Raw genomic sequence first — 66,726 nt, 5'->3', positions numbered from 1 at the left:
TTGAAATCACTTCTTTTAACGTAAATTCCTCATAAAAGGAAACTAGGTATTTTCTTCCTCTTTTATTGAGGTATAAATGACGTATCACATTACATTAGCTTCGGGTGCACAACATAAATGATTCGATACTTGTATACATCGTGAAATGATCAGAAACCAGGTATTATTCTAGATAGAGAAGCTCTTTTCTACTGCTTGCCACCAACCAAAGATCATCATTCAGCATAAAAATACTGTGAAAACAAAACAAGGATAATAAATCCTAGATCAGTGGTTCTGAATCGGAGGCAATTCTGCCTCCCAGGAGACAAGTGGCAATTGTCTGGAGAATATTTTGGTTGTCAGCAGGTGGGGAATACTGGCATCTCGCACGTGGATGTCAAGATGCTGCTACACCTCCTCCAATGCAGACAACAGACTTGTCCAGTCCAATATCAGCGGTGCTGTGGCTGAGAAACCCGGTCCTACCTAGATACGGCAGCTGCTGGAGAGTCTGCGTTTCTGACAAGCTCCCAGGGGATGCCCAATACTGCTGGGCCCACAGTTTGAGTGGCAAGGACAGGGGTACACTTTATATAGCACTTCTACATGCCAGGTACTACCCTAGACAATACATATAGCCCAAGAAAGGGCTCTCTATATATTCTCTTTCAATCATTCTCACTAAAATCCTTTGACATAGGTCCACTGTGATCCCTGTTTTCCTAATGAGGAAATTGAAGCATTGAGAGATTAACTTGGCCAAGATCCCACAGCTACTACAGGGTCGAGGTGGGATTCGACTCCAGGCCAGCTGATTCTCACCCTGTCAGACTCCCTCAAGGTACAGAAGTCTTGGTCCAAGGTCTGCATCTGCCCACTGGATCACTTCCTTATTAGACTTCACTCTTAGTCACTGCCCTTGGATGGGTTACAAAAATCACGTCACTGGGGGAGGACAAAGGCTGGACAGCCCTAATAAGACTCAGAGAACACTGCTGGCTCCAGAGTGTTCCCAAGGAACTTGTCCAAGATGTAACAAGATAGTACAGATTCTCAACACCTCTTCCTCCCCGTCCCGATTACAGAATCAGCACCTCCAAGGAGGGTGCCTAGAAATCTGCAACATTAGCCTTATGCCTATGAGAGCTGGGGGAAGGGTAGTCTGCCAGCACTTCCCGAGCCTTCTGATTAACAGTCCAGCTCCTAATGGTCCTAGAAGGTGGAGGAGGTAAATGCTGGGCTCACCTGCTCTCACAATCACATCAACATTACAACTAAACTACAGAACAACCATCACTGAGAATCGCCTAAAGTCTGGCTGAACAGAAGTCGTATAACTAAGGACATACAGAAGAAGCCACGTGGAGACTGGTAGGAGGGGCAGAGACACGGAACGAACTGGTCCCCATATATACAAGTGGCTGTTAAAAAAATCCGGGAGGTCTCAGCTGCAGAGGCCCCCTGAGAAGCGAGGGGTCCCAGCCCCACACCAGGCTCCCCAGCCCAGGTTCCAGTGCCAGGAAGAGAAGTCCTCATAACTTCTGGATGTGAAATCCAGTGGAGACTGTGGCTCAGTGAGATGAGGGCGGCTACACAGTCCAATGCTCCTCTTGGAGGGACCGTGCACGGACTTACTCGCTGACGGACTCACTCGCTCTGAGCTGCAGCGCTGGAGCTGCAGCTTGAAAGTCACCAGGGACACACAGGGAGGAACTGAGGTGTCTGGCTTCAGAGCGAGGGCTGGAGGTGCAGCTTTCTCCCAGACAGAAGTGCTGGCAGAGTCCATTATTGCTTTGTTGAACCCTCCCTCCTCCCAGCGTGCAGACGTTACGTGATCTCAATCAACCTGGTTAACACCATTCGCCCCGCTGTGGTGATTCCTTGAGACTCTGCCCCTCCCAATTTATGGACCCACCCAGCTGCTTCCAGTGGGTTTTCCACACAAACGGAAAACTCATACTGCGGAGCTTGGCTCATGCTGAGGACTTTCCTAAAATCTCTCAAAGGTTCACAAAACCGAAACAAGCAGCATCTGGCCTTGGCATGTCCTGTATCTCATACTAAGTAGCCCCAAGCCCAGTATAAGCAGCAACCGGCTTCCGTTCACACCTTAGCTTCTCCTAGGCACCTCCAAGCCCAGCAAAGGTGGAAGACATCTGCAAATCAATTTATGACTCATGCCAGGTGGGCCTGGGCAGGACACAGGCTGTGGCTGAACTTGGCTTACAGTGGGGCCCCTTCCAGGAGGCCCGGGGCTGGCACTGCACCAGAGCACCACCTAGTCACCTCCATAAATGACACACACAAAGGGCAGATGGGCAGGCACCAGAGCCCTGCTAAAGTGAATCCTGCTCTGTTTGTTTCTATGTATTAAGGAGGGCTGCCATGTTTCCCAGTGTTAGTAGAGTGGCCTGAGTAGAGTAAAGTCAGCCCTGCACAACAGCTTCTCCACGGTAGTCACAGCCAATTCTCACAACCAATCAACCTGAAGGTCAATCCCTCCCATTGATGTGTAAACAGCAACCAAAGCTCAACTATAGCAGGAGGGCACACACAATCCACACAAGGGACACACCTGCAGCACCTGGCTCAGGTGATCAGGGAGACCGTATCACTGACTCCCAGAGCACATCTACTACATAAGGCCACTCTACTAAGACCGGGAAACATAGCAGCCCTACTTAACACATAGAAACAAACACAGGGAGGCAGCCAAAATGGGGACACAAAGACACATGTCCCAAATGAGAGAACAGAACAAAGCTCCAGAAAAAGAACTAAACAAAACGGAGACAAGCAATCTACCAGATGGAGAGTTCAAAACACTGGTTATAAGGATGCTCAATGATCTCAGTCAGAATGTCAATGGAGAGATGGGAAACATACACATAGAGATAAAAGTCATAAAAAAGAACTAGTCAGAAATGAAGAATACAGTAACTAAAATAAAGAAAACATTAGAGAGTATCAACAGTAGATCAGATGAAGCAGAGGTTCGAATCAGAGATTTGGAAGATAAGGTAGCAGAAAATACCCAATCAGAATAGAAAAAAAAAAAGAATCCAAAAAAATGAAGACAGTTTAAGGGGCCTCTGGGACAACATCAAGCATACCAGCATTTGCATCATAGGGGTACCAAGAAGAAAAAAAGACAGAGCAAGGAATTGAAAATCTATTTGAAGAAATAATGATGGAAAATTTCCCTAACCCGGCAAAGGAAATAAATACTGTGTTTCCCCAAAAATAAGACCTAACCGGAAAATAAGCCCTAGCATTTTTCAGGATGACATCTCCTGAACATTAGCCCAAATGCGTCTTTTGGAGCAAAAATTAATATAAGACATGGTCTTACTTTCGGGGAAACACGGTATAGAAGCCCAGGAAGCGCAGAGTCCCAAACAAGATGAACACAAACAGGCCCACATCAAGACACATCATAATTAAAATGCCAAAAGTTAAAGACGAAGAATCTTAAAAGCAGCAAGAGAGTCAATTAGTTCCTATAAGGGAGCTCCTATAAGACTTGTCAGCGGATTTCGCAACAGAAACTTTACAGACCTGAGGGATTGGCAAGAAATACTCAAAGTGATAAAAAGCAAGGACCTACAACCAAGTTTGCTCTACCCAGCAAAGCTATCACTTAAAATTGAAAGAGAGATAGAGCTTCCCAGCCAAGAAAAAGCTAAAGGAGTCCATAACCAGCAAACTAGTATTCCAAAAAATGTTATAGGGGCTTCCTTAAGAAGAAAAAAGATCAAAAATCTGATAATAAAATGGCAATAATTAGATATCTATATCATCAATTACTTCAAATGTAAATGAATTAAATGCTCCAATCAAAAGACATAGGCTGGGGGCTGGCCCGGTGGCTCAGGCGGTTAGAGCTCCATGCTCCTAACTCCGAAGGCTGCAGGCTGCCGGTTCGATTCCCACATGGGCCAGTGGGCTCTCAACCACAAGGTTGCCAGTTCAACTCCTCGAGTCCCGCAAGGGATGGTGGGCTCCGCCCCCTGCAACTAAGATTGAACATGGCACCTTGAGCTGAGCTGCTGCTGAGCTCCCGGATGGCTCAGTTGGTTGGAGCGCATCCTCTCAACCATGAGGTTGCCGGTTCGACTCCCACAAGGGATGGTGGGCTGCACCTCCTGCAACTAGAAAAACGGCAACTGGACCTGGAGCTGAGCTGCACCCTCCACAACTAAGACTGAAAGGACAACAACTTGACTTGGAAAAAAAGTCCTGGAAGTACACACTGTTCCCCCATAAAGTCCTGTTCCCCTTCCCCAATAAAATCTTTAAAAAAAAAAAAAAAGACATAGGCTAAATGGATAAGAAAACAAAATCCTTACATAAGCTGCCTACAAGAGATTCACTTTAGCTCAAAAAACACACAGACTGAAAGGGATGGAAAAAGATATTTCATGAAGGGGAAAAAAAAGAAAGCTGGGGTAGCAATACTTATACCAGACAAAATAGACTTTAAAACAAAGGCTAGGGGTGGCCAGTTAGCTCAGTTGGTTAGAGCGAGGTGCTAATAACAGCAAGGTTGCAGGTTCAATCCCTGCATGGGCCACTGTGAGCTGTGCCCGTCTTAAAAGAAAAAAAAAAAAAAAAGGCTATAACTATGGAAAACAGTATAGAAGTTCCTCAAAATATTAAAAATAAAACTACCTTATGACCTATTAATAGCAATTCCGTTCCTGGGTATTTAGCCAAAGAAATCCAAAACACTAATTTGAAAAGATATATGTACCCCTATGTTTGCTGCAGTGTTATTGAACAATAGCCACCATACAGAAACAACCGAAATGTCCTTCAATAGACAACTGGATAAAGAAATTGTGGCACATACTCGCATATACAAGGAGTATTACTCTGCCATAAAAAAGAATGAAATCTTACCATTAGCAATAATATGGATGGACCTAGAAGATATTATGCTAAGTGAAATAAGTCAGACTGAGAAAGACAAATACTATATGATCTCACTTATGTGTAGAATCTAAAGAACAGAATAAACGAACAAACAAAACAGAAGTAGACTCATGGATAAAGAGAACAAACTGATAGCTGCTAGAAGGATGAAGGTTGGGGGATAGTAAGAAAGGTGAAGGGACTAGGAAGTATAAATTGGTAGTTACAAAATTGTCACGGGGATGTGAAATATAGTAAGAGAAATACAGTCGATAATATTGTAAAAACTATGTATAGTGTGAGACGGGTACTAGACTTATCGGGGGAATCACTTCATAAATTGTATATATTTCTAACCACTAGGCTATACCCCTGAAACTAACATAAAGTGATACTGAATGTCAACTATAATTAAATGCGCGACTACACGGTCACGGGATGTAAAGCACAGCATAGGGAACATAGTCAGCGCTATTGTAATAGCTGTGTACGGTGTCAGATGGGTAGTAGACTTGTTGGGGTGATCATTTTGTGAGGTACGTAAATGTCTAATCACGATATTGTTTTTGTACACCTGAACATGGGCCAGGGAGCTGTGTCCTACACAACTAGACTGAGAAACAACGGCTCGAACCGGCGGGTGGCGGGGGAGACGGAAAAAAGGGGGGAAAAATTGTGATGGTTGCCAGATTGAAGGGGGGTTGTGGGGATGGGTGAAAATGGGGACGGGATTAGGAAGTACAAATTGGTAGTTACAAGATAGTCACGGGGGTGTAAAGTAAAGCATAGGGAACATAGTCAATGATATGGTAAGAACGTAGGTAGGGTGTCAAATCGGTACTAGACTGATGCGGTAATCACTACGTAAGATATATACACGTCTAGTCACTATATTGTACCCCTGAAACTAATATAATATTGTATGTCAACTGTAATTGAAAAATTTTTTAAAAAGTCCCGCTCATTTCAGGACTGGAGCGCTTTTTTTGGCTGGGATGCAGGAGTCCGCATTCAGGCCCTTCCCAGAGCCTCAGGCAACCAAGAGCTACAGGGATGTAAACTCCCTCGGCCCAGCACCTCTCCGTTGCCCTCCCTTACCTTCCTCGGCCTCTAGGGCACAGAGTTTCAGGAGGGGCAGGTGATCCGGAATGAGGTGGAGGCTGCTTTTCACCTGCAAAGACAAAAGCGGGTCAGCCCACGTCCTCCCTCCCTGAAAGGTAAACCCGGATGGCCCTTCCCTCAGCCCTAGGCCTCCTCCAGCCCCCAAGTTCTCCCCAAGGATGTAGACCCCACAGCCTTCTCCCAGGACTCGGGAGCCCAACTCCATCAGGATCCAAAACCGAAGTGCCCTGCCTCTTACACCCCTTTACACCCCTTTTCCCTAAGACACTCTGAGGATCCAGGTTTAGTTCTCCTTTTTTTTTTTTTACTAGGTTTCCAACCAACCCGCTCTTAGAATCCTAGGGAATCCCAGCCCCGTAGCGTCCCCCAACCGCCTGGGGACCCCAGTCCTCTCTGAACTCCCATGAACCCCAGCCCCCAATATCCCAGCTTCCTGGATCCTTAGCAATGGGTCCCAACCTCAAAACCCAATATGACCCAAATCCCAGGCCCAGGGCCAGCGCCACTCTGAACTCTCAGGGATGCCCGCCCCATTGCCTCTCTATGCTCCCGACGGGAACCCCAAACTCCCAACACACTTCAAAGCCCCCCATCTTCCCAGTCTGCAGAAACCCCAGGAACCCGGCATCTCTCTGCCTCCAAGTCCCCGGTCCCCGCTACCGTTGAGTCACCCAAGGCCAAGCCCAGCACCCTACCCTCGGCACTCCCCACACCCAGGCTTTCCGCGCTAGCCCTCCCGGGAACCCGGCTACACCTTCCCGGAGTACACCGGAACCACAGGTGCCTCTCCCGGATCCAGCAGCAGCCGCCGTCGCCGCGGCCTGACCAGGATCGGAGGAGCTCCAGCCGGCCGTGCATCTTCCCCTTCGCTGTTACTGTCGCTGTCGTCCCGGGGCGCGGCCGGCACGGCGGGCTCCGGAAGCGGGACCTGCTCCGGGAGCCCGACCTCCACCGGGAGCGGGACGTCCACCGGGTCCGCAACGCCGAGCGCCGTTGGGACCTCCAAAATATCCTCATCACTCTCGCTGACCAAGTCCACAAGTACCGAATCCAGGGAGCGCCGAGCTGGAGACCGCTGGGCGCGAGAATGCCGGCCCCGGCCGCCTCGGCCCCCCCGAGCCCCTCGACCGACACCGCCGCCTCGGGCCCTCCGGCCCCGTTTCCTCACCGGCTCCTCCATGACACACATCCGGCGGCCAAAATCGCCCGCCCCTAGTCGACTCTCCCGGCCCCCTTCCGCGACTTCTGCCTTTCATTGGGTAAACTGCCTGCTAGTCAGCTTTTCTCCCCGCCCAGATGCCCTGGATCCGCCTTTCCACCTTTTCACTGGTCGTTTCACCCGCCCATCACATATCCACCACTGAAACCTAGGCGCCAAAGATTCCAATGAGCCTCCGCGCAATCAGCGTATGTTTTAATTCGGCCGGGCTCACCCATTGGCCTGGCTGCCTCTCTTCCAGCCCCGCCCATTTAAGAGTCCGTTTTCCTGGTTAGTGGAGGAGCGGAGCGTCCTGGGAATTGTAGTCCTCAGGCCCTCAGGGTGGAGGAAGGCGGGCTGGAGATTGCTTTTAGAAATCTCAGAATTGGGCCTCAGACATAATGGCTATCCCCATTATTTCCCTGTGGGGACAGAGCCCCAAAAAGCAGTTTCCAGGCTCTCGGCCTCACATAGAAAGGTGCTGGCTCAGGTAGTAAATGGCCATCGACTGTGATCAAATGGCCAGCAGCTGTGGCTAGTTGGCCGTCAGCTGTAACCAGTGAGCCATTAGCCATGAATATAACTGCCGTGGCTAGGCTAGTAGCAAAAAGAAAAAAAGGAGGAGCTAGCTAGAAGATGGTGGCTGAGCCTGCAAGCGGCGCAGTGAGGGTTGAGAATTGTGTTGCTCCTGGTTCCTGTGTCTCCAACCCAGCCGCCAGCGAGAATATAGTGAGTGGTCTGACTCCCCTACCTATGGCTCCGTGGGTGTTCCTTTTTGGCCTCACCATGTCTTGCGTTCTTATGTGGGGAGTGGGACCAGAGACCCTGCCGGGCGCCCCGCACGACATTCCCCCAACCGCGTTCTGGACGAATTCTACGCAATGCCAACCACTCTCGCACACGCCCCTCCTCACGTGCAGAATCCACACAGTACACACCCCGGACCAACACTTTTTAACACCATTCAACTCTCTGAACAGCATACAAAGCCTCTCTCTCACACCAGACGTCCCAACAGGCACATTTCACGCACAATGTCACCACAGCATACACCCACGCAACACCCTCCCACAACATACAACTGGAAGGGCAAACACAGATGAAAAATAAGAGGCTTATTTCTCCCCGTTGAAAATAAGGGACGTGACTTTCCCCCACTCTCTCCTTTCTTGCAGAATTTCTTTCTCGGTCCTTTTCAATTGTATGCAAATCTTTATAGTGGCTAAATAAGCCTCCTGCCAGTCTCATATCTCAGGAATTCCAGGACCGGAAGCCATCGTTCTGAAATGCAAACATCAAGGGACACAGCTCCTGGAGGAGAATAACTGCCTATCTTCGGAGAGGTCCTTCACGCAATACACAAAGTACCTCTCCACTGAGAAGTTTGTTTCTCCCCTAACCCGCCAGAAAGCCTGTAACTATTATAGAGTTAGGAGGAACTATGTGTGACTAAAGGTGTTTCCAAGTCCTCTTACTTGAGGCGTTGTCATTGTTTATCTTGAAAACAAGATGAGGGTTTTGAAACTCTATCTTCAAAACAGGACAATGGGTTGTACCTGCTTGGCTACGTCAAAGGGCGAGAGTTCTTTCCGCCTCTGCAATCTCTTAGCGGATTGCCTGGGATGTGCATCCATTCTGGTTATAAAGCTTATTTAATAAAAAAGAAAAAAATGTTAGGGGCCAGCCTGGTGGCTCAGGCGGTTGGAGCTCCATGCTCCTAACTCCGAAGGCTGCCGGTTCGATTCCCACATGGGCCAGTGGGCGCTCAACCACAAGGTTGCCGGTTCAACTCCCGCAAGGGATGGTGGGCTGTGCCCCCTGCAACTAGTAACGGCAACTGGACCTGGAGCTGAGCTGCGCCCTCCACAACTAAGATTGAAAGGACAACATATTGACTTGGAAAAAAGTCCTGGAAGTACACACTGTTCCCCCAATAAAGTCCTGTTCCCCTTCCCCAATAAAATCTTTAAAAAAAAAAGTGTTTTCTGTCTTTACTACCTCTGTGGGTTGGAAGAAAATTTTTTCTCATTATATTTCCCCAACACCCCCCAACATCTCACACCTCAGAAGCTACATACCCTCCACACACCTTAGTCACAACTCCTGCACAAGCACACACACAGCACACACACCCCTTCAACACACATCTCCCATATCACCTCCAACCGCATGACCTGACACCTCACACCATACGTCCCACACCACATTCACCAACACCCACACACATACATTCCATACCACCTGCCTCGCACACACAGAATGTTCACATAACTTGTACTTCACACATCCATCCATTTGGTATAGCGTATAGACTGCCACCCACATCCCATCCCATCCCCTTTCTCTGGCACACTGATATCTCTGACACATGTACCCGAACTCTGTCCTTCAGGTAGACTTGCCCAGGCCAAGAGTGAAGGCACACACACACACACACACACACACACACAGACCCGCAGAGGGTGGGGCTGTTTCCCAGGGAACAGAGGCTCTTAGGCTCTGGCAGAGGGAGCACTAAAGGCTGCCCACACACAGGAAACCTTCAGCCATTCTTGGTAGCCAGGCTAGATGCATAGAGACTGCACCAAAAGTCCTTGTCTTGAGCCCCACCTGGGAGGCCAGGGCAAACTAGGGAAGCAGGGCGTGTTCTGAGGGCCTGAAACACCCCCCAAGTCTCCTTCTTCCTACAGCGTAGTCAAGAGCTGTAAGTGGTCCGGCCCCTGTCAAAAGTCCAGCTCAGTGTGGGAAGTTGAGAAGCTCCACATGGTCTCAGTGTCCTCTGGCTCCTGGCACACAGTAGGTCCTTAATAAATGCCAAATAATAATGGGTAATCCTTGAGGGCTTACTAGGCCAACTGTCATGTGCTTTCTATCTCACTGAAGGCTCCCTATTTTACGGACCAGGAAACTACAGCACAGACAGCTTGAATCACTCAACTGGAATGGGGATTCAAACCTAGCTAATGTGATTCCAGAACGCTGGGCTGGGGTGGGCACACCTCTGTTCCTCAATTTCTCCCAAGACTTCCCGGGGTGGCAGGGCCCTCAGCAGTGTCTCCCTGCTCTGCACCCTGATGTCATGACTTTCTACACACCTTCATTCACTCCTTCTTCCCCACTCATTTTCTGAGCTCCTGATATTTGCATACCCTGGCTGGGTACCACGGGCACCGAGAAGACCCAGACATCGATTCACCCTCCAGAAGGAAGGATATTTTCACCAGGAGTCAAGCTCAAATGCATCAGGCACAGGCAGGAAACCTACACGAACGCAGCTGGATGCAAGGTAATAGGGGAGGGTGGGAATTATGGCAAAATGGAGAGCTTATTTTAGCTGCAGGGTAAGAATGCTAAGCTAGACCTGGGATTTTTATTGTTTTATTTTAGTTTTATTTTTGCCCTGGAGACTGTGTTCAAGGTGGAAGCCCAAGGAAATGCTGGCGATTACACCTAACTCCTTACGTTACACAAAACTCCTTCTTATACAACTACTGCTTTCTTTCTTTTAAAGATAGTCAAGCTCAAAAGCAAGACACAATCTTCCTGATGCTAAACATAACGAAGGAAATCAAAGCCACCACAGTGAGAGGGGGCCGATGCCGGCATCCCGAGGGCTGGAGTTTTAACACCCGTCTGGGGACAAAGGTCGAGGTGAAAGCCATGGGAACAGCAGAGAGCTGAACCTGAGTGCCCTGCACAAAGGTGGGAACTGAGAAAAGGCTGCCTCTTCTGGGCACAGATGACAGAGAAAAACATCCATCCATCCACAGACCCTGGGCTGCAGTACGGAAGCAAGCCACCCAACACGCAGTGGATGGAAAAAGCCACGGCAGGAAATCAGAATCCCAAGGACCACCAAAGGATGAACAAAGCATGAACTTGGAAACCTCGGGCGTAAAAACCTGCTCTAAGAAACTCATGAATAAAGTGGTCAGGAACCTGGGTAGCCTGTAAGACTCGGGCAGAAGCCAAAGCAAGCTGGCCCCAGGGGCTGGCAGTGGGGCCCAGGGGACGTCTTTGGACTCTTGCAGGCAGGAGAAACACAAAGAAATCAAAGAAACCTTCCATGGTGACATGCCATAGGGGAATTTGCTGCACTGTACAAATAGTAACCGCACTTTGCCTCTTCCCCAATGCTCTTTTGTAATTGGGGAAACTGAGGGTCACTGAGTTTTGAGTAGGTTGCCTGAGGTCAGTTAGCAATTGAAGTATTTAGTTTCTCTATGCGGCAGTCTTCTCAGCTATAAGACAGTAATTGCAGTGCAGTGTACCTTCCTCAGAGAGTTGTTGTACAGCTAAAATGAGATGTTACCTGTGAAGCACTTAGAACGCCTGGCACCTAATGGTGTTAACCCAGATAAAGTAAGCTCTCAAGTTTCAGAGATAAAGAAGCAATAGTCTCTAAAACAAAAACAGGACATTAGGAAGAAAGAACTGGTACAGTAAGAAAAGGAAGGCTAGAAATAAAAAGTAGATACTGACAAAGTCCTGTCAGTCTCGCAGAGGCACTGACACCTCTCAAACAGAAGACGGACTGGGTTTCAGATGCCAGCCCTGGGTTTCAGAAGAGCACTGAGCTGGGGAATCTGGGGACAGGGAAAGCAGGCAGAAGCCAGCAGGAATATCAGTGAGTGATTTCCTCTGTTGCCTGAGACAAGAATTTGGGCGTGGGGCAACTTGCTACATAACGTGTCAGGATTTTTAGTTCTGAAAGTCTTTGTGGTCATGGATTCTATCAGAAGTAGGCGTAGTACGTAGAAGCCAGATTTCTGGCTTCAGATCCAGCTCTGTGACGTGCTAGTTATGCGGCCTTAGATGTGTTCTGTGGCCTCTCTGCCACTTGGTCCCCTCTGCAGAATTGCATGTAGGACAGGAGTACGTCAAGATTGAGGACAGACTCTAGAAGTAGACCGCAAGAGTTCAAGTTTGGAGCCCCGCACTTACTATCTAGGCAAGCCCTGAGCGTGTTATTTAGCTTCTCTGACTCATCGCCTCATCTATGAAATAGGCATGTTTGTGAAGACAAAATGAGCTAAGATACAGAAGCACACATATACATAACATATACGAAAAATACATAAAGTGCTTTGATACAATCATGGCACATAAGTGCACGCTAACCTTGTGAGGTTATTTTAAAGATTAAATGAGTTGATGAATGTTAGAACATAGTAGGTGTTCAATAAATGTCAGTGATGACTGCCAATCCCTAGATTGCTTCCTCTGCCCTGGGCACCCAGTACACAACTGAACGAACAACGATTGAATAACTGGCTGGTGGGATTGGCAAGCAAGTGGGGCAGATGGGTGCAGGACAAGCCACAGGAGGGATGCAACTCTCCGTCCTCTACTGGAGTCCAGAGACAACGCGAGGTCACTTTCGTCCCTTTCCCTCCCACACAAGGGCACTCCATCACAGGATTGGAAGAGCTCATGGAGTTTATTTGGGCAGCACAAAGGGGACTGGAGTTTCACTTGTAGACACAAACACACACAGATACACACATTCCTGAGCAACGTGGCTCCAGACGTTGACAGTCTGCGTGGAGTCCCCAGATTTGAGTCAGGTGTGGCTCTCAGGAGCCTCAGGAGGCCGAGGCTACGTAAGAGAAGCTGTAATGGGGAGGGGTCTAGGAGCCCCCTCCCTGCCCACGAGGCCTTGGCTGTCCTTTCCCCTCTCCCTCCCTGAGCACCAGAATCCCACTTCCATGCCTGTTTCCCTCCCTCCTTCTCTGCCTTCCTCAGACGGCAGTTCCCAGCTCACCTAAACGGAATCACCGGGAGCTCCAGGTCCCCATATGGGCCCCTCCTCCCCATGCTGGTTCTGGCTCGTTGGGATTGTCCATATTCTCGTAAGAACCTGCATCTGGTTAGGACCAGGAAGGAGTGAAACGTACATACAGCTGGAAGTTGGCTGGGAGGGGTCAGCCTCAGACAACAGGGCACAGCCATAGATGTACCCACCTTCCTCATGACTGGGTCCAGGCTGGACACGCAGGGAGCGAAGCTGGGGGGCAGCATACAGGATCCCTCTCATATCCTCATAAGACTGGGACCCTGCGTGAGCAGGGGATGGAGAGTTGGAGGCCTGGGGCCCATGCTGGGGGCTTATGGAAGGGAAGTGCCACCTAAGATACGGAGGGAGTCTGAGGGGCCGGGGGAGGTGGAAAGCTTGACCCGTGTTGTACTAGGAAGGAGTGACGAGGGTCGGCCAGGGTTCGGGTCCTTGTTGATTGTAGGCTTGGTCAAGTATGGGTTCGATTATGCTCATGGTCAGAATAAGAGTCAAGAAGAGAATTGGAAGGAGTCAGAGTCATGAGGAGGCTGCAGAGAGAGCTGGGGTCAAAGCTGAGGTCTGCACTGAGGCTGGGGTGAAGTCCAGGCTGGAACTGGATTGGGATCAGAGCTGACGTTCACGGTTAGGGAGGGGGTGAACACGGGGGTCGGGATTAGGGTTGGGGTCGGTGTTGAGGTTAGAGGTCAGAGTCAAATCTAAAGGGTTTGGGTTTGGGGTCAGAGTCAAGTTCAAGTTTCTGCCTGGAGTTAGAGCTGAGGCCAGGTCGACCCAATCTGAACACGGTTGGCAGGTCCCAAGCATTTCTCACCAAGGGAGGTGGCCTCCCGGCTGGGGTCCCAGGCTGTCCCATGGGGGCTGAGGAAGTCTGGAAGAGGAAGAGGGACATCAGGCTTTCTCCCGGCCTCCAGGTCACGCCCCACCACCACTACCATCACCCCCTCAGGATGTACCTTCCACACACACACACACACACACACACAACCATACCTTTCGTCCTGGCAACTGGCTGGGCCAGCTCTTCATCCTCATTCTCATACGACTCAGATGCTGCAGAAAAAACGAGAGCTCCAGGGGCCACCCCTGCCCTGTGGGTCCTCTCAAATCTCTGAGGCCCCACAAGAACCCCAAATTACCATTGGAGAAGGAGTCTTCATCCTCGGGACCCAAAGCCCCCTCGTCAGGGTCCTCATAGCCGCTGCCATCTGGTGGAGAGGGAGAGGGGTCCAGCGAGGGTCCACAGCCCCCCACTGCGAAGGTGGGAGAGGTGTGAGGGAGGGCAGCCTTACCCTGGGAGAGCTGGTCCTGCCCGAGGTTGGAGTCGTTCTCGTAGAACTCGGAGCCCTCCTCGCTGTCCGGCTCCTCGTAACCCTCGCCTTCTTCTTCTGGGCCTGGAGTTGGGGGTCGGGGAGGGACCCGAGTCACGGCCTCCCTCCTCCAGGCCCCTGCCCACGATTCCTGCCACGGGCCACTCAACACCCCCCACTAAGAGTAACGTCCCCTCCCCCATCACCTGCTCCCGTCGGGCTCCGGGACCCAGCGGCTCCAGCCTCCCGGACGGCGCTGTGCGGGTTTCCGTAGGGGACGGCGGCTCCCAGGCTTGCAGCCCACCGCAGGGAGCGTCCTGGCGAGAGGAGTGTTGCAGTGGGGCAAGTGAGAAGAGATGCGGGGGACCAGGGTTTAGGGTCTGCGTGGCTGGACGGCGGGAAGGGATGCTTCAGGAGGCACCGGGGGCCTCCCGGGTCCAGGCCTCCGGCCTCGCGCTAACGGGTTAGCATCTAAACCTAGGGACGTGGCCTCAAGTTCTCACGTGAGGTTCTGCTCTCCGGACCGGACTTCGGGTCCCGAGTCCTGGGGGGCGGGCCTTGGTCCTAGAGGCGGGGCTCAAATCTGGGCGGGACTCCGCCCCCCGGGGCGGGCTCTTTTCTGAAGGCGGAGCTCCGAACTCTGGAAGGCTTGGAACTCCCGAGATTGCGGGGCTGGGAAGACTGGGTGGGGCTCTAGCACTGGGTCCGAGATCGGGCGGGGCCTCCTACCAGTGCCGGTGGTGGGCGTGGAAAGGGAGAGCACGTTCCCGTACTGGTTGTGGGGCCCGCTTCCCGGGGGAGGCGTCACTTTGAAGAACCTGGCGGAGGAAGGGGAATTGCCCTGTGAGGCCAGGCCTGGAGGGGACCGCGAGATGCATTCGAGATTCAGGCCAGGCCCTCAGAGATGAAAATGTGGTCCCTTGAATTAGCTCCTCTGTCCTGGGACAGCCTTCAGAGGGGTCTGGGATCACGCCAAGGGGGTCATCACAGAAGAGGTAGCTTTGGAACTGGGCTTTGAAGGTTGGGGACTATTTCAACCACAGAGATGGAGAAAAGACACGGAGGGGACAGTAAGTGCAAAGCATAAAGTGAAAGCTCAGGAGTGGAGACTGAGGGGGCACTCGAATCATTCATTACCTTCTGGCGGGATCAGTCATTCGCTTTCTTTTCCTCCTCCGAATCAGGGCTGTGAGAGGTAAGGGCAGTGATCAGAGGAGAGGCTGCTTGGCCAGGTGAGGATTTGGGGGTGCTGGGAACGTCACTTGGGCCAATGGAGGAGATGGGAGTTCACGTTCCAAAGGGGCTAGAACAGTTCCGAGGGCGTTTAGAGGAGTGAGGGGTAGTGCAAAGGGGACTGAAGCTTGTGGGGGAGGTTTGGGACGAGAGAGATGGCTGTGGGCTCTCCTGACGGAGATGGGTTTTGCAGACCGGCCGGGGAACGGAGAACGTGACTCACCTTTTCTAAGGTAAAGAAAGCCCACCAGGGAACCCATGCAGAAGATCAGATAAAGTAAAGTTGCAATAGGGACTCTCCAGCCACCAGTCTCCAGCAGCCATCGCTGTACTGTTGGGAAAGGAGCTGTGAGACAAGCGCCAGGGCTGTCTCAAGCCCTCAAAGGGCTCAAGCCCTCAAAGGGCTGTAAATGTGGGGACAGGGGCAAGACACAGATGCTCAAAGTGCCGAACTCCAAGGAGGGCTCTCCTCCCTCCACGTGAGGACAGGGCCTGGAGCAGTATCTATTAAGCAAACCGTGAACAAAGCGTGACTCTAGTCAGAGGAAGTGTTAGGCTGCAGGGGAGCCTGACAATGAGCTTGCAGCTAAGGGCAGCCATGGTCAAAGTCAAGAGCAGAATCAGCATTTATATGGTGGGAGGTAGGAGGCAGCCAGGTTCTGAGATACATTGGACGTGAAAGTTGAGGTTGAGTTTCAGAATTGTGGTGAGGGGGGCATGGTAGTATTGTACGAAGGGAGACAATGGCAGAACACTGATGAGTCTGATGGAGGGGGTGAGGCCAGGGAAGAATGCCCAGGGTCCTGGCTTGGGCACGTGGGGGGGGGGGTGGGTCCTTTCCTTACACAGGGCCACCCAGAAGCTGACACTTGGGGAAGATGTAGAGTTTGAGTTTGTATACGTTGAGCCCACAGTGTCCGTGGGACATCAAATGGCAATTCCCGGTGTGGGGGGTATGGAGCCTAGAGCCAGTCACCAAGGTGTGGTGGCCCAAGGAGCCCAGGGAGTAAAGGAGGACAAACAGGGAGAGTGTGTCGATAAGGATGAGAGAGTGTAGCAGGGAGAAGAAGAGGGCTCAGGGCTCCAGTGCCGAGGAGGGTGTGAGGAAGGAAGGCTACCGAAGCTGACGGCAAGGAGCAACCCGGGGTAGGAGAAGACCCAGAAAAGTCGTGTCTTTGGAAGCCCAGAGGAAAGCGGTGGGTCAGTGTTCCGTGGAGTGGTTGGGGTTTGGGCTGAGGCTGGACCTAGCCAAGGGCAGCCAAGGTTGACTGGCTTCCAGTTCTTCCCGACAGCTTCACACACAAGCCCCGCAGTTGAGAGACACCTTACCTGACTGGACAGTGACCTTCAGTTGCATCTCGATGGTCACGTTGCCATGGTAACAATAATAGGTGCCAGCATCTCGCTCTGTGGCCTGGGGCAGCCACAGAACAGCCCCTCCCTGGAGGGTGCCGAGGACCCACATTTCTCTGACTGAGGCATCCTCACTCAGGTTTAGGCTCAGCAATGAAATGTTAGGCTTCTTGGGGTGCATGTGGATCCAGGAGACGGGGCCGCTGGCCACGGAGGCAGGGGGAAACCGACAGGGCAGACAGAGTGGGGAGCCAGGGTCCACGGTGAGGTCTGGGGCAGGGAGAGCCAAGGCTAGGAAAGTGTAGGCCTTGGGGTCTCCTCCCCTGCAAACCCCCAGTTCCAAATGACCATCCCCCGTCTCTGGGTACCTCCCACCCCTCAACTTCTTGGCATTTCCCCAGCACCTTACCTTGGTTGAGGCTCTGGTGTGAACTGTCCTGAGGCAGGGCACATGCAGGGTCTGTCTCCCAGATCTTAGGGTGGTCTTTGGTCCGCATGTACAGCTGGGAGCTGGCAGAGTGACCAGAAGAGGGCCTGTGGTCCTCTGAGGACCTATTCTCCAGGTCACAACCTGAGTCATCTAGGTCTGAAGCCTTCCACCGGAACAGCTCCCCTGGGAAGAGACCCAGAACTAGATACAGAGACATCCAGGAGAGGCAGAGAAATACGGAGACCCAGCAAAACAGATACATAGAAACAGACCCAGCGAGAGGCAGAGAAACAGCGTCTCCTCCGAGAAAGATGAAACTGACAGAGACACAGAGCTGCCCAGCGTGGAAGTCACAAAGCCACCGTTTTTAGGGGCCACCTACATCTGGCTCCCGGCTTGATCCACAGACCCTCCACTCCTTCCCTCCAAATCCGTTGTAGCAGCCAGACCTCCTCCATCTACGGTGGGCCTCCCTCTTTTCGTCCAGCCCTCCCTGCCCCACCCGGGACCTCACCGCTGCCATTCACGCTGACTGTCCAGCCAGGCTGCCAGGCCTGCTCAGAAGGGGACCCCTGTTGGCACAGGTAGAAGCCCCCCGTCTGGTCAGAGACGTTGGAGATGACCAGGACGCCCAGGGGCCCCACCTGGATGCCCAGGCCTGGCAGCTGTCCACTCAGCTGTAGCAAGCGTTCTGCACGGCACGCCTCGTACAAGGCCCGCGGATTGGGGGGAACATCTGAGGACCTCTTGAGGCACGGCAGCACAGCACTGCTTCCCTCTGTGGAGAGAGAGAGAGGGAGAGAGAGGAGCCCCCAGCCCCCTTCACTCCTCCCCCTGGGTTATAAACCCAATGACCTCAGACCCCACCAACTGGGAGTGGAGGAGCCCTCAGAATCCTTCCTATCCCTCCCTGAATGTACAAGTAAGAGAATGGAGGCCCAGAGAGGATAAGTTACGTGGCCAAGAGTACTGAGCCAGAACCCAGGTTTCCAGCCCCGACTCCTTCTATCTGTGCCCCGTGGACATACCTTTAGCCTCTACCAGCTGAGATTTCTGGAGCCTGACTCCCACGGGGGTAAGGAAGAGAAGGAAGAAGAGGAGAGGAGGTGGCATGGTGGCCAGACTCCCCGAGGCACCCAGCTTGGCCGCGCAGGGGATGCTGGGGCAGGCAGAGGCCCGGTGGGCACTGAACCATGGGCATCTGCGGGGGCGGGCGGGCAGTCCCCCCAGGAAGGAAGGGGTGGTCACGCCTCAGGCCCCCTTCTCCATGCACCCCTCCACACCCACAAAACTCCCCTCCTCTCTGCTACAGTTTTATGTTCCTCCCAGCAATGACCACCAGTGAAATGATCTTATTTGTGTCTATTTGCTCACTTCCCGTCCCCCCACAAGAGTGAGCGCCTTCGCTGCAGCAGGGACTGCCGAGTTCACCCCTGTGTGTGCACATTGTGGCCCCAGTAAATACGTACTGATTGAGTGGGTCTAGTCTTAGGGGCTCCCTCCTTCCTCCTCAGGCTCGAAATCCATTTCCCTTCGCACACAGCCCTCATTCATTCATTCCACCATTTCTTGGGCCACCTTCCACGACCATACAGCGAGCCTATCTCAGATCCTTTGGGACCTCGCAGACCTGAATTTGAATTCTCCACCTCGACCACTTCCTTGGCCAGATTTCTTCATCTCTCTAAGCCTTGCTCCTGTCTCTGAAAACTGGAGATAATAATAGTACTATCAAAAATAGTGTTTGTGGGTGGCTGGTTAGCTCAGTTGGTTAGACCGTGGTCCTGGTAGCACCAAGATTGCTGGTTCGATCCCCGCATGGGCCACTGTGAGCTGCGCCCTCCTTAAAAAAAAAAAAAAAATTAAATTAAATAAATAAAATAAAATAAAAATAATGTTTGTGAAGATTAAACAGGACCATATACGTTCGGCAGTTTTAGCCCAGCACTCAGCACATAGTAGGCCCTCAACTAATGGCTGAGAACTCGAGCCAGACTGCCCCTGGCGCTCCTCTGTGCAGGGGTGCTGAGAAACCACTGGTGATGAATCCCCCTTTTTCTCCCAGTTCTTCCCCAGGAAGGAACCCATTTGGAAATGGGGAAATGGAGGCCCCCCGAAGGGCGGCGTGTTGCCCCCAGTTCACACATTGAGCCGGTGGTATAATGAGCAGCAGAGCCCAGGAGTCTTGACTCCTAAATCTGTTCTGCCCTCCATCTCCCTCTCTCTCTCTTTCCCGCCTGCCTTCTCCTCCTCCTCCTGCTCCTCATCTTTTCCTTTTTTCTTTTTCTGTGCACCCTCCCTCGCCCCGTATGTGTATGTGTATCTTTGTCTTTCACTGCTGAAGTCACTCAGGGAAAGGGTCCAGGGACCCAGGAGACCCGCTTTCGCAGTTGCCGGTTCCCAGGGCCGCCTCACTGGGCTGTGACTTCCTGTTTGTCTCAGGCAAACCCCAGGGGACCCTCCAGCTGGCAGGGCCCCCACTTCCCGTTGGTCGGGTTGGGGTGGCTCGTGGGGGGAAGAGTGGGGCATTGGGGAATGGAGAGGATGAGGTGTCGGGTCTTTCTTTTTCTTTTTGCCTTTCATTCAACAACATCTCTTTAATCCTGTTTTTTTAGCTTACCAGCTGCCTCATGGGGGCAGAGTCTTCTTGCTAGAGCAATTGAGTCCCCTGCTTAAAATATTTCAGTAGCTTTTCACCTGCCTAAAAGAAACACTCCATAACCTCCACAGACCTGAGAGAGGATGTGGCGTCCACGCTTCTCACGTCAAACCTCCACCACTCCGCCCCTCGCCCCGCCCCTCGCCCCGCCCATCGCCCCCGCATCTGGCACAGCTGCTTCTCACCACTCAGGTCTCAGTTGAAGTGTTAACACCTTCAGAGACCCTATTTCCTTCCCAGCATTTGCCCCAATCCCAAATTATGCTTGTTTGTTAGTCTTCTCATCTGCCTCCTGTCCCTGAATGTTTCCTCTGTGACAACAGGGATGTTTACTGGCTTGTCCACAGACATCTGGTAGGGGCATGAGAAGTTTTGTTGTATAAAGGAAGGAAATTAGGAAGAGTGGAAGAAAACTTTCTTTTCTCTTCCCTCCATGCAGTGTTACTAAGCCTCGTCCACACATATTTCTAGATTCAATTTACTCCTCATTGTGGACTCTTCCCTTAGCAAACCGAACCATTTCAACAGCCTCCTTCGCGGGCTGTCTTCTACCTCTTTTGTTTCCCACCTGCACTCCACAAAGAGAGAGTGTCCTTGGTATTAATATTAGTCTTGTGCTTCCCCTGCTCTGCAGCCGCCCATGGCTCCCAGGGCCTCAGGGTAAAACCCAAGCCTGATAGTTGACTGGAGCCTTATTTATAGTTATCATTTCACCCCCTGTCCAAGAAGCCCTGCCACACACACAGGGAGTCTCGAGGACAGGAAGCTGTAAGCTACTGGGGACTTCTGAGCCAGCCATTGATGAGGCCAGATTTGCGCTTTCTAAAACTCCCCGTGGCTGCACTGTGGAGGAGGAATTGGAGGGAGGCCAGAGAGATCAGTAAGGGAAGTGTTCATTCATTCATTCATTCACCGGATGTTTATTTACTACTATGCTTATTTTTCAGGCACTGTCCTAGGTCCTGGGGAAACAGCAGGGCACAAGAAAGACAAAGTTCCTGATCTCAGGGAGCTTTGATTCAAGTTTTGGGGCCCCAGAAGGGTAAAGGGGGACAGGTAATAAACAAGTGAACCAATGAACAATTTCAGAGGAGAAGTCCCTGATGTAATCTAATGGTGGACAGATGACGGGGGATGTCTACTTTGCACAGGGTGGTCAGGGAAGATCTCACTGAGGAGGTGACTTCTGAGCTGAGACCTGAGATGGGGAAAGGCTTGGTGTGTTCAAGTAAGGTCATGTTTAGTTCTGTTAGAGACCGTCATACTCCTTTCCCGAGTACCTAAACCATTTTACATTCCCATCAGGACTATAGGAGGTCTGACAATCAAGTTCCAGAATTTATTGCAACAATGCTGCTAACCTCTTTTGATATCAGAGGGATTATTCATTACAAATTTGTACCAATTGGACAAACAGTGAACCAAGTTTACTATTTGGAAGTGCTGAAAAGGCTGCGTACAAAAGTTAAAACGACCTGGGCCGGCCCGGTGGCTCAGGCAGTTAAAGCTCCATGCTCCTAACTCTGAAGGCTGCCGGTTCGATTCCCACATGGGCCAGTGGGCTCTCAACCACAAGGTTGCCAGTTCAATTCCTCAAGTCCCCCAACGGATGGTGGGCAGCACCCCTGCAACTAAGATTGAACACGGCACCTTGAGCTGAGCTGCCGCTGAGCTGCCTCCCGAATGGCTCAGTTGGTTGGAGTGCGTCCTCTCAACCACAAGGTTGCCGGTTCGACTCTCGCAAGGGATGGTGGGCTGCGCCCCCTGCAACTAGCAAAGGCAACTGGACCTGGAGCTGAGCTGCACCCTCCACAACTAAGACTGAAAGGACAGCAACTTGAAGCTGAACGGCGGCACCCTTCACAACTAAGATTGAAGGACAACAACTTGACTTGGAAAAAAAATGCCCGTAATGGAAGTACACACTGTTCCCCAATAAAATCCTCTTCCTCTTCCCCAATTAAAAAAAAAAAGTTAAGATCACCTGAACTTTTTGCCAACAATTCATGGCTCTTGCATCACGACAATGCACCAGCTCACACGGCACTGTCTGTGAGGGAGTTTTTAGCCAGGAAACAAATAACTGTATTGGAACACCCTCCCTACTCACCTGATCTGGCCCCCAGTGACTTCTTTCTTTTCTTGAAGATAAAGGAAATAGTGAAAGGAAGACATTTTGATGACATCCAGGACATCAAGGGTAATATGACAGCTGTGATGGCCATTCCAGAAGAAGAGTTCCAGAATTGCTTTGAAGGGTGGACTAGGCACTAGCGTCGGTGCACAGCTTCCCAAGGGGAGTCCTTTGAAGGTGACCATGGTGATACTCAGCAGTGAGGTGTGTAGCACTTTTTCCAGGATGAGTTCGCGATCTGAATTGTCCGCCTGTTGCCTTACAGCTGCCAAACCGTCTGTTCCCCGCGCCTTTCCCATGACATCTCAAGGACGTGTCTCGGAAAGCTGAGACCCGATGGAATAATGACAGTAAAGCGTCCAGGGGGAGTGTCCCGGAAAGCTGGGAACCGATGGAATAATATCGGTGAGGCTCTCTTATCTGATGGTTTCAGTACAGTGATTGCATCCCCTGGGGTTATGCGTGTGTGAAGGCACAGGATGCGTTGGAGCACGATGGGGGCTTTCGGGAAGAACAGCCAGGCAGGCACGTGACTCATGGACCATGGAAAAATCACTTTACTTCCTTGTATGTAGTAATTGGGGCTCAGTCCTTGAGGCTTGAGTCCCTTGGCCCCGCTTGCACTCTACTCTTGTCTACTGTCTTTCTTAACCTTGCGCAGCCCTTCTCGCTTCCCACTGCTCTTGTGCTGGATGCGACATCCGCCCTCATATGAGAAACTCCGTTTACACTCACCAGCTCTTGGTATTATCACTTTTTTATTTTAGCCATCCTGGTAGGTGTGTAGTGCCATCTCCCTGTGGTTTTAATTTACATGTCCCTAATGGCTAATGATGTTGAACATCTTTTCATGTGCATATCTGTCACCTGTGACATCGGTGACATGTCTGCTCGTGCCCTTGGCCCATTTTCAAATTGGACTGAGCTACATTTTAAGCAGGGATGAGACGCGATCCCTGTTTTACAAAGATTACTCTAGTTGCTTTGAAAATTAACTCAAGCGGCCAAAAGGTCATACAGGCGGAACAATTAGGAGAGACGACGAGACGGGGAGCTGAAGCTGGGTTTTAGCGCTAAAGGGATGCATTCTGGAACAGTCCTTGGAGGTAGAGTTTACAGGACTTCAAGGCTCTTTACAGAGGGTTGGAGAGAAGGGGAATCCAGGCTCTGGACTTAATTTGAGTTGGCTGACATTGTCCAAAGGGAGATGTCAGGTTGACTGTTGGAGGGAGAGGTCACAGATAACGAGCTTGACCTAGGACAGTGGCGCAGGGAGGAGAGGAGGGATTTGAGAGGCTTTGGGAGGGGGAGGGGGATTAGCAGGAAGCGATGACTAGTTGAATATCAAAGTGGGGGTGGGGACTCGGGCGCCCAGAAAATAGAAGCCAACCCAGCCCTGTCCCCAGGGATGCGCCACGGGGCGGAGGTGCAGGGAGGCCGGGCCACATTTCTTTGTAATGTGAGCCAGGCTCCGGCGGAAGGGCGGCCAGGGCCGAGCAAGGGGCCGGCTCCGGGTCTCGGGAGAAACCGCAACAGCTTCGCCCTCCTTCTACCGAGGCCGGGGGACGTCCCGGAGGAGGGTAATTCCAAGGTCACGTGGAGACGCCAGCAGGCCTTTGGTGAAAGAACTTCGGGGTCTGAAGGACTGGTATCCTCCAACAGCGCTAGGCAGGAAAGAAGGCGGAGAAGGCGGGGCCTGGTGCGTGGACTCGGAAATCTTCGGCCCAGACTCGGCAATCCTGCCCCAACTCCGGCCTCCGGCCTCAGGCCGGGCTGATCCGGAAACAACCGAGCGGATCCGGAAACAGCCGAGAGGACCCGGAAGCGGTGAGCGCCGTCACCAGGGAGTGCGGTGCCCCGCCGTTTGCGCAGAGGCGATGGCGGCAGCTGCGCCGGCGGCCGCGGGCGAGGATGGCCGACGACTGCGGCCGGGGGCTGGTACGTGAGGGCGCGTCCGTGCACGCGAGGGGCGGTGAAGCCGGAGGCGGGGCCGAGCTCAGCAGCCGGCGGATGGGGGCTGGTGAGGAGAGACTGGAGAAAGGGGCGGGGCCACGCCGCCTGGCAGGAGGGGGCGGGGCCTGCAGTCACCGGTGAAGGGGTAGGGCAGGTGAGAGGTGGAGCCCAGTGAAGAAGGGGCGTGGCCTGTTGACAAGGGGCGGGGTGATTGGAACGGAGGGGTTGTGTCAGAAAAGGGTGGGGTAAACAGAGGGACTGGGAAGAGGCGGGGCTATTGTCAACACAGGGCAGAGCTAGGCGAGAAGGAGGCGGGGAAGGGGCGGGGCCAGGTGAGCGGCGGGGCTAGGGGACCGGGCGTGGACCGAGGCTCCGGTACTACTAGGTTTCAGGACTTTCGGATTTGGTGGCCTGAGTGATTGGGGACCCCGGGATGATGGGAAGAGAGGCTGATCCCTGTCCCCCACAGTGCTGGATCCCCAGCCCCAGGATGAGGTTGAGGCTGAGGCAGGGGAGCTCGGCCGACTTCGGGCTGAGCTGGCAAGTGCCCTGGCAGAAATGGAGACCATGAAGGCTGTGGCGGAGGTGAGCGAGAGCACGAAGGCTGAGGCTGTGGCTGCAGTGCAACGGCAATGCCAAGAAGAGGTGGCCTCGCTGCAGGCCATCCTGAAAGGTGAGGCAGGGTCTCTTTCCAGACTCCCCATGCGCCCCACAGGCACTAGTGCATGACCAGAAAGGGGGCAGGGGGACAGATAATCTATGGGGTAGGTAGTAGCGCACCCCCACCCCCCACATGCGCTGACTTCCTTCCCTCCCTCTGTATGTACTTGGGATGCATCACCACCCCTTAGGGCCCCAGATCCCCCAGCTTCTTTTCCTATTTTCCCCCTTGTCCTCTGGTCAGAGGCCAGAGTCTCTGAAATAGCTTCCAGTCCTGTCCCACCCCTCTGCTTCCACTGCCCCTGCTGTAGTGACGATCACAACTCTCCTGGACGGTTGCCACAGCCTTCTCACAGGTCTGCCTCTACGGTCTGGCCTTGACATTGGCCTCCAGAGTAAACTTCCTAAAATTCCCATCCCACCATGTCATTTCCTTTGATCACAACTGCTCCTGGCTCTAGACTTCTCTGAGGCCGTATTGTCAACATTTCAGGCATCCACACGCCCCCTGTACAATGGGGTTGTCTCCTTGTATAACTTACCCTGTTAGTTACTGTCATGCAGGGTGTTATGCGGGGTGTCAGGCGGGGTCTCTGGTCCCGCTCCCCACACTAGAACGCAGGACATGGTGAGGCCAAAAAGGAACACCCACGGAGCCATAGGTAGGGGAGTCAGACCACTATATTCTCGATGGCAGCTGGGTTGGAGACACAGGAAGTAGGATCCACATGATCCGCAATCCGCCATCCACTTCTCTGCCTGCCAACCAACCCCACTTGCTAACTGCAATCTGCGCTTGCTAGCTCAGCCACCATCTTCTTGCGAGCCCCCATTTTCTGCGAGCATAGCCATGGCAGTTATATTAGTGGCCAATAGCTCACTGGTTACCGCTGACGGCCAACTAGCCACAGCTATGGCCATCCGATCACAGTTGATGGCCATTTACTACCCGAGCCAGCACCCTTCACGTGAGGCCAAGAGCCTGGAAACTGCACTCCTGGCTCTGTCCCCACACTCCATCCCTACAAGGTCTCGCCTTACAACCTACGCAACAAGCATCTTCCGTGAGGGGCCCTGTGCAAGGAGCCTGGAGGTGAATGCAATATCCTGGACACAGCCAGGCTCTCTGGGCACAGCCAGGGTTTCTCAGGGCATCACCAGTCCTTCTGGGCACAGCCAGACTTCCTGTGCTTCTTAGGGTACCCCCAGTCTCCCCGGGCACAGCCAGGGCCTCTCAGGGCACTGCCACTCTCTCTGGGCACAGCCAGACTTCCTGGGCTCAGCCAGGGTTTCTCAAGGTACCGTGCTGAAACAATAATGGCTCACAGCCAAGGTGCTTACATATTCTTGATGGCAGCCAGTCGAGACACAGGAAGCATCCTCCACCGGTTCCACTGCATGGTGGTACGTTCCCAAGCAAACAGTCAAGCGGTCCATCAAATCAGGGATGGAAGGCAGTTCCCCATAGTCCACAGTCATTCGCCAGGGCTGTGCACCGGCCCCACAACGTGTGCTCTCTCTGCAGGGCTAGGGCTCCAAGTCCTCCCCAACCTGGGGGTGAGGGACGACTTTGACCTCACCCGTATTTTCCACGGAGGACTTAGCAAGCATTTCCTCCTGGGACTACAAGTCCCGCATCCGGGCTGCCTCAGCAGGTACTTCCCAGCCCACAGGTCCGCAACGACCTTTGCTTTCTTCGACCTATGCTGGTTGGAGAACTGTCCACGTCTTCCCACCCCTCCACAGGGGTCCACCTCTCCAGCAGCTGCTCCTCCTGGTCTTTCTGAGACTGAGTGTTCATACGCGCAAACTGCTCCACTGCCCTTCGGAGAGCTTTGGCCGGCACCGTACCCTGCTCGCTGCGCCATGTGTCATGCAGGGTGCTATGTGGGATCTCTGGTCCCACTCCCCACATGAGAATGCAGGATATGGTGAGGCCAAAAAGGAACACCCACGGAGCCACATGCTAACTGCGATCCGCGCTTGCTAGCTCAGCCACCATCCGCTGCGAGCGTAGCCACAGCAGTTATATTATTAGTGGCCAACGGCTCACTGGTTACAGCTGACGGCCAAATAGCCACAGCTGCTGGCCATCCGATCACAGTTGATGGCCATTTACTACCTGAGCCAGCACCTTCCCACGTGAGGCTGAGAGCCTGGAAACTGTACTCCTGGCTCTGTCCCCACAGCTACTTAATATTTGTTCTTCAAACATATCCACTTTTTAAAACTGTACATACATGTATTTTAAAGGAAATGTCCTGTCCCTATAAAAGAAAATGTCACCATAACAATCATAACAAATCATCACCATAACAATAAGGATAAGAATAATGGCTAACATTTATTGAGCACTTACTATATGCCAGGCACTGAGCTAAATGCTTTATGAGTGTTGAACCTTCATAGCAATCTCTGTGACATAGGAACTATTTTTCATCTCCATTTTACAGAGGAAGCCCTGAGGCCCAGAGAGGTTAGTTAACTTGCCCAACGTCATACAGCTAGAAAGCAGCAGAAGAGTTGAACCCAGGCAGTCCAGTAGCAGAAACTGTACCTCTTTTTTTTTTTTTTAAACAGGGTATATTACAAATTTATGCAAGCAATAACTTAGTTCACACCATGTAATAAAAAACTACCTTAATCAAGATACACAAGCTTTTGTAGGTTCTAAACTGAAGGACTTTTTTTGTTCTGCAGAATCCTTAAAACTTGTGGCACTTAGAATTGTTTAGCCTTTCTACTGAGAGGTAAATTATACACAACAGTGATGAAACAGACCAGTTGTCTTTTAGGAATCATTCCAGCTTTGTTCAACAATGGCTGAAACTCTTTTCTCATTTTCTTGTGTGTTTACCTGATAAAGTTGTGCTCCTGGCCACTGGCTGGACTGCTTGGATTCAGCAGAATCTTTACTCTAATGTCAGTATGTGTGAAAATAAACAACTATGCAAATAAAAAATAAATACTTATTACTGTTACTAGATATTGATTGTTATGGGTATATATTAATAGGAATAGATAACATATCTTCACCATTATTATGTACCAGGAATAGGGTTGAACACCCAGATGTGATCTCCTTGGATCCTGTAACAGCCCAGTGGGGTAATCGTTAGTGTCCCCATTTTGCAGCTGGGGACACAGACAGAGAGGCTTATTGATCACCCAGGGCCATCTCTCCACTAAGCCCACTGTCTTAATTGTTGTAGTAAGTTGTCTCCTAGAGCACATCAGTGATGGAGAGCCCCCCACTCGCCCACAGGAGGGGCCAGTACGCTGACCCCCCCCTCCACTTTGCCCTTCCTGCTCCACCAGACTCCATCAGCAGCTACGAAGCCCAGCTCACTTCTCTGAAGCAGGAGCGGCAGCAGCAGCAGCAGGACTTCGAGGAGAAGGAGCGGGAGCTGGGCCACCTGAAGCAGCTGCTGTCGCGGGCTCACCCCCTGGATTCCTTGGAGAAGCAGATGGAAAAGGTTGGGGATGGAATGGCCTCTCCCCACCCCCACCCTGGGATTTGGAAAGGTGTTGAGGCAGCCAAAGGTGACCGTGGGGCAGGGGGGTGGTTGGGATGCCACCCCATTATCCTTGGGAGCAGGGCACCCAGTCATCATTCCAGGTGTAGCACCTGCTAGCTCCACACTTAGCAAGATGCTGGCCTGTTGCTTACTAGTGGCTTGGCTGGGTTCATTTACCTTCAAAGTTAAGGGCCGTCATGCAAAGGAAACGGAGCTAACACTTAGGGACGCCTCTCATGCGCTAGGTAACTCTGGTAATGACTGAGGCTCCCCAGCCTTTCCCCTGAAAGGAAGGTCCATCAGGTCCATTTAACAGATGAGTAAGATGAGGCTCAGAGAACGTCAGTAATTCTCCCCGGCTTATGAACATGAAAAGGAGATTTGGGACTTAAAAATCTAGGCAGTCTGGTTCTCAATTTTTTGTTCTTGGTCTCTATATCACCTCCTTTATTGGTGTTATTAAAAGTAGTAGGAAGCGCATATTACCAAGCTCTTCATCTTTCAAAGCAAGTTTATATAGTTACCTCACTTGATCCTCACAGCAGCTCTGTGAGGAATCTACTCACCTCACTTTATGCACGAGGAAACAGAGGCGCAAGGAGATGGAGTAAATCACCTGGTTAGAAAGGGAAAGATCCAAACAGGAGCTCAGGAAAGGGAGGCATCCACCCCACCGCTTCCCGGCACAGGCTGCTGCTTGCATCAGTGTTCCTCCAGGAGCAGTTCACCAGGGCGGTGAAAGAGAGGGCTCTGCTAAGTGAAAGCCACCTGGGGCAGAGGCAGGAGCAGCAGGTCTACAGTCAGGCGGGTCCCTTCCTGACCCAGCGCCTGCATTCAGCCATCGCCCATCCACGGGCCTGGGTGTCTGCAAAGCATGGGCTCCAGGGCTTCAGATGAGATCCAGAGAGTTTTATTGGGGCCGCCCAGGCTTCCCTGCCTGTTGCAATGGTTCACCGAAGAGATTTGGAGGCTTAGACAGAGCGTGTTTGAGACAGGTTTTTAGTGATTCCCGAACTAGAAGTGGCATGGAGTGGAAGAGGATGGGTGATTGGCAGTTTTCTGCTTTGACGAGCAGGGTGGATAGCAGGACCATTCTTGCCAACTTAACACTTGGGGGAGGAGAAATGGCGTCGCGAGTTGGTTCAGATTTGGCTCTACTAGGATAGAGGCGCCTGTGTGACATCCAAGTGGACATGTCCAGATACTGTCGCCTGTACAAGATCAGCAGGACCCTAAGCCTCAAAAGAGACTGAGATGAAATAGCGATACGGTGGTGACGGAAGTGTGGGAGGACATATCAGTTAGGATGAGGGTTGCAAACCCAAGTCAACAGTGGCGTCAATGAGATAGAGGTTTATTTTTCTTAACGTTCAGAGGTGTTTCCATGAGTGACAGGTCAGCTCCACAAGTCATTAGGGAAGCTGCAAAACTCTTGTTCTCAGGAGCATTTGAGATATTGCTCCCCAGCATAGATTGTCAGTTTGGCTCAAATAAACTCTTATATAAAAAAAAAGGTGGGGGGGAACGGCCGATTAGCTCAGTTGGTTAGAGCGTGGTGCTGATAACACCAAGGTGGCCATTTTGATCCCCACATGGGCCACTGTGAGCTGTGTCCTCCTTTAAAAAAATAAATAAAATAAAATAAAAATAAATAAAAAATAAAAATAAAAGAAGTCATTAGGAACTCGGGCTCCTCCTGTATTGCTGTTTTGCCATAGGTGGCTTACTGCCTCATCATCCCAGATGGCCGCTGGAGTGCCAGCCATCACATCCACACCCTAGCAAAGAAAGGAGGAAACAAAAGCACACCTTCTCTCTTGAAGGAGCTGTCCTGGAAGTTGCACATGTCATTAGCTAGGGCTTAGTCATATGGCCGTGCTGAGTTACGGGGAAGCTGAGAAACGCAGCCAGCTGGTATTCTAGAATTTAGGCCATATACCCAACTAAAAATGTTCGGTTCTATGAAAACAGAAAGAAATGGATGTTGGGGAAGAAAAGTATGGTGAGCAGGTGGGCAATGGGAAGATCGTCGTGACTCTGGCCCCTGTACCTACCATGTGACCTGGGGCAGGTCCTGGAGCTCCCACAGCCTCTGTTCTTATCTCTAAAATGGGGGTGCTCTGTGCCTTCTTGGGAGGGATTAGAAGAGCTGATGAACCTAGAGAAAGCCGAGGGGGCCTGCACTCTGGAGGGGGTTCTGTCACTGCCCAACCCCCCACCCTCCTTCAGGCCCATGAGGACTCGGAGAAGCTTCGAGAGATCGTGTTGCCCATGGAGCAGGAAATAGAGGAGCTGAAGGCGAAACTGCTGAGGGCAGAAGAGCTGATCCAAGAGATCCAGGTAAGGGGGTAGCCAGGGGCCACCCAGGGGGAAAGGGACGCTGCAAGACCCTTGCCCCCCCAGCCTCTTCCCTGTCCCCCTTCCCTAGAGACGTCCCCGGCACCCTCCTTCCCTGCACGGCTCTGCGGAGTTGCTGTCTCTCTCCCGGGACTCGTCTCCCCCACTGGAGCCTCTGGAGGAGCTGAGTGGAGACGGGGGTGCGGCGGCCGAGGCATTTGCCCACAACTGTGATGACAGCGCCTCCATCTCCTCCTTCTCCCTTGGCGGGGCCGGCAGCAGCACCTCCATGCCCCGCAGCCGCCAGGGCTTGAGCCCTGAGCAAGAAGAGACAGCCTCTCTGCTGTCCACGGGGACCCTGGTCCCTGAGGGCATCTACCTGCCCCCTCCTGGTTACCAGCTTGTTCCCGACACCCAGTGGGAGCAGCTGCAGGTGGAGGTGAGTGCGGTGGGTGGAGTGACCTGTCTGCGCCTGGGCACCCATCTGTCCCTTCACCAGACACAGCTGAGCACCTGCTATGTCCCCACCCGTGTGCGAGCTGAGATCCCACAGTGAGAAAACTCCTTACCTATCGGTGCTTCCTCCTCGGGAGGGAGCCAGACCCACACACTCACACGGGCACATGAGGACGTCAGGTGTCCCAGAACAAACAAATAGGGTCACGGGGTAGAGACTGGCAGTGCCAGCGACTAACCCGGTTGGTGACAAAAGCATGCTTCAAAGATTGGGGGCAGAAGGAACTGCAAGTTCAAAGGCCCTGGGGATGGCCAGACCATGGTGTGTCTGCGGCATAGGAAGGCCACGGAGAGGAGGAGAGATGAGATCAGGAACGAGGGCAGGGTCCGCAGGAGGCCAGCCCAGGGCCGTGGACTTGGCATTTCAGACGGGAGCAGTGGGAAGCCTCTGAGGGAGACGCCTGCTCACTTGAGGCTTTTAACAGACCTCTTGGGCCTCTGGAGGAATGGACTGTCGTGAGGGCAGGGGCAGCAGGAGAAGCGGGTGGCCAGCTGGGAGTTGCTGACATCGTTTAGAAGAAGGTCGTGGCGGGCCAGGAGATGGCAGCAGAGATGGAGACAAGTGGGTAGCTTTGGCATCCACTTTGGAAGCCGACTGGCAGGGCCTGCTGGTGGGTGGGATGTGGGGAGTGGAAAGAGAAGAGTCAGGACCAGTACCTGGGCCTTTGGCTCGAGCAGCTGTGTGGATGACAGCACCCCCCGCTGAGGTGCCAGAGGCATGATGAGAAGGGCGTCCTGCCCTGAAGGGTGACACTGAGGCCGGGGTCTGGCAGGGGCGGCAGCTGCAGAAGGACCTGGAGAGCATCAGCCGTGAGCGGGATGAACTGCAAGAGGGCCTGAGACGAAGCAACGAGGACTGTGCCAAGCAGGTGGGTCCAGCCTCTGCCTCAGCCCCGGCAGGGCCTCTGGCCGCCGGCCTCCTCCGGGCCCTGACTTCAGGCCTGCCCTCCTCTCCCCACAGATGCAGGTGCTCCTGGCCCAGGTCCAGAACTCAGAGCAGCTGCTACGGACCCTGCAGGGAACTGTGAGCCAGGCCCAGGAGCGGGTTCAGTTGCAGATGGTGAGGGTTTGGGGCCTGGGGCAGGAAGGAAAGGCATGTGACGGGAATTGGTTGGTGGGGGAGGGCACGGGGAAGCTTGAGGCACCTGTCCTGCCCCCAGCTGCTCGGGCTGCACCTGGAGCGGGTGCCAAATGGGTAAAAGGGTTTCTAGGGTACCTGGCCCTGTGGCCGGAGCAGGAGCTGTGCCAGACGGACCCCATTATGCATCTGCTCTGTAATCTTTTGTTTGGTTCCCCCTTCTTCTGCCTCCCACCCCAAACTGTTGTTTCTCAGTCTAGTTGTGTAGGACACAGCTCCCTGGCCCATGCAGGTATTATGAGCCTTGCACTGGTCACCGGTCGTTGGTCAGCTGCTCACAGCAGCTCTCGCCAGCTGCCAGCCACTCACGATGGCTGCTGGCGACTCACACTGGCCACCGGCCGCTCATGGCAGCCCACAGTAGCCCACAGCAGCTCACACCAACTCACACCAACCTCCTGGTGCTCACAGCAGCCCAGCTCCAGGGAGAGCTGCTGTTCACAGTCTTAGCTGTAGAGGGCGCAGCTCACTGGCCCATGTGGGAATCAAACCGGTGACCTCGGCGTTAGGGGCACGGCGCTCTAACCATCTGAGCCACCAGCCAGCCCGCTCTGTAATCTTGACCTCATCCCACAAGCTGGGAGCCTTAGCCCTGCCGTCTTGAAATGGAGATAATGGGCCCTCGCTTGCAGAGTCATGAGAATTAAAAGCAGGGATTGCAAAATCAGAGACTCCCCAAGACCAGACGGGAGATGTAAATGATTGAACAGACACAGGTGTGAGGCAGGAAGGAGCAGCGAGGGAAACCGGGACGCCGGGACATCATGCACAGGGGTGGCTCCCCCCTCTGCTGGCCACTGACCGCTGACTGCAGCCTTTTGAGGAGGCGAGCTCAATGCTGCCAGGTTTTTGGATTTGTCAAGAAAAGCCAAAAGTCTGGATATTTGTGTATAGTCTCCCAGTTTTCAGTTAGCAACGAATTTTAAGGTTTTAAAAAATATGGACCGAATAAAACACCTGGCGTGGCCTGTGGCTACCACTGTGTGACTTCCATGTCATTGAGGAGGGTGTGTAAATAGCCGGGGGTGGGGGGCAAAGATGTGTAATAAAGGCTCTTCCTTCCTTTCTCAGAAGAGGAGGAAGGCATGAACTCTCTGGCTGGGAGCAATGTCCGGAGGAAGATTCAGGGTTTGGCCCCACAGGGGACAGGGGACATCTTGCCCACCCCCCATCACTTCATACTAACTGTTCATCCCCAGGCAGAGCTCGCCACCTCCCACAAGTGCCTGAGCCACGAGGTAAAGCGGCTGACTGAGGAAAACCAAGGGCTCCGGGCCGAGCAGCCGCCCTCGCCAGCCCCCTGGGTTCCGGAGCAGGAGGAGTCACTGCCCAGCTCGATCACGGTAAGGGGAGCGTGGGCACTGAGCGCCGGGGGGCCGCCCTGTCGGCTCTTCTCCACGCACAGCACGGCACTGGCCTGGGACCATGGGACGGGGACAGATCCAGGCTGTCACGTATTAGCTGCGTCGTCACCTTGGCCAGCTCACTGGGCTTTTCTAAGGCTCAGCTTCCTCATCTGAAAAATGGGACCACACCTCCTTCCCAGCACTGGCGTGAATGGACAATGAGTTAACAGAATGCCTGATATGAAGGCAGCCGTGATTTGGTTTATTTTTAAGTGACACGAGACCCACCAAACTGGAGGGATTATCATCTTTGGCTCGTAACCAGCTCTCCTCAGGGGTGTGTGCGTGGCTTTTGTTGATTGCATTTATTAATGATATAATTTATTAGTAAATCAATTTATTAAAAATAGGAAGATCCCCTGGAACCCTTGCCTACCCTGAGAATACCACTTACGTCTCCTTCTGTGCCCCCCGTTCTCCTTGGCTCTGTTTCCGCCGGCCTGAACTTGACCCTCCCCTTGCTCTTTTCTGGTACCGTGTTTTATTACATGCATGTGTCTGGCTAAACAATGGAGGGCTGACTTCAGTTGTTTCTGAGCTTTATGAAAGGGTGTCTTGCTCTAGGAAACCTGGGGCTTTGCACCGTTCCGTGGCGGGGGGTGGGGCAGGGGAGGGGCGCTGCTTGCTGTCAGCCTGTCCCTGCTGGACCAGTGTCCTCGTCCGCTCTCCCCACGACTGGATTTGGGTTGTGTCCCCTGTTAACAGATTCTTTCCTCCCTCCCACCTCCCTCCCCACGGCCCGTCCCCATCCAGTGGGTGGCCCCTGTGGCCTCTTTCCCACGCCCAGGGGACTTGTATCCTTTCCAGGAGCTACAGCAGCTGGTGCATCGCACGCGGCAGGAGGCCCGGGCCCATCAGCAGGCCCGGGAGCATGAGGCCGAGCGCCTTCGGATTGAGATCGTGACCCTGCGGGAAGCGTTGGAGGAAGAGACTGCAACAAGGGCCAGCCTAGAGGGGCAGCTGAGGGGGCAGCGGGAGGAGACAGGTGAGCGGAGGGGAGGAGCCTGGGGAGGATGAGCTCCTCCCAGGGCACCACCTGGGCGCCAGCAGGGGAGGGGACACAGTGTGACAACAAACCTTGACCTCTCTTCTTTCCTTTCCACACAGAGGTGTTAGAGGGTGAGTATGGTCTGGAGCCGAGCCACTTGGGGCTGGGGCTGGGGCAGAAGGAGGGAGGACGCGGGCCTGACCTCTCGCCCTGCCTGACTTCTAGCCTCCCTGTGCAGCCTGAGGACAGAGATGGAGCGGGTCCAGCAGGCCCAGAGCAAGGTGAGGCAGAAGTCAGGCCCCATGGGGATGACGTGGGACGGGCGGCATGTGGACGAGAGCCTAACCGCCCGTGGCCCTTTGTGTCTGCCTCAGCCAGCTGGCCTTGAGGCAGCCCCCAGGCTCGGGCCCCCCAGAGGAGGCCAAGTCAGGGCTGCCGTGGAGGGGCGGCCCTTCCCTTCGGCCACACGTGCTGCCATCTGACCCAAGACCCGAGCCTGCGTTCTATCCCCCCAGGCCCAGCTCACAGACCTCCTCTCAGAACAGAAGGCAAAAGTGGTGCGGCTGCAGGCTGAGCTGGAGACCAGTGAGCAGGTGCAGAGGGATTTCGTTCGGCTGTCCCAGGCCCTGCAGGTATGGCGTGTCCCCTCCCACCAGGCTGCCAGGACTCCAGGTGACTTGTCCTGGGGCGTGCAAGGGCAGTCCACCCGCTAGGGGAGCCTTCCTCCTTTGGGGGCCGCATGGTCCTATCCTCTGAGCTGCTGCCCAAAAATCGTTCCAGCTCACGTTGTGTCAGTCATGGGAGCCCCTCGCCCAGGGCCTGGCACATGGGCGTGCTCACTGCGTTGGCCGCACACACCCCACCCCACGCTGCCTCAGGCTGTCCCCTGAGGACCATTTCTTCCCTCAAACCAGGTTTCACCATGGTTGGGGGAGGCGGGGCCCCTGGGGACACTGGCCCTGGGCCCTTGCTCCTTGGAGGGCTGGCCAGGGGAGGGGCCGCATTTCCCCACCAAGCGCCCTTTGCCTCCCTCCCTGGACTCCACAGGTGCGCCTGGAGCGGGTCCGCCAGGCAGAGAGTCTGGAGCAGGTGCGCCGTATCATGGACGAGGCACCCCTGAGGGACGTCAGGGACATCAAGGACACCTGAGGGGCCGGAGCCCACCCACCCTGGGGAGACTACCTTTCTCCACTGCAGAGCTACGAGGCCTAGGCTTTGGGGGGTCTCAGGATGGAGTCTTCTCCCTCTCCAAGCCTGGGGTCCAGGGGACAGGTCCACCACTGCCCTGCCCCCCCAAGGACTCCTCCCAAGAGTGGCCAGGCCTCCAGCTCCCAAGGACGACACTGGGTGAAGGTCCCAACTCCCTCCTGGAACCAAAGGTGCAGGCTCAGCCCTGTGGCTTTCTGGCTGCTATGCTGCCTCCTGGGTCCCAAGCCCCTAGCCCGTCCCCTGTCCTCTTCCCAGGGGCACCGCCTAGCTGTGCGGGGTGGCTGGGGGCTCCCTCCACACGCGTGCCCTGGACAGGCGGCTGCTTTCTGGGCTGCATGACACTAAGGTGCTTGTCCCCAGGGGCCCGCCCCAGGCCCCAAGACGGGCGTGGAGACAAGGCCAGACTTTTCTGTCATTTATTTTCAATAAATAAGCAGCTCAGCTCAGGTGGTCGCCTTGCCCCTGCAAGCCCCAGGGGGCCGGGGAGGGGGTGGTTTACAAGGGTGACAGAGAGGGTGGGTTGGAGGGGGAATGAAGAGGGAAGGGGACATTGTGTTTATAAACAGAAGAATGTCAAGGGGCGGGAACGTGGGGTCTGTGCCACAGCTCTGGCTGAAGATGCATCGCTATCAGGGTAGGGAAGAAGGGGCAAAAGGGCTGGTTACTTCCTTCTTTCATCTTCCGGATCTGGAAGGAGAGAGGGAAGGGGTGAAGCCAGGGGCGGGAGAGGAGAGGAAGAGCCCCTCCCAGGCTCCCTGTCCCTGTCCCCGACTCACCTGGAGGGTCGCACCAGTCCCCCCCCCCATACTCACCTGTGTCCCCAGCCAGACCCCACTCCTCCCAACCACTGCGCCCCAGCGGCAGAGAGCGCAGCGCCAGCCCGCGCAACGCAGCGCAGCGCAGCCCAGCAGACGGTGGTGCCCCGAGGCCAGGGCAGCGGCCCTCCCCCAGCTTGGAAGCGCGGCTGTGGCGGCAGCAGTGGCTCCAGGGGGAGCTGCGAGCGCAAGTGACCTCGGGTGCCACCCGAGGGGGAGAGGGGTCAGGTGGGGGGCACAGCAGCTGGGGGCGAGGGCAAGAAGGGGGAGTGATACCTGTGACACGGTTCAAAGAGATGGAGGAGGGGGAAACGGGTTATCCTATGGCCAGAGAGGACAGAGAGACAGCGGTTACTGAAGGAGGGAGGTGGGCATGGGGGGCCAGGGAGCGTGTCTGCACCAGGGGTGGGGGGAGGGGAGGAACGGCCCGGTGGCATCTCCCTGGCGGACGGCGGTCCTGCCAGGACCCAGAAGACACACCCGCCTGAAAAGGAAGAGGGTGGGGCGGGCGCCGTTGTCGCAGCGCAGGGGGCGGGGCTGTGCTCTGGGCCCGGGGCTGACTCGGCCCAGGACCACGGGAGCCTTACCCTCCAGGTAGTTCCGAGCCACGAACTTGAGGAGTTCGTCGAGCCCGATGACCGGCAATGAGATCTTGAGAACCATGAGCCACTGGGTGACGTCCAGGGCCCGGAGCTTGAAGATCATCTGGAAGGGGCGGTCCGAGGCGTGAGGACAGGTACCCTCGGTGCCCGGCCCGGCCCCACCCCCCTCCCTTCGTCAGCGCCTCTGGTTGGAGGCTGCGCTGCGAGGGGCGGGGACAGGGGGAGGGGCGGGGGAGCTCACCGGCAGAGGGTCCACGTAAAGGATGAGGAAGTGGAGGGACATGGAGAGGCAGATGGAGCCCAGCAGCCAGATGTTCACCCAGGGCGGCATCCGGACGAGGGACTGGTTCTCAGACAGGCTGCAGGGAGGTGGCCGGGCGGAGGCGAGGGTGGGAGACACAAGGAGAAAGAGCAGTGAGGGAGGGGACGCGCGGGGCCCGGCGGCGGGGGGGGGGGGGGGGGGGGGGGGGCGGGCAGGCCCCACCTGTTGAGCGCATTACACATCTCGATGGTGACCAGCACGGACAAGGCCATGGTCATGGGCTCGGGCGCCTCAAAGATCTCACACTCCACACCCTCAAAGTCGGGGTTGTCTTCCGTGCACTGCATGAAGTGAGTCTGCAGGGGGGGGGAGGGGGCGGCGCTGGATCCCAGGAGGCCTCCTGCTGGCCTCCCGCCCCTCCTCACCCCTCCTCACCCCTCCTCCTCCTCCCCTACCAGCTGGTTGTAGCTGACGTGGGGCCCGTCCTCCGCGTACAGGAACCACCAGGCAGCTGCTCCCACGGTGGCTGCACCCACGTAGCCTGTGGTAGAGAGGATGGGAGTCAGGGGGGCCGGGCTAGGGAGATGGGGGGCATCGAGCGGGCCTGAGGGCCATGAACAGCTGGTGAGGGAAAGGAACAACGGTAAAGCCACCCTGGGGGGCTGGTGTCCCAGAGAGGGGGTCCATCCCGGGGGTTGGGAAGGAACGGGGGTCCCATTCTGCTCACCCCCAATCGCCATGTAGCGGAAGAAGAGCCAGCCACTGATGAGAGGCTCCTTGGGGCTCCGGGGGGGCCGGTCCATGATGTCCAGGTCGGGGGGGTTGAAGCCCAGAGCTGTGGCCGGGAGCCCGTCCGTCACCAAATTGACCCACAGCAGCTGCACAGGGATCAGAGCCTCAGGCAGCCCGAGGGCGGCGGTCAGGAAGATGCTGCAGAAGGAGGCGGTCACGTGTCGGCCCTGCTCCCAGCCCCGGGCTCACCCCCACCGCCCGGGCCCCTGGGTGCCCGCCCTGGCTGCTCACCAGACCACCTCGCCCACGTTGGAGGAGATGAGGTAGCGAATGAACTGCTTCATGTTGTTATAGATGGCCCGGCCCTCCTCCACCGCAGCCACGATGGTGGAGAAGTTGTCGTCCGCCAGCACCATCTCGGAGGCGGTCTTGGCCACGGCTGTGCCTGAACCCATGGCAATGCCAATCTCGGCTTTCTTCAGAGCAGGGGCGTCGTTGACACCATCGCCTGTCTGAGGGGACAGAGAAGCTGGGACCCAGCCCCTCCCACTCAGCCCCTCTCCCCCCTGGGGCCCCGGCTCAGTGGACACGAAGCAGACGCCACGCGGGCCCAGGCTGGGTAGCCCCGTGGGTCTTCTCACCATAGCTGTGATCTCATCGTAAGACTGAAGATATTCCACAATCTTCGACTTATGGGCGGGCTCCACGCGGGCAAAGCAGCAGGCGCGACGGCAGGCCTCCCGCTGCTCACCCAGGGGCAGGTCATCGAACTCCCGGCCGGTGTAGGCTCGGTCTGCCACATCCTCATTCTCCCCAAAAATGCCAATTCGTCGGCAGATGGCAATGGCTGTGCCCTTGTTGTCCCCAGTGATCATGATGACGCGGATTCCGGCATCCCGGCACAGCTGGATAGAGCCTGTGACCTCCTTGCGGGGCGGGTCCAACATGCCCACCACGCCAATGAACGTCAGGTCCATCTGAGGAGCCAGAGCGGAGAGCGGCAGGGTCAGGGAGGGGCTAGGAGCTGAGCAGGAGGAGCGGGGGAGCCTCAGCGTGGCCTCTGAAGCTCAGGGGCACAAAAGGCCTGTCTGCACAGGGACCTGCAGGCTGGGCGGTGCCAGGCCCGTCTTGGGCGGCACACCGTGTATCTCATAGAAAGAACTTGAGTTGGGAGTTTGCACGGTGGTTTCTACTCTCAGAAGGACCACTCACTTGTTCGACAACAGTGAGCAAATCTGCGTTAGCTGTTGGGCCACAGTGTCCCCTCTATAAAATGAAGGGACTGGGGCGGCCGGTTAGTTGAGTTGGTTAGAGCACGGTGCTCATAACACCAAGGTTGCTGGTTCGATCCCCGCATGGGCTACTGTGAGCCGCGCCCTCCTTAAAATGAAGGGACTGGACTTGGGTGGTCCCACTTCCAGAAAAGGAGCCTGTGCCAGAATGTAGGTCGAGGCACTGCTTTGTGGCATCAAAAATCTCACTCTGGAAACGTCAGCTGAACCTGGGTGCTTCAAGATCTAGCTGATTTTCACTGTGGTGCGAGCGCCTCACAGCATCGCAGACGGGTCCACAGATCCCATGCAAAGTGGCACTAGATGGCCCCTCAGGTCCTTTCGGACTCTAACGTCCTGTGATTCTAGGACCTGTGACAAATGACAAGGGGCGGGGAGGGGGGGTGCAATGGGCAGCTTCCTGCTGTCTGCTCACCTCATAATCCACGAACTTGGCAGAATCATCCAGGAGCATGTCCTCTCGCTTCGGGGGGGTGTCCCGGGTGGCCAGGGCCAGGCAGCGCAGGGTGTCCCGGCCAGTGCCCCACTCCTTGATCACAGACATGATCTTGTCCTTCACCGGCCCCGTCATGGGTACCCGGGTGGTGCCAACTCGCACGTAGTTACAACGATCGATGACCCCCTCGGGGGCGCCCTAGGAGACCAGGACAGCGTCCAGGGGTGAGTGTCTGCCTTCCAGGCCCCAGTGCAAGGGCAGGGAGGAGAGGGGTTCAGAAGGAAGGAGAGGGCGGCTGGGGCCTCCTCTGACATCTGACCTTGACAAACATCTTGTTGCCGACAGCAGCCCGGGACTTGGCTGGGGAACAGTACACAGACATGGACTTTCTGTCTCTGGAGAACTCCAGGGTGCATTCCTTCTTCATCAGCTGACGGATCACCTGGGAGAGAGGAGACCGGGAGGGGCGTGCCCCACGTGAGACTGGTGGGACAAGAGGGATGAGATGGACAGACCTTGTGCTGGGAGGGAGGCGTCCCAGACCCCCTGCAAACATAGTCCAAAGGGGTCTGGACAGAAAGAAGACGAAAAAAACGAGACCAAAAAATAAAATTAAATTAAAAAAAGGGCCTGGACATCGTTGAGCAGACCCCACGCTGAGTCAAGCTACATGTGGCATCTCCTGCACCAATGGAGAGACTTCCAGCGTCTGGTTTGAAGCACAACAGAAACGAGATGTGTCGTGTGGTACCTTCCAAGAGAACATTCAGTGATGATGGCATGTTCTCTAATCGGAACCGTCCAAAATGGTGGGCGGAGCAGTGGCTGCTGAGCCCGGGAAACGTGGCTGTGGCAAGTGGCAGAACGCAGCGTGTACTCACATTTCATTTAAATTCAAATAACCACATGTGCGCTTCTAGACACGTGTTTTGGACAGGCAGACCTACTGCCCTGCGTGCAATAATAAATGCTCCATAAAAATGAATGAGAGCCTTGTTCACCAAAAGCATCACGAATATTTCTCCACAAAATCAAATACAACAAAAATAAAAATAACAGGGGCGGCCGGTTAGCTCAGTTGGTTAGAGCGCGGTGCTAATAACACCAAGGTTGCCGGTGCAATCCCCACATGGGCCACTGTGAGCTGCGTGCTCCTTAAAAAATAAATAAACAAATAAAAATAACAATAGATGAAATAAAAAAGAAGTTGATGTTTATAGTCTCGATTGTAAAAATTTGTGAATGATTAAAATAGATATCAAACATCTATCGATAGATAGGCTGTTTTCATGAGTTGTCCTATCAAATTAAGCAGCAACGAGCACTCCGCATCTATAAGAATGGGTGACGTGGGGGACAGAGCACCCCAGGAGGAATTCAGTGTAGACACTGAGTACACATTCACAGCAAGAACTCGGAGCAAGAAAAACAGAATCGGGCTTGTTCGTCTGGGCAAAGGGAATATCAGCAGTCCCTTTTCCCAAATTCTGCGTCAGGTCTCAAAAGCTGATCAAAACAAGCGTGCTTCTGAAGACAAAGCGATAACGGCGGGCGTCGGCGCTGCCCCAGGATGGGTCCTTGTGGTTTCCGTGTCCGGTATCATCCCTTTCAACTAGGGACACGGCAGGAGGAAGTGATCTTAACCGCATCGAGGGATATTGGAGGTGAGCAGTGGAAAGAGGGCTGGACATTCGGGGACAGCAGGTCGACCCTACGTCAGTCTGACCAAGAAACTCTGTGAAGAGGCCCTTTGCTCGTCCTGGGTGGGATCCCAGCATGGGGCACAAAGCCCTGCCCTGCCCTGGGCAGTGGTGGTGGGTGGGGGGGGGGGCTCTGCTTCCTGAGGTTCCCGGGTCCTGGCCTCCGTAACAACGTGGGGTAAGGAAGGACCCCGTTGGCGGGAGCAGACACTCACCGAGTTGCAGGCATTGGCCCTCTCCACCTTGGAGAGGCTCCTCACGTCGGTGTTGAACACGTTCATCTTCTCCACCAGGGTTGTGAGCGCCGTCTCGGTGGCCTCGCCGACCTTCTCATAAACACCTTTGGCCTGAGAGGGCAGAGGACCAAGAGGAAGTCAGTGCCCTGGGCTCCTGGCCCCTGGCGCCCAGCTGCCATACCCACCTTCCACCTAGAAGGGGACGGGAGCAAGCCACTCCCGTCCTCTCACACCCAGGAGAACATGGTACAAGGGACCCCGTTCCCATGACCCGTTCCTTGCGACCTGTTGAGGACGCCTGGACTCGGAGCCAGTTGGAAGGGGACGGAGGGGCGGCTTCAGGAGTGTTACCTCATTGAAGTCCAAGGAGGAGTCATTGCAGAGGGCACAGATGGTGGCCAGCTCCACCAGCCCATCATACTGCCCTGCGCGAACTGGCTTATCGTTCTTCAAGCTGGCAACGGGGCAAGGGAAGAAGGAAGGGAAAGAGACAAGTCGAGAAGAATAGGGAGTGAGATGCAGAGACAGCCTGGGGAAAGCAGCGAGGCCGGCAGGGAGATGGCAACCACCGTGGAGACCAGGTGGGAGACAGAACAAGGTCAGGGAAGGAAGAAGAGAGAGAATGGAGGACAGCGCTAGCAGGAGGGCCCCGGGAGAGAGGTGGGACGTGTGTGGAGGGGAGGGACATGAGCCGCTGGGGTGTGGACTTGGGGGGACTTACACCTCTCCTTCTGGAGCGTATGTGGAACCAGTGATGGAGAACTCGTTCAGCACACAGGAGTCTCCATCCACTTTGTCAATAATGAACATCTGCAGGGGACAAGGTGACATAGCCGGATGTCTAGCTGTGCCCACCCCCGAGGCAGGCTGAGGGTGGCCCAGATCCTAACGCCTCGTCCAGCCACCTGTGCAAACCATCCGGACTTTCCACCCTCCCCCGCCACGGGCCTCTCCTCCTTCCTGCCTGTGTCCTCCCTTCTGCCATCACTACCTTGCCACCGTTCTCCATGACTGTGTGAGTGGCTTTAAAACAGAAGTTATGCCGGCTATGCTGGCGGCTCTTTTAGACCAGTGAATAAAATCAGACATGCGTACGGAGGTGTCGGGGGGACTGTGGCTTCAGGCCACCTGTTAGCACGTGGCCCCTCCGCAGCGCCAGCCAGCCACGTGTGGCCAGATCCTCAAGCTTCGCAGGAACAGCTAGAAACTCAGGTTATTTTCCTATGAAGCCTCCCGACTTTCAAACATGGGCAGTGAGTTCATTTTTATGGAACGTGTCGGGAGCCCAGCTGCGCAAGGTTGAGGTCTGGTGCTTTGGAGGGAAGGTGTGTAGGCAATGCCCAGAGGGGAGCTTTCAAAAGGGCACAACTTGTGTCGCGTGGTCTCACCACACACCTCTCGATGCCCAGAACATTGATATTTCCTGGACATGCTCTTCCAAGAACTCTGTGTAGGGCAGGGGTTCTTTGGCTGGGGTCCAGGATGACCCCACCCCTGCCAAGGGGTTTTGATGGCAAAAAAAACAAACAAAAAAGACACCTTTAATTTTTCTCTCTGATACTTAGCATTGCCTTCCAATTATAAATACAGGCAATGAACTCCATTCTTATTCGCGAAACCTGTGTCTTTGCCACCAATATAATCACAGATGCTGAGCTCTCAAAATAGCATTGACACTCGTCACTGCATTACGGGGGTTCTTAGCCCCACGAACCTTCATAAAGAAGAAGTGCTACCAAATCACAAATTTGTTCTTAAAATAATTCGATAACTGTATTTCCATCACCGGTTTCCTCTGTAATGGGATATATAGTTAAGGCGGAATCCTTCATAGTTTATGGACACATTGAAAATAGTAGACCGAGAAGAGGTCCAGACTGCCAGCGAGTCTGAGGCCCAGAAAAGACGAAGAGCCTTGGTTTAGGAAATGCTGTTGGAGATCGGTGTGGCTGGGCTCCCCGTGCCTCTCTGTGGATGGCCATCTGAGGGCAGTCTCCCCCCCGCCCCACTTCCCAGGTAGCAACTCTGGGGCCAGACAGACATGGGCTTGAAACTCAATTCTGCTACTTATTATTAATTCCACAGAATCTCCCAGGGCCTCAGTTTCCTCCTCTGGAAAATGGGGTGAAGGAGACCTTCCCCTGACGGGGCAGATTAGTGGTAACCCAGGGCGGTGTCTTGTACCCGAGGGTGGCTGTCAGGACCTATCTGGCTGGGGCACAGGGGCCACTTGGATCCCTGTCATCGCTGGCAGGATGACACTCTGTCTGCCCTCTGAGCATTGCTTTCCCAGGCCAAAACGAGAGTGGTCAGTGCTGAAGGGGTAATTCCCTCTTTGGAGAGCTCGGTTCACCCCAGGGCAGTGCTCTGAGTGGGAGGTGCCCACGGCTCTCTGACCTTGCAGACGGACATCTGGTTGGTGGTGAGGGTGCCTGTCTTATCGGAGCAGATGACAGACGTGCAGCCCAGAGTCTCGACGGAGGGCAAGCTCCTCACGATGGCATTTTTCTTTGCCATCCGGCGGGTGCCCAAGGCCAGGCAGGTGGTAATGACTGCGGGAAGGCCTGTGGGGGGAGGGAACAGTCATAGGGGCGGGAAGGAGTGGCCCCCGAAGCCCTCAGCTCCCCATCCCTGGAAACTGCCTTTGGTACCTCATTGGGGGAAAGGGTCTTTGCAGAGGAGATGGGCCACGGGGGCGGGGAGGGGAGAGAGACTGCCGTACCTTCTGGGATGGCAGCCACAGCCAGGGCCACGGCAATCTTAAAGTAGTAGATAGCACCACGGAACCAGGAGCCGCCGTGGACGGGATCGTTGAAATGACCGATGTTGATGAGCCAGACGGCCACGCAGATGAGGGAAATGACCTTGGAAAGCTGTTCCCCAAACTCATCCAGCTTCTGCTGCAGGGGGGTCTTGTCCTGCTCGGTGGCGGCCATCTGGTCGCGGATCTTCCCAATCTCAGTGCTCACCCCGGTAGTGGCCACGATGCCCAAGGCCTTGCCTGCTGCAATGTTGGTGCCCTGGATGGTGGAGGGGAGGCACGGCGTCAGGCCGCGTGCACCCGCCCACCGCGACGTCTGTCCCAGACCAGGGCCTCTGGCTGGCTCGCTCGACAGCTGGCCCGGGAAGGCTCACCGAGAAAAGCATGTTCTTTTTATCCTGGTTGACAGCTCGGGGGTCAGGAACAGGGTCTGTGTGCTTGATGACGGAGACAGACTCGCCTGTGGAAAAGGGGACAAGGGTTTCAGACGTCATCGTGTCCTCCTCCCATAGGTGCCGCCTAGGGTTTCCAGGCGGGAATTCCCGCCCGCTCTCGGGAAAATTTCTCGCTTTCCGGTTCCCGAATCCTGAGAAAAGTTGGTTGAGAAATCGGGAAAATCGGCTCCTTGAACCCAGTAATACCCACAATGGGAAATAAACGTACTACTCACAGTGTATCTCTTAGACATTTTTCCTATTTATCGCTAGGGTTTCCGGGCCAGAATTCCCGCCTGTTCTCAGGAATTTTTTTCCCTTTTCCGTTCCCGAATCCCGAGAAAAATTGATTCGGGAAATCGGGAAAATCGGCTCCTTGAACCCAGGTGGTTGGTAGTATTGGCTGTCACTTTGTGGAAACGATTCATCGTGGAGAACAGAAAAGAGTTTATATCTTGGGATTCGGGAACAGGAAAGCAAAAAAACTTCCTGAGAACGGGCGGGAATTCCCGCCTGGAAACCCTAGTCCGCCCCTAACTCCCCCGCTGCTTGGCAGGACAGGGGCTGGGAAGGACCAAACAGCAGCCCTGGGGGAAGTCTGGGCTCTGGAAGAAGCCACAGGAGGCACGTGGGAAATCTATTGCACGTAGAGTGAAAAGACCTTGACCTGATCCCCGGCTTGATCGCTGACAGGCTGCAGGACCTTGGATCATTTAACCTCTGTTTGCTCTTCTGTGAAATGGGGATGATAACACACACACTCTAGAACAAGGCCTTGGTGAAATCAAATAAGCTGGCGTATGTGAAAGTGTGCTGTCCATTGTGTCTGGACGGCCGGGGCTCAGGCAGTCACGCTGGGCTGGCCCAGCTTGGCCCCCGGGGACCACGGGAATGCCCCTGGCTCTTCCCCCTCCCTCTCCCAGTGGAGACACAGAGACAGCTGTGTCTTAAGTGCGTCTGAATCCTGCATCTTGTCCTACAATCTACGGTTCCTCACTTGTGGGTTTTTGAGGAGATAGGACAGGTCCCTGGGTGAAGGTGTCCCTATGTCTGTGTGGAAAGGGGATGGGCTACCTGGACAATGGCACACCTGTCCCACCCTCTCCCATGAACCCTTGCAATTCGGTCTTGCTGACGTCACTGCCCCCACGGAGCCAGCAGGGGGCCCTACAGCTCTACAGCTGGCTGTTCTCTTTCCTCCATGTACAGTTTCGTTCCTGTCTGTCCACCCAGCTCCGCCCTGGCAAACCATCATCCCCACACCCCTTGATGCATCCTCCCACCCAGCCCCACACACCTGTCAGGATAGACTGGTCCACCCGGAGCGTGGTGGACTTGATGGAAAGGATGCGGATATCGGCTGGGACCTTGTCCCCCACTGTGGACAGAGCAGAGAAGAAGGAGGTCAGCTAGGAAAGGATGTTTCTTCCTTCCTAAGAAAAACCCGGTCTTTGTCCAGCAACCTCACCTCCATCCTTCAGGTCTCGGGGAGGTCACCCGGGCTGGGCGCCTCCCCTCATCCCGGGCTCGAGTCAGGCCCTCACATGTGCTCCCGTCGCCCCAGCAAACATGTCCCTCTTAATATTCATCCAATTGTCCCCCTCCTTGTAAGCTTTTGTCCCCACTGGGCTATGAGCCCTGTGAGGGGAGAGACGGGCACGCTGCCTGGCACATAGTATGTGCTCGTTAAATGTATGTGGAATGACGGAAGGAAAAACTGGGGACGGTCCAGTTGTATCACAAGAAACAAAAGCAGAGGGGCAAAAGTGAGAAAGGTGAGGAAGGAAAGGCAAGAAAGAACTACAGCAAACAGGATGACTTGGGGAGACGGGTGCTGGGGGAAGCGAATGAGGTGGAACAGCCAGGGAAGGCAGGAAGAAACCGGAGAAAATCAATGTCAACAAAAGGTGGAGCCAGAAGCAGGAGAGAGCAAGTGAGAGGGGAGTATGAGAAGGGAAGGTGCAGGAGGAGAGGGAGGAAGGCTGGGGCAGGGGGGCACAGGTGCACATGGAGAGGACACACCTGAAACCTGCTGCCCCGTGTGAGCACCTGAGGGAGGGCAGGAAGCTGGGGGAGTGAGTGGGTGGGGGGCAGGGAGGCAGGCAGGAGAGAAGGGGAGGCCTGCAGGGAACAGGGAGTCGGGGGACAGTGAAGCAACAGCCAGCAGAGAGCTGGGCCATCGGGGGGGAGGCCCAGGGAGAGGCCCGGAAGTCAGGGTCAGGACAGAAGCCGCCATGGGGGAGGCTGCAGGGCCGACGCCCCTCCAGACTTGAGACCTTTGAGGAGGCCGCATGCTTCCCGGGACCGCTGCCCAATCCTGCCTGGTACCCAGGCTGGTACTGGGGACAGGGTTCCATGGGTTTCCTTCCCCTGTTTCTAGGGTGCCTCCTCCTGTGCCAGAGGAAGCCGAGGGCGGAGGGAGGAGGGTGGCCGTGGAGCTGGGCGGGACACCCTGTCACCCAAGCCCAAGTGATATTTATAGACATTCATGGTGCTGACTCCAAACTGTCACCGTAGCAGGACAGCCCGGGGATGGGGCGCTGGGGTCTTCAGCCCGCCCTCCCTTCTTCTCCCCAAGGTTCCCATGGTAGCCACATAGGTGTCTAGAGGAGGGAAGCCGGCTGAGAAAGACATTCCCTTATGCCAGGGGCCCAGAGATATGGGGAGGCCTGTGCAGGGCAAATATAAAAACCGCTGAAGGGGGCAGAATCGCAGTAATCTTAGCCAGCCGGCCCCCACCCCTCCCTGGGCAGGCATTAAGTGTCCCTCCCTGCAGAGGCGGCCCTCCTGGAGCTCGCTTCCCAGGTCCCGTGCTCTCTGCTGGGGCCTGACTTTCCCTTACATGGTCGGGGGCTGGAGCCTTTGGCCCCCCTCCTCCTTCTCCCCTCACTCCTTCCCCTTTGAGAGGCCTCAAGGGCACTGAGAGGTCAAGATTTAAGGCTGACCAAGCTTGGGGGGGGAGGCCAGGCCTCAGGAGGGGGGTGGAGACGGGACCATTGGCAGGGCCTGGGTTCCACCTGTTGCTTGCAAGTGCTGGGTGAGGGGAGGGGAAGTGGGGGTCTGCTTGCAGCTTCAGGGACAGGACTGGCTGTTCCTGCGGAGACTCTGACAGGGAGGGGGTGCTGTGGCCACAGTGCCCTGGGGTGACCTCCTGAGGAGTCTGGGAAGGAAGGAGAAGCAAAGACTCCTCCAGCCTGGCAACCCCCTGGACGCCAGAAGCCCAGCCCCCACCCCCAGCAGACACATCGTCCTGGCCTGGAACCCGAGGCCTCCCGTCCTGGACCGCTCATGCCCACCACTCACCAGCCACCTCCACTATGTCCCCAGGAACGATGTCCCGGGCCTTGATCCTTTGCACTGACTTTCGGTCCGCCCGGTAGACTTTCCCCATCTCGGGTTCATATTCCTTCAGGGCCTCGATGGCGTTCTCTGCATTACGCTCCTGGCGGGACAGGGTGGAGGTCATCAGAGGGAGGGAGGTTGAGGAAGGGCAGGAGATAGGCAGGGGAGGGTGGGGCAGGCGGTGTAGGGATGGCAGAGCAGGGGCCAGAGTCCTGGGGCCAACAGGGACACCAGCAAGGAAGAGGGAGGTTACGCAGGGGAGTAGACAACCCCCCCACCCAGGAGAGTCGGGGTGTGTATGTGTTCAAGAACCTGTTGCTTACGGCCAAAAACGGTTTAGGGGGGTTGGGAGAGAAGAAAAGAGAAAGAAAATCAGAAAGCAGGGGACAGGAAAAGTAGAGGGTGGTGAGGTAATGGAAAGAAGAAACTCAAACTAGCATTTATTGAGCACCTACTATACACCAGGCACCTTCACACTCATCATCTTTTTATATTTCACCACAACTCTGAGGGACAGGATTATTAGCCCCATTTTATGGATGAGGAAACCGAGCCTCAGACAGATGAAGGAACTTGCCCAGAGTTCTACAGCCAGCAAGTGACAGTGGGAACACCAGCTCCCACCTGTTGCCCACACTCCGTCCCATTTACAAACTGAGCAATAGGACCAGAGAACAAGGCAAGCCCAAGGGAAGTGATGGGGGGTGGGGGGAGGGGGCCTCATGTTCAGTGTCCGGACATGAAGGAACCAAGAGGGGTGGAAGCTAACCTGCCAAACCCCCACGATGGCATTGGCAATGAGAATCAAGAGGATGACAAAGGGTTCAACAAACGCAGTGACGGTCTCCTCACCTTCCTCAAACCAGGCCAGCACCTGGGAAGCAGGAGAAGGGAGAATCACAGGTGAGAGCGGCCCTTAAACAGGTAAAGAAGGCCAATGGAGGTGAGAACTCGTGCAGGAGCAAAGAAAGGGCCAGGCCTCACCGGGCGCGCAGCCGCGCGTCGGTCTGCCGGTCTAACACTCCAGGATGGGCAGCACCGCCAGGCGGGCACAGACCTGCACCCCTCAGGGATTACCGAGGAATGCTTTCAGGTTTCCCTGACAGAGCTGCACGCTTGTAAACAAAGCTCAGGGGGCACCCGGGCCAACTACCCACACAGCCACATCCATCCCAGGGGAGCCACAACTCCATAGGAAAAAACCTGTGGTCCGCGCAGGCAGGCGGGCGGCTGGCCCACCCACAGCCCTCCCCCCACAGCCCGAGGCAGGGAAGCTCCGATTTCAGGAGGGAGCAGGAGGGGGGCGGGATAGTGTTACGGGGCCTCCTGTACACACCCCACCCCACCCCAGCTGTTGCAAAGGCAACAGCCACAGGCAAATGTCAAGGAGCAAATCTGAGAAGGGAGAAGTGAGGCCCTGCCAGCTGGTGCTCAGGGGCCCACAGGCCTACATGAAGGAGACCAGGGGACAGGGACACTGTTTTGCCTCCGGAGGCTTGTTTTCCAGCAGGAGTAAGATGTTAAGGAAGAAACTCCACATGGCAGGATCGACTGATTGCTGGCACGGTGGGCGCCCAAGGGAGCCCCAGGCAAGGACACGTGGCAGGACCCTGAGGAGCGGGCGGGGGCAGCGCTGAGGCTGGAGGGGCCCAGGGAGGGCGGGGAAGGGGAGAGTCAGGCCAGTCTGGGGAGGAAAGGGATCCCAGGATTTTCAGCCCTGTTGGGGGGCAGAGAAGCAAGGCCAGCGACAAGTGAGGGGTCTGCGCCTCCAGGAGCCTTTGGAGTCACCCTCGCACCAGCAGCTTTCCCGCCTCTAGGAGGGTCTTTGCCTCGACCAATCAGCGCCAGGAGGGCGGGGCAGCGGCGCCAGGAGGCTCGGGGATTGGTGGAGAGGCGCAGCCTGCACCTCGGGCACCCAGGGAGTAGTGGCGCCCCCGAGTGGCCGCAGCGACGGAGCTGGGGAGCCCTTCGCTCAAGGGGGTAACCCGAGCCTTCGGAGCCCTGGAAGCTTCGGGGGGTGGCTTAGCTTCAGTGTTTTGGCTGAGAACACCGTTAAAGCTTAAAATAAAACCTGCCTGCGGGGTGTGGGGAGGACAGAGGGCGCACATCAGCAACCCACCCCCCACCCCGGTCAGTTCTGGTCTGCAGGATAGGATGCCGAGGGCTTGGACGAGGGGGGCCTCGGATTTGGAGCCCTCCCCACCCTCGGCACCCTCTCCAGATCCCCGCACCCGCAGCCAGCCCCCAGATGTTCCACTACACTCACAAAGGAAATGCAGGCGGCCAGGAGAAGGATTCGCACCAGGAGGTCTTCAAACTGTTCTACCACCAACTCCCACAGGGATTTCCCTGGGGGGAGAGGCAAGGGGAGGGCGTCCCCGGGGTTAAGGTCTAGCGGATGGACAGCAGGGACTCCAGGTGCAAGCTGGGGGCCAGGGACTGAGGGCGCCCTGATTTCCAGCCCCGAGCAGGATGGTTGTGGGGCGATGGGCAGACCACTTGGTAGTGAGAGAGGGAGCTTGCCAGGACGCCACCAACGGGCTCCTCCAAGTGGCGGGCAGTTGTTCAAGGGCTGGATGCCCAAGGAGAAAGTGCCTGGAAACTTCTGCCCCCAGCCCGGCTCAAACCCTTGGGGAGGGATATTTGCCCCAGGAGTGAATAGGGAGAGGCAGGGAAAAGGGAGTGGAGCCCAGAGGGGAGGGGGGTCATTTATGACAGCTCAGGGATTTCGGTAACTTACCTTCCTCAGCAGGGAGCTCTACCCAGGGAAAAAGAAGAAAAGGACATGTTCATTTGGGGTTCTGTCTGATGCCCCCCCACACACACACCCAGGATTTTGTGGCTAAGGTAAGAGAATCAGGCCATCGAAAGGGCATCTGAGGTTCTCCAAGGTCATCCTATAAAACCTCCCAAAACTCTGGGTCTCAGGGACCCCGTTTTCTCCGTATTCTCTTCCCTATCCTCTTACGGCTGCAGTCGTTGGACCCAGCTCTTCCCTACGATACCCCAGAGGGGGAGACTGCGTGTGAGTATGCGTGTGCGCTGCGCGTGTGCGGGAGGGCATTACCAGCCTCCGAGCCACACTTACCATTGGGGCCATATTTCTCCAGATGCCGCTTAACTTGGTCCGGGGTAAGGCCTGTAGTCTCGCTCACCCCAAAATAGGCCAAACATTCTTCTGTGCTCTTGGAGTGTGCACCCTCCATTGTGCTCCCTTCCTGGGGGCCAGGGGGCCGTGTGTTTCTTCTAGGGGGGTTCTCACGTGTGGGGGGCCTTCCTCAGTGTGTCCACCTGCCTGTCTGTCGGGGCTTCTTCTTTTTTTCTCTCCTGCCCCCCCCCAGGTTTTTCTTCCTTTCACGAAGCTCTGACCCCCGTCCCACTTGTAGCAGCCGGCCACCCCCCAGCCCCCAGCTGGTCCCTTATGAGGGAGTAGGGGGGGCCAGGCTCCCCCCTCCCCCAGATCAGGGATTGGCTGGCTGAGACGCCAGCAGGAGGGGTCAGAAGAGAGAGATATTTCTGCTGACAGAGGGGGAACAGTGGGGCTGCAGCCTGAGATGTCACTCATGAGGGAAGCTAAGATGGCCCCAGCCCCAGGGAAGGGGGGCAGAGAGACTTCACTTTCTGTCTTCTGCTACGGACCCCTCCCCCAATTGCCTCAGCTTCCTCAGTTGCACTGAATTTCCGGTTCCAAACTCATCCCCCCAGTTCTCCCCATAAGCCCACTTCTCCTCTCAGGCCTTCCCCGGGCACGTCCCTCGCACCCCACCCCCCACCCCTGCGTCCCATCTCGTCCACTCTGAACCTGCCAGCCTCCTTCTTCACCTAGTTTGTTGAAAGGGCAGCAGAGCTATTCCAACCTTCGGGGGATGGAAGAGGGGGAGAACATCCTTTGGGGGCCAAAGGAAGTGGCTCTGGAGGGATGAGGGGAAGAGGGAAGGGAGGGGGTCAAGGGGACAGGGTAAAGATGGTAACCCTACCCTAGGGAGGGGTTGCGGCAGCCATCAACAGGGGATTTAGTGTCCAGGCCCGACGAGCAAAGCCAGGACTGCCTGTCTCTCCCCTAAATTCCCCCCCCCACATCGCTCTAACTCAGCCTCTGGGAACATAACCTCCAGCCCCCCCTATCTCGAACAGTGAATCCCACCCCCCGCAAGAAAATGGGATACCCAGGCAGCAAGGTAACCCAAGAGGCTACAGAATGTGCTGATGGCAGAGGGGGAGGGATAAACATTTCAGGATGGGGGTGGGGGTCACCCCAAGTCATGGAAGAAGGGTCGCCTCCGTCCCATACTGTGCTCTCTGTAACCTAAGGGGTTTCCCTGGCAGACCCCACATGGATGACGCTCTGCACTCCACCTGGCCCTGAAGTATCTGTGCTCAAGGGGAGTGAGGACCAGAGCTGTATGTCCAGGCCCTGGGCACACCCCGTGGGAAGCAGCAGGAGGGAAGGGGCATCCAGGAAAGGGTGCTGGGGAAGCTGGATAAAGCAGAGGCTCCAGGCCAAAGGCGTGGGGAGAGGGCAGACTGATGGGGACATGTCTGGGGGAAATAAGGACAGACCAGAGCTGGGGGAGCAGAGAGAGAGCTGCCAGGGTCAGAAGGAAGTCTGAGGAGCAGTGGGGAAAAGGGACAGCAGGGAGCTGGCATGTGGCAGCCAGGTGGGTGGGGGCCCAGGGCTGGGTGCAAAGCCACAAGTTGTCACTGAGCGGCTGGCCTTGGTGTCAGCTTCCTCGGAGAAGCAGCTGCTCCGAGCCCCCCACCCCCACCCCTGCTCTGGGATGGGGGCATCTTTTGGTTATTACCAGGGCAGCTGCTGGAGGAGCAGGAGCAGAGGGTAGCCTGGGGTGTGGGTGGGGGAGGGAAGGATGGCAGAGAGAGGAGAGACGTTCAGTGGAGCAGTGGTGAAAGGTCAGTGAGGGGAAAAGCAGCCTCGCCACCCTGACCTCAAGTCCTTCCTCAGTTTCCTGAAATGGTGAGGATTACAGGCCACTGACTGACTGGGTCTCAAGGCTGCTTCCCTCGGCCGCCCAGCTGCTACGCAGACAGTGGCACAGGGGGCAGCGGGCAAAGGCAAGGGAAACCCGACTTCTGAGGCTAGCATGGGGGGAGGGCATTTAAGGATTTGGCCCCCCCACTCATCCCTCTCTCCTCCTGGATTTCGGGGTGAGCTGAGGACACAGACAGGGTACTCCCTCCCTCCTCCTCAGGGTTCCAACAAAACCTGCGCTGAAGCAGAGTCCTGCTGTGACCTGCCGTGGGGGCTCAGACAACGGCGTGAGTCTCCATCCACCTGGCCAGGCACCTCCACCTGGCCAGCACCCCCCAGCTCTTAGGCCCCAGTCGGGCTCCGCATCTGCCAAGCCTTTTGGCCGGCTGGCTTCTCCCTGACAGCACCTGGAGGAGTGACGGGAGCAGGAATGCCCAAACATGGAGAAGGGGGAGAAGGCTGGACCGGTCACAGGTTCAAGGGAGCGGAGCGCATGGAGCTGCGGAAAGGAGGCCGGCGTTGCAGGACGCTGCTGGCAACAGGGACCTTAAGGTTAGTCCTTTCTACCTCCATCAACTTCCCAGAGCGGGGACCTGACGCCAAAGGGGGAAAGCCAAGAGCCGCGGAAGGATCACCCTCAGGGAGGCTGGGGGTGTGAACTGCCCCGGAGGGGGCCGAGCAGGGAGGCCCTTGCTCGTGGATCCCCGCCACGCCGCGCCGCGCCACGCCACGCCACGGGGGTCTCCAGGCCCAGAGTTGGAAGGTGTTTTTCCCCTCCTATCTGAAGGCTGAAGCTGCGAGTAGGTCTGTGAGAGCCACGGACTGAGCCCAGCCAATCCCTGACCAGTGCTGAACTTCAGCTGAACCACCACAGGCTGGGAGAGAAGCAGTCTCTTAGGCTCCTCCGGCCAAGACATGCAAATCTTGGGGTGTGGGGGGCCCTTGAACCCCTCCCCCACCCATCTTCAGAAGGCGAGTCCCAGAGGGCCGGCGGGGTTTAGGGGAAGAGGGAGCCCACACACAAGTTGCCGCTAGATTAGGAGAATCAGGCCCTGCTTACGCTCGGGCACGCAGCCTTCAGGGGCCATCTCGTTTTGAGACTATCGCACCCAGCGCCCCAAAGCATCTCCACCTTTGCAAAGCCAATTCTATCCCCCCCCCCCCCCCCCCCCCCGTCTCCTGAGGCCAAGGTTTGGGGGAGTCCCAGGGATTAGATAAAACGGGGAGAGCCAGCAGGCTTCCCCAGGCGAGCCCACAGCCTGAGTGGCCTGTGAGCCCAGCTGTCTCCTGTCCATCTCCCCACAGGACACGAGGCCCAGAATAGCAAGGTCACAGGCATGGGTAGGGCCCAGAGGTGGGGGCAGAGGCTGGGGGGGGGGCGTGGAAGTGGAGGCTCCACGCTGACTGGGAGGGAAATGGAGGCAGAATGGTAAGAGGCAGAGGTAGGTGGACAGAGGTGGGGAGGGGAGGGGGCCACGTAAAGCAGGTGGGAGTCTGGGGAACCTGGCCCCTCCTTGTGGGCGCCCATTACCCGCAGAGCCGAGAAGCCCAGGGGCGCCCTCCACTGGAGGAGGGCAGAGCCGCAATTCAGAGAGCAGGGCCTGGGTTAAACGGAGGGGCTGGGGGGAAACGGAGGAGCAGCAGACGTTGCAACCGCAAATACCCACAGGCCAGGCACGTCATGAGTGACAAGGTCGGGCAGGGATGAGGCAGATGCAGCACGAGGCTGCCTTCTGATTTTCAAGAGAAGCCAATCATCTGAACTTTTATGTGAAATTCCATTAGCCAGGCCATCTAGGAGGGCGGACAATTCAGATCGCAAACTCATCCTAGAAAAAGTGCTACGTACCTCATTGCTGAATATCACTATGGTCACCTTCGAAGGACTCCCCTTGGGAAGCTGTGCACCGACGCCAGCGCCTAGTCCACCCTTCAAAGCCGTTTTTGAACTCTTTTTCTGGAATGGCCATCAGAGCTGTCGTCGTATTACCCTTGATGTCCTGAATGTCATCAAAATGTCGTTTCAATGTTTCCTTTATCTCCGGGTAAAGACAGAAGTCATTGGGGGCCAGATCAGGTGAGTAGGGAGGGTGTTCCAATACAGTTATTTGTTTCCTGGCTAAAAACTCCCTCACAGACAGTACCGTGTGAGCTGGTGCATTGTCGTGATGCAAGAGCCATGAATTGTTGGCGAAAAACTCAGGTCCTCTAACTTTGTCACACAGCCTTTTCAGCACTTCCAAATAGTAAACGTGGTTCACTGTTTGTCCAGCTGGTACAAATTCATAATGAACAATCCCTCTGATATCAAAACAAGGTCAGCAACGTCGTTGCCCCAAGTTCAGGAACTTAACCTTCAGACCTTGTGAGTCACGAGCTCCATCCCAGATGAAACTTCCCACTCTCCAGATGAAGATACTGAGGCTGCAGTGGTTACACCTTGCCTCCGGCTCCCCAGAGTGGCTCTGAGGAGGGTGGCCAGCCTGCCCTTGGGCCCCTCTGCCGCCAGACTCTGTGGCTGCCACATTCAATGTCTCCCCACACAGCCCCGTGCCCCCAGGCCCACCCCCATGACCTCTCTCTGCCTGTTTTCTCCCTGGGGTAGGAAGCCTTAACTGAAGAACTCAGAGCAGGAGGGGTCCTGGGAGATTGAGTCCCGTTACGAGAACGTGGCTGGAGACCCCAGACAGCGCTGGGTGGCTCTGCTCTTACCCACAGGACAGCCCACAGAGGAGCCGTGGGCTGAAAGCCCAGGACCGGGGCCCCTGCTGACCCCCCTGGCCCGGCCCCCACTGCAAACACAGGCCACAGCCACCAGGATGGAACTGAGATAAACCCTTTTATTTAGTTAAGCTTCTCCATTTTGTTTAAAACAACAACAACAACCATCTTAATTTTAACTGACAGCCCTTCCCCTCACCCGTCCTTGGGCTGGGGGTGTGTAATGGGGACATGGCCACCAGGGGCGGGGCTGAGCAGAAGAGCCCCTCAGGGAGGTAATGGAGCCCCACCCCCCACCAAGGGGACGGGGCACCTGTAGTGTACGAACCAGGAGCTAACAGGGCTCTCAAGCCTCTTCTTGTAACAACATACATGCCCTCGGCCACCAAGGGTCAGGAAGCATGGGGGGTGCGGGTTCCGACCAGTCCTCTCTGCCCCCGCCCAGCCCGTCTCAGGAAGGAGCGCCAGGAGCGAGACGAGTGGAGAAAGGGTTGGGTGGGGTGTCTCACACAAAGGAGTACTGGTTATTGATGGCTCTGGGATGGCCCCCTTCTTCTCCATCGCCTCCTAGTGGTAACTGCTGGAGCTGCACCATCGGGGTGGCCCCCGGGGCCCCACCAGATCCAGCACCTCCTTGGACCTCCGGGCCCAGAGCTACGGCCTCTTCCAATACAACCACGGGGACCAGCTCTTCCTGGCCCCCTCCGCTGCCCGCTTTCTCTTTCTCTTGCCTCTCTTTGGCTGCTGCGGCTGCTGCTGCCGCCACTTCTGGCGTCGACGCCTCTTCTGCCCCAGGATGTGGGGGATCTGTCCATGAAGGGGGTTCAGGGGGCTGGGGTGGGTGGTGGGAGGTGTTCGGTTCTGGACAGGAATGGTGAGAAGACAGACTGATTGTGGGGGGAAGCAAGCTCTGGCAGCAGCCCACCGACACCCCCAGAGCCACGTGCTAGCTCCCCCCACCCATGGAAGATGGGTCATGGGCGGCGGTGAGAGGAGGACCACACTTACACACAGTCACTCGCTCCGAAGGGCATGAGGGTGGAGGAGGCATCGGGGTAGCAGCGACCGCCCTCGCACACCCCTGCATGGCTCCCGGCCTGCTCTCGGCCTGGGGGTGGGCAACGTGGGGACAGATGGGACGTCGGGGTGGGGCAAAGGGAGAGATCAGACAGGGACATCAGACATGGAGGGGAGGGCGGGGACCTGACTGAGCGCCCCGAGAAGGGCAGGCCCACGGGGGGGGGGGGGTTGAGGAAGGGCGGCGTCGGGGAGAATGGGTCTGGGAGACAGACAGATGGCACGGCGGAGTCGGATGAAATGGGAATGCGCCCCCCCCCCCCGCCCCCGCAGGCTCTCCCCGGCTCCGGCCGGCCCGCCGCCTGCCCCTCTGCGGCCCCAACACCAGGCGGCGCCTCCTCTCCCTGCGCCCCCTAACCACGCCTCTCCTCCTCGCGCCCCCCAGCCCCACCTTTCTGGCACACACACCTCCTCATTTCTTGGGTGCACGGGCACCTCCTCCCCTGCAGACCTGCTCTGCTCACCCTGCTGTCGCTGGGAGGACACGACGTAGCTGCCGAGAACCACGTCGCTGGGGCCTCCGGACTCCAGAGGGATAGGGTGCACCCGGAAATGCTTGAGCATATCGAAGATGGACTGGAACCACAAGTGCTGGACCCGGCACTGGCCCTCCTCATTCAGCGACAAACGCAGGTGCTGTGGGCGGGACGGACCCGGTGAAGCGGGGGGCGCAGCCCCTGCCAATCACAGCACCCAACTCCAGGGGACCGCCGGGACCCCCACGCCACCCACGAGCGCCTGCTACGACACAGCCTTTTCCTGTCACTCACCTTGGCCTTGCCCTGGAAGTTGAAGGTGAGGACGTACTCGCCCCGCCTCGTCTCGCTCTGACGTACCAGGAACACGCCATGGGCATCCGTGCCTCCAGCCAGTACCAACTGGGCAGCCTTGAGCCGCGAGAGCATCCCGTGGAACCAGGGATACCCTGAGAGGGGCTGGTCCCCCTCACCGCCCTCTGACTCCCCCTGGAACAGGAAGGACCCTTCAGGAAGGAGAGAGGGAGGGAAAGCGGGCTGTCAGGGAAACCTCCCCCATCCTGGGAGAAGCCAAGCCAAGCTTTCCCTCCCTGCACCCCCACCCCCACCCCCACCCCCACCCGATCCCGGGACAGGAGTTTCAGGTAGAGCGCCACTGGCCCGGAGGCAGAAACACACGCACACCTCGGGTACCTGTGGCTGTTTCCGGAGTGTCCGGGGGTGGGTAGGGGGCCGAGAGTGGGTGACCCGTCCCTGCTGGCGGCCCCTCTTCAATGGGGATGCGGGGAGGCAGCTCGGGGGGGAGCAGTTCCATTGAGTCAAAATGAGAGGCAGCGATGGAGGCGGAACTGGGGGAGATGGACGCCGAGGGGCGGTCTGAGAGGCCCCCATACGCCCCTGGAAAGGAACGGAGAGCAAAGTGGAGACCCAGAGAAGCTGCCCCGGCGGGACTGGCCTGCCTGGGCCACCTCCCCCCAGCCAGCCTGCCCTGTGTGGACTGCTGGGTGCGTGAGCTCAAATGCAGGGACCCCTGGTGTTTCCCACCGACGGGTCCCCCATTATGTTCCATTCAATGCCCAGGGACTACACGGACCACACGGTCCCAGAACCCAAAAGTGCCTCCATCTTTTTTGATTCAACAGCTGAAATGACAGCTTCTGTTGCGGAAGTGAGGGTAGAATCTCTCAAATATTTTTGCATTAAAAAGGGATCCTTTCGGGCCAAGAGGACAAAGCCCCCAACTCTCAGAGGCGTTCGAGAGCCCCCTTCTGACAACCCCCTCAACCTCACCGACTTGACCTTCACCTCGTGTCCGGGTATCCTCCACGGGAGCCCAATCATCTGCTTCTCCCCAACCTCCCGGGCTCTCTGCTCTCAGCAGCTGCCTCCCCGCCCCCTCACCCGGCCATGGTCCTTTCTCCCACCTTCTCTGCATAGTACCCCATCTGTTCCAGCACCCCCGATTCCTTTCCTCCTGAGCTCCCAAGGTGTTTCGTGGGGCTCAGAGGACACGAGGCACGGGCTCTCCAGAGTCCTGCTTTTTACAGTGATGTCTTGTCACCTCACTTAGACTGTGAGCCCACGGAGGGCAGGGTTTCCCTCTGAGGCACGTCTGCATTCCCTTCCTGCCCTGGAGCCCAGCCCAGAGCAGGCCCAGAGCAGGCGTGTACCAGGCCACGCCTACTGTCTGCTGAGTGGCGGGCCTGACACGGCACCTAGTCACTGCTCAGAAGACAGGAGTACGTGCAGGCTACACAGCAGGGCTCAGGCATCACGCTGGCAGAGCCCCACCTTCGCCAGTGACTCTCAGGGGACATCGGAAAGCCATGTCCCTCCCTGGTGTCAGCTGCCCGAGCAGCCAGGGGACTGGACCTGCTGCTGTGGAAGGCCTACCCTGTAACTCGTTTCACTCACTGAAAGCAGCCTGCGTGCCAGGGACTCAAAATGAAACTCGGCGTGGAGTCCAGACAGGTGAGCCGGGGGCCAGGAACACACAGTCTGTGTGTTTACGTGTGGGGTAAGGGTGTGAGTGTGTAGGCAGACCAAGAGGTACAGACAGTCCAAAGAAAACGCGGTGCCATCGACACATGCACGGAGACACAGTATAAGAACAAAACGAAGACGAGTGCAGAGCGTTCTGGAAGCTTGGAGAGAGCTGTCACCTCCAGCCAGAGTGGGGTCCACGCAGGCTTATGCAGAAGGTGACCAGGCTGGGCACAGGAGGGTGAGTGGAAGTTTGCTTCTGGCTCGTGTGGGGTGGTGATGCTGATGGTCCCAAACGACCAACGGAGGTTTGGCGTCTTCAGGGACAAGAGACAAACGTGTGGGGGTGGGGGTGGGGGTGGGTAGCTAAGGGGGAGGAGTGGGGTACACAGTGGAGTCCCGGGCCTGAGAGCAGGGGATCTGGGGTGGCAAGTTGTGAATTCACAGGTCTCTACGGCCCCGCCCTTACCCTGCGACAGGCGGTCGTTGCTCTCGCTGGGCCCCAGAAGCAAATCCTGGCTGGGCAGACTCTCTGAGTGATTCAGGCAGGGCAGCTCCAGGTTGTCCGTGTTCTCCCGTGTGAGAAATGAGGTCCCAGGGGCCAGAGGGAGGGTCATGGGGCGGGGGCTGGTAGCGGGGCAGGGCCTGCAAAGACAGGCAGGAGAGGCACCGGATGAGAGGTACAGGCTGCTCCCCGTCCCCGCCGCGCCCCACGGTGGCAGAGGTCGGGCTCCTCACCCCGGGCTCAGGCATTCCTGGATGTCCGACACCCAGGCCTTCACGCGGACGGCATCCGTGGTCTCCAGGATGTACTCGGAGGAGCCTTCCACCTGTGGGGACAGGGGGAGCCCCGAGGCCATTTCCACTCAAACAAGAACAAGAACGTCCTCCCTGTCTCTTCCCCTCCTCCCAGAAGGCCACAGCCCAGCCCCAGGGACACACTCTCCAGGCGTGTGACACACACGCACCTCCTTCCACCGTGTCCCTTGCTCGTACGTGCTAAGAGCTTTCTCCCCAACACGAGCATTCCAGGGGCGCAGGGGAGCCCGGGACCCCTACCTTCACCACGAACGTGTTCTCCCGGTCCGGCATCTCCAAGGCCGTGGTGGTCCGCACGTCCGTGATGGAGGCGCACGGGATGCTGAGTCGGGGCCGAGAGGCCTACGTGGGGGGAGAACAAGAGCCGGGTTTTGGTGAGCAGAGGCCATTGCCCGCTTCCCTCCAGAGACTCCTGCTTCCACACCCGGAGGGATTCAGGCAAAAGGGAGCAACACTCGTGTTTCAGTCCTGCCACCGCTACTAAACCCAGAGGCAGGAGCGGGCTTTGAAAGCCAAGGTCAGTGAAGCGATGGCCCAGCCGTGACCATGCTGGCAGCGCACCCCCCCTCGCTCCCAGAGCCCCCGCCACCAGGGCCTCACCTTGGGTGGTACAAAGAACTCCAGGCGACTTCCTCCTCCTCCTTCTCCTTCACTCCGCAGCAGCAAGCGACACTTCTGCCACTGAGGCCCTGCTCCCCCTGAGGTCGGCCCCGCGGCCCCTCCTCCCCGGCCCACGGCGGCGGGGTCAGGGGCTGCCTCTTCAGCCCCCATGAAGCTCAGCAGCTCTTCCCTCTGTACCAGCCCTGCTCCGTCCTTCATGGCGGCCCCTCCCCGACTGAGTCTCAGCCTCTCAAAACGGTGAGTCCATTTGTCCCCCGGGGATGTCCCATCACTAGCCAGTCCCCTGCCCACGGTCCCAGCCCCGCCCGAGGAGTTGGAGTTGCTGTTTCCTCCTAAGACTGGGGGCCCTGACGAGGTCTCGAGGGGCCCCGTTGGGGAGGGAGGGTCCACAGTCCCCCGCCACTGCAGGATGCCGCGGACGGAGCCGCGGACAGAGCGACCCACGGAACGGAGGGAGAAGCGTTTCTTTAGCTTCGGCTTTGAGGAGGTCGTAGAAGAGGAAGAGACCGAAGAAGGAAGGGGGCCGGCCAGGTCTTCAGATGATCGGGAAGGGCCCAGCACGGCCAGGGGGCCGCCTACCCTGCAGGTCTCAAGGGACAGGTCATGCAGTGGGACGTCCACGCCAGGACTCAGGGGAGCCAGGATGGGTGGTGAGAGGGAGCCAGAGGCCCGGGCCACCTCAGCTTCAAAATGCTGCAGGAAGAGCTCAGCAAACCGGCGGGAGAAGGCAGCCTCGGCCCCAGGCCCTGCGTACTGAGGGTGGGAGGCCAGGTAGAGGCGAAAACGGCGGGCAAAATCCAGGGCAGCAGCCCGGGCATGGGACTCACAGAACTCCCGCCAACTAGGGGGCGGGGGCAGTGGCAAGGGGGGAGGAGAGGGGGAGGCCCCATCCTCCGGGGAAGGGGTACCATTCATGATGGTCCCCAGGAGGTGGCCGGGGGGAGCCTGTGGGGAGGGGCAGCAAAGAGGGAAGCGGCCAGAAGACACAGGGTGAGCGGCAGCAGCTGCAGAAGAAAGAGGCACAGACACCGAGTCACTGCTGAGGTGGGACAGGGGGTAGAGCCCCACCCAAGCCAGACTCCCTCCGCTGGGCTGGACTCCCGGACTCCTCAGAGAGCAACGAGGAGCAACACAGAACTGCTCCCCTCCCGTCCCGGGCCCTCGCAGCCCACATGCCCCCTCCCGTGTCCAGCCTGCCGCCGGCCCACCCGCTTTCCCAGGCTTTGGGTCCACGAGTGAGCAACCGTGGCGGAGTGAGCACCTGTCTCTAAAAAGGCCTCCTTTCCACATCACCTCCCTTCTCTCAAATGGAGCCGCCAGGTATGTACGACATGCTTCCCACATGCTGTTCTTACCTTTCCCCGCGAGAGGTTTTAATAACCTCTATAAAGGATGAGGAAACCGAAGCTCAGAAAAGTTTCAGACCTCCATGTCTACCGTTTTTCCCATTGCATAATCCTGGCTCCCAGGGACTGGGCCGGCCTCAGGCAGAGCCCCCACTGCCCCAGCCCTCCGCGAAGCCCGGTCTGCAGAGCTCAGAGACCCTGTCTCCCGTATCCTGAGATCCAGCTCTGAGGAGGGAGGTTGCTTACTGAGGAGAATGGATGGAGGATGGACAGTAACGGTCCTGAAAGCTAAGCCCAGGGCCCAGCACCCAAGCGCTGTGTGAGGAAGGCCTGGACCGGTCACAGCCCAGTTCTTTGCTGCCCCTTCAGTTGGGGGCTCATGGCGGCAGCACCAGGTGAGGAAAGATCACCAAGGTTGGGTCGGGGCAAGTCTTTGCCGGCCACAAAGTAGATAAAATGTTAAGAGGGAGCTGGGGCCCTAGGACTTTTCACCTCCCTCTTTTCTCATTGAGGAGAGTGCCCTAAAGGCTGGTCCGCCTGCCCGTTATGGCCCTGGGTTCTGGAGTCAGGCTGGGGATGAACTCCAGGCTCTGCCTGCCACCTACGAGCTGTGTGATCTTGAACGAATTACATGTCCTCTCTGGGCTTTAGTTTCTGTACCTATAACACAGAGCTAACGGTTCTTAACCCCAGACGTGCCGGGAGAATTAAACGGGGCACGTCAGAGCTTGACACCAAGTAAGCACACAATGAGTGCCATTATTGCTCTCTTCCCGGGTTCCAATGTTCTAAAAGAGAAATCAGAGAAAGGAAGAGACTTCCCCACGTCTTCCACTAGCAAATGGCAGAGTTGGGCACGGAATTTACAACCCATGGCTCTTCTGGTAGTGTTCCTCCCCCCATATTTTACTGGAAGATGCCTGGCACCAGGACGGGGGGTCGGGGGGGACCGCAGCTCAGGGGAGTCTCCCCAAAACCTCAGACTCCTGGTCAGACCCACAGTGGGCCACCCCTCCCGTTCCTCCTTGGCCTAGACCCTCCACACTCAGACGGCTCCAGTCCTAGGGACACTTCCAAACCAAGGAGAAGCCAGGAGATGCAAGAGTCACGGAGCACGGGGGACTGAGCCACGAGGTGCAGACACAGCAGAGAAATCAATCCCCGGGCAGAGGCCAGCTCAGCTCAGACGGGCCCACCCAACCCTCTGCACCACAGGCCGACCCAGCCCCCTTCAGGCCCGCTGCCCCTGCGGCTCCTGAGCTGGTGACTCAGTTTCTCTTCTGCCAAGCAGGACTCAGACACATTTTCCCGGTGCACCTGCCTCTTGGCTCCGTTCTGCTATTTCCCGAAGGGCGGGTGGTGGAGGGTGCAGGCTCCGCTCCCGGCTAAGGACCCTCCGGGCCCGGTGCAGTCCCCTCGGACCCGACCCTACTCCCCTGACACCCTTTACCCGCCCATTCCCCGGGGCCGCAGTCTCCGGGGGACCACCCTGCCTGCTGCCCTCTCCGGGGCCGAGCGCCCCTCCTGACTCTGGCCACCCACGCCTTCTCCCACCCAGGGCTCCTCGCAGGCGCCGAGGCCGGGTCGCGGAGAGGGAAGAGGGACTCGAAGAGGGGGGTTCCGCTTCCGGTCCCACCTGCATCTCGGTCCCCGCGGTTAGCTCCGGCGGCGGCGGCGACGGCGGCAGCGGCGGCAGCTCCCACTCCCTGCCCCCCCCACTCCGCGACTAGCTCCCAGCCTGCTTCTGCGCAGGCGTCGGGACCCCTCTTCCGGTCACCGCAGGAAGCGACCATAGAGAGGAGCGGCGAGAGGGAAGGGCAACTTCGCGCTCACTTCCGCCACCCTCCCACCCCGCGCACCCCGGGAGACCTAACAGGGTGTGACTTTCGGAGTGTTCGATGACATAAGCCGTCGTAGGAGGGGGTTGGGTCCCACCAGAGCATCTTCCCCAAGAAGAAATCCAGGACAAAGGACAGCAGTCGACCATAGAGAAGCCACCTGAGGGGATAGAGTCGCGAGGCCCTGTGGGAGGCTAGAGCGACCCCCGGGCACCGGAAGCCAGCGCGTTGGAACGGCGTTAGGAGGGACCCGCTGCAGCCTAGAGCGCCGGGCCCCTGCGGCCGAGGGCTTCGCGGACACCGCCCCCAAGGAGCTGGGCCCGAAAGGACGCGAGTGACCTTGGGGAGGCCCCGCGAGGAGGCGGAGCCTGAATTTGCGACCTTGGCTTCTCGGAGAAAAGGGATTAGAGGCTCCAGGAGTCTTAGTGTCTGAGACGGGAGATAAAGATGGGGGGTAGACATAACGAGGTCAGTTTTGGACGTGCTTGTGGGCGACAGGAAGCAGGTGGACGAACAGTCTGCAACTCCGGAGAGCCGTCAGGAATTGAGAATCGTTAACGTATAGGGGGTAGTTGAAATCATGAGCACGAAGAGATCCTATCTGCCCCGTCTCTCATTCACCAGCTCCCGCTGGTCTAAGCAATAAGGGCCCCTTACTTGCTCAAGCATTTGAAAAATCCAGCGTGGATAAAGCTCCTTCAGGACCAGCTGAATAGAAGGGCCCAAAGATACCAAGAACCTGGGGTTCCCCTGCTCTGGGCTCTGTATTCCCCATGCATTTGGCTTCACTCTCAGGCACTGTCCTCTCCTTGGCAAAGTGGCTTTCCATAGCTCCAGACCTAAGTCCTAAGAGCTGAGCAACTCTAGTGGAAGCATCATGCGTCTTTTCTGAGATTTGCAATAAAATTTCCAGAACCGATTTTAGCTTAAGTGCTTTTCCTGGAACACAGAGGCAAGAGCTTGAAGATGGATACCTGCCTGGACCCACGCGAGGATGTTTGTCCAAAGCTGAGGCTGTCGGACGGAGTTGGAAAAATTCATTGCGCACGTTCTGGCCTCGCCATCCCAAGTCTCCCAGCTGCACCTCTCGTCTAACCAAATTAGCATAAGCTCACAGGTGGCCTTTGTTAAGGCCTGCGCCATTCTCTCTGTCCACCCATCTTCCCAGTTCAAGGGAGCATGGCAACGCAAAAGATTTTAGTTCTGTGGTCCCCTTCCTGTCCCAGATACCCTTACGCACTCTTTCTCTAGCCTTGCCCCACTGTTTAGGACAAAGACGCATGTTGAGGAAACAAGGGACTGGTGGTAATGGATTAGGTTTGAGAATGATGGGTCTAATAAGCGGTCCGATAACACTTTCTGCAGCGAATGAAATGTGTTATATTGGCACTGTCCAGTGTGGCAGCCACATGGCTCTTGAGCCCTTCAAATCTGGCTGGTGTGACTAAGGAACAAGTTGTCATTTTGACTGGTTAAAATAGCTACACGTGGCTACTGACTGCTGGATTAGATAGTACATACATGGAAAGTGTTCGTGGAGGAGGTGGAGCTGTCCAGCAGAGGTGGGGGAAGGGTCTGAGCTGCAGGAAGCAGTTTGGTGATGATGAGGCATGAGTCGTGGTTGAAGCCATGGACAGGCAGGAGATTGTCCGGATAATATATGTAGAGAGAAGAGGGCCAGGACCTAATTCTGGGGAACAAGCAACATTTAACAGGCAGGCAAAGAAAGAGGAGTAAACAGTACTGAGATGTCTTGGGCCAGGTTTCCCAGAAGCAGACCCTGAGATCAGGATTTGTGGGCGAGTGATTTATTTAAAAAGTTCTACCGGGAGAAACCAGTAAGGGAGTGGGAGAAGCAGGAGAGGAGAGGAGAGGAAACCAAGCAAGCATGTGATCTTGGGCAGACGGTAGTTCAACTTGATCTCACAAGGGAGATGTAAGATATGCCTGAGATTTCTCCGGGAACAAGGGAGCTGGGCCTTTCATATACCAACACTGCTCAGCTGTTGACCAAGGACTACCCCTGGGACATGTCAATCCCCAGGCACTTCATGGCAAAACGTCCAGTAGCCTGAGGGCATTCCTAAAAAAGGAAACCCTGAAAGTTCTAACTGTTGAAGAGAAACCACACACCAAAGACCAGAGGATGTGGGAGTATGGTGTGTGTATGTGTGTGTGTGTGTGGGGTGGACAAACATCACACACGAATGATAAACGGGTCCATGGCACGGTTACTGTCTTCCTATAGGACACTGAAGACTGTTGTTGCTGAGTGACCTTGGTCCTAGAGAGTAATTTTAGGGAAGTGGTAGAAACGCAAGCCAGATGGTCGTGGATCAAGGAATGAATGAAGGTGAATATGTGGGAGGAGGGATGTTGGAAAGCTGTGCTACAC

The 66,726-nt window shown here is 56.2% G+C and overlaps 5 protein-coding genes and 1 long non-coding RNA gene across 22 annotated transcripts in view; 2 read left to right on the top strand and 4 right to left on the bottom strand.

Moving 5' to 3' along the window:
- The window catches only part of NFATC2IP (nuclear factor of activated T cells 2 interacting protein), a 12,198-nt gene extending 4,981 nt beyond the window's left edge, over positions 1-7,217 (bottom strand). The window contains exons 1-2 of the mRNA XM_033101918.1: positions 6,773-7,217; positions 5,995-6,067 (exon numbers count right to left, since the gene is read on the bottom strand). Coding sequence (XP_032957809.1) covers positions 5,995-6,067; positions 6,773-7,207 — 508 coding nt within the window. The 5' untranslated portion in view covers positions 7,208-7,217. The remainder of the gene's footprint in view (positions 1-5,994; positions 6,068-6,772) is intronic.
- Positions 7,218-12,646: 5,429 nt separating this feature from the next.
- CD19 (CD19 molecule) lies at positions 12,647-19,163 on the bottom strand. The gene is made up of 16 exons (XM_033101010.1): positions 18,964-19,163; positions 18,362-18,534; positions 17,848-18,111; positions 17,313-17,516; positions 16,880-17,173; positions 15,774-15,881; positions 15,455-15,503; positions 15,047-15,135; positions 14,524-14,634; positions 14,300-14,401; positions 14,147-14,215; positions 14,001-14,060; positions 13,822-13,878; positions 13,181-13,273; positions 12,981-13,082; positions 12,647-12,815 (listed from the first exon to the last, which is right to left on the bottom strand). The coding sequence occupies exons 1-15, from the start codon at positions 19,011-19,013 to the stop codon at positions 12,991-12,993; spliced, it is 1,815 nt and encodes a 604-aa protein (XP_032956901.1). The 5' UTR covers positions 19,014-19,163; the 3' UTR covers positions 12,647-12,815; positions 12,981-12,990.
- A 3,332-nt stretch (positions 19,164-22,495) lies between these two features.
- Positions 22,496-36,061, top strand: RABEP2 (rabaptin, RAB GTPase binding effector protein 2). 2 transcript variants are annotated; one of them, XM_033101294.1, is made up of 13 exons: positions 22,496-24,064; positions 24,636-24,752; positions 28,058-28,215; positions 30,487-30,597; positions 30,686-31,033; positions 31,884-31,979; positions 32,072-32,170; positions 33,448-33,591; positions 34,462-34,639; positions 34,762-34,773; positions 34,868-34,923; positions 35,158-35,274; positions 35,690-36,061. In XM_033101294.1, exons 1-13 carry the CDS (start codon positions 24,004-24,006, stop codon positions 35,789-35,791), a joined length of 1,599 nt encoding a protein of 532 aa, XP_032957185.1. In that variant the 5' UTR covers positions 22,496-24,003; the 3' UTR covers positions 35,792-36,061. The 2 variants fall into 2 exon arrangements, with proteins under 2 accessions (XP_032957185.1, XP_032957184.1); XM_033101293.1 differs by having other exon boundaries at positions 22,498-24,064; positions 24,549-24,752.
- A 147-nt stretch (positions 36,062-36,208) lies between these two features.
- Positions 36,209-51,876, bottom strand: ATP2A1 (ATPase sarcoplasmic/endoplasmic reticulum Ca2+ transporting 1). Of its 2 annotated transcripts, XM_033101292.1 has the most exons (23): positions 51,552-51,876; positions 51,204-51,221; positions 50,730-50,812; positions 49,233-49,337; positions 48,425-48,563; positions 46,419-46,499; positions 45,062-45,147; positions 44,649-44,946; positions 44,324-44,490; positions 42,648-42,736; positions 42,278-42,380; positions 41,906-42,037; positions 40,310-40,432; positions 39,970-40,188; positions 38,904-39,239; positions 38,554-38,774; positions 38,258-38,460; positions 37,986-38,071; positions 37,753-37,886; positions 37,510-37,627; positions 37,254-37,371; positions 36,943-36,987; positions 36,209-36,538 (listed from the first exon to the last, which is right to left on the bottom strand). In XM_033101292.1, the coding sequence occupies exons 1-22, from the start codon at positions 51,667-51,669 to the stop codon at positions 36,983-36,985; spliced, it is 2,982 nt and encodes a 993-aa protein (XP_032957183.1). In that variant the 5' UTR covers positions 51,670-51,876; the 3' UTR covers positions 36,209-36,538; positions 36,943-36,982. The 2 variants fall into 2 exon arrangements, with proteins under 2 accessions (XP_032957183.1, XP_032957182.1); XM_033101291.1 differs by lacking the exon at positions 36,943-36,987 and having other exon boundaries at positions 36,252-36,538.
- An 876-nt stretch (positions 51,877-52,752) lies between these two features.
- Positions 52,753-55,377, top strand: LOC117019510 (uncharacterized). Its single transcript, XR_004422506.1, has 3 exons — positions 52,753-53,435; positions 53,671-54,002; positions 55,236-55,377. It is a non-coding gene; the product is annotated as an uncharacterized LOC117019510 (long non-coding RNA).
- Positions 55,378-56,265: 888 nt separating this feature from the next.
- SH2B1 (SH2B adaptor protein 1) overlaps positions 56,266-66,726 on the bottom strand; it is a 17,346-nt gene continuing 6,885 nt past the window's right edge. For 5 of the 15 annotated variants that reach the window (XM_033101530.1, XM_033101531.1, XM_033101527.1 and 2 more), the window contains 10 exons: positions 64,130-66,726; positions 61,127-62,151; positions 60,767-60,868; positions 60,446-60,537; positions 60,177-60,352; positions 58,409-58,621; positions 58,019-58,230; positions 57,657-57,884; positions 57,180-57,279; positions 56,891-57,032 (listed from right to left, as the gene is read on the bottom strand). The exon at positions 64,130-66,726 is cut by the window's right edge. In XM_033101530.1, coding sequence (XP_032957421.1) covers positions 57,031-57,032; positions 57,180-57,279; positions 57,657-57,884; positions 58,019-58,230; positions 58,409-58,621; positions 60,177-60,352; positions 60,446-60,537; positions 60,767-60,868; positions 61,127-62,151; positions 64,130-64,286 — 2,307 coding nt within the window. In that variant the 5' untranslated portion in view covers positions 64,287-66,726 and the 3' untranslated portion in view covers positions 56,891-57,030. Of the gene's footprint in view, positions 57,033-57,179; positions 57,280-57,656; positions 57,885-58,018; positions 58,231-58,408; positions 58,622-60,176; positions 60,353-60,445; positions 60,538-60,766; positions 60,869-61,126; positions 62,629-64,129 lie in introns of those variants that run through there. The other 10 variants (XM_033101534.1, XM_033101533.1, XM_033101532.1 and 7 more) reach the window with 10 other exon arrangements.

The sequence above is a fragment of the Rhinolophus ferrumequinum genome (genome assembly GCF_004115265.2).
Source record: "Rhinolophus ferrumequinum isolate MPI-CBG mRhiFer1 chromosome 15 unlocalized genomic scaffold, mRhiFer1_v1.p scaffold_54_arrow_ctg1_1, whole genome shotgun sequence".
NCBI lineage: Eukaryota > Metazoa > Chordata > Mammalia > Chiroptera > Rhinolophidae > Rhinolophus > Rhinolophus ferrumequinum.
Note: the sequence above shows the minus strand (reverse complement) of the source record. Positions and strands in the feature narration are given on the sequence as shown.

Coding starts and splice junctions, on each gene's coding strand:
- CD19 (XM_033101010.1), bottom strand. CDS start 19,013: ATGAAGAAATCTGGCCAAGGAAGTGGTCGAGGTGGAGAATTCAAATTC. Junction 18,112..18,361: donor TCAGCTGGTAGAGGCTAAAG/GTATGTCCACGG, acceptor CTCTCTCCACAG/AGGGAAGCAGTGCTGTGCTG. Junction 13,879..14,000: donor GCCAGTTGCCAGGACGAAAG/GTATGGTTGTGT, acceptor TTCCTCTTCCAG/ACTTCCTCAGCCCCCATGGG.
- ATP2A1 (XM_033101291.1), bottom strand. CDS start 51,669: ATGGAGGGTGCACACTCCAAGAGCACAGAAGAATGTTTGGCCTATTTT. Junction 44,491..44,648: donor TGTGGCTGCCATCCCAGAAG/GTACGGCAGTCT, acceptor CTCCCCCCACAG/GCCTTCCCGCAGTCATTACC. Junction 38,461..38,553: donor AACGTGGGCGAGGTGGTCTG/GTGAGCAGCCAG, acceptor CTCCTTCTGCAG/CATCTTCCTGACCGCCGCCC.
- RABEP2 (XM_033101293.1), top strand. CDS start 24,004: ATGGCGGCAGCTGCGCCGGCGGCCGCGGGCGAGGATGGCCGACGACTG. Junction 31,980..32,071: donor ACGAGGACTGTGCCAAGCAG/GTGGGTCCAGCC, acceptor CTCTCCCCACAG/ATGCAGGTGCTCCTGGCCCA. Junction 34,924..35,157: donor TCCAGCAGGCCCAGAGCAAG/GTGAGGCAGAAG, acceptor CTATCCCCCCAG/GCCCAGCTCACAGACCTCCT.